General features: G+C 33.1%; 4 protein-coding genes across 4 annotated transcripts; 3 read left to right on the top strand and 1 right to left on the bottom strand.

The window, feature by feature from the left end:
* The first annotated feature begins 14642 nt into the window (after positions 1 to 14642).
* LOC127091611 (tocopherol O-methyltransferase, chloroplastic) lies at positions 14643 to 18016 on the top strand. Its single transcript, XM_051030296.1, has 6 exons — positions 14643 to 15094; positions 16160 to 16329; positions 16670 to 16774; positions 16890 to 17093; positions 17311 to 17413; positions 17610 to 18016. Exons 1-6 carry the CDS (start codon positions 14719 to 14721, stop codon positions 17714 to 17716), a joined length of 1065 nt encoding a protein of 354 aa, XP_050886253.1. The 5' UTR covers positions 14643 to 14718; the 3' UTR covers positions 17717 to 18016.
* A 9912-nt stretch (positions 18017 to 27928) lies between these two features.
* LOC127091609 (F-box only protein 13) lies at positions 27929 to 30350 on the top strand. The gene is made up of 2 exons (XM_051030295.1): positions 27929 to 28361; positions 28867 to 30350. Exon 2 carries the CDS (start codon positions 28890 to 28892, stop codon positions 30108 to 30110), a length of 1221 nt encoding a protein of 406 aa, XP_050886252.1. The 5' UTR covers positions 27929 to 28361; positions 28867 to 28889; the 3' UTR covers positions 30111 to 30350.
* A 13567-nt stretch (positions 30351 to 43917) lies between these two features.
* LOC127093268 (E3 ubiquitin-protein ligase AIP2) lies at positions 43918 to 45980 on the top strand. Its single transcript, XM_051032179.1, has 5 exons — positions 43918 to 44310; positions 44661 to 44886; positions 44992 to 45194; positions 45386 to 45601; positions 45710 to 45980. The coding sequence occupies exons 1-5, from the start codon at positions 44164 to 44166 to the stop codon at positions 45857 to 45859; spliced, it is 942 nt and encodes a 313-aa protein (XP_050888136.1). The 5' UTR covers positions 43918 to 44163; the 3' UTR covers positions 45860 to 45980.
* A 7697-nt stretch (positions 45981 to 53677) lies between these two features.
* On the bottom strand, positions 53678 to 57159 carry LOC127092155 (RNA demethylase ALKBH9B). The gene is made up of 6 exons (XM_051030971.1): positions 56905 to 57159; positions 56339 to 56803; positions 55225 to 55310; positions 54776 to 55086; positions 54548 to 54619; positions 53678 to 54448 (listed from the first exon to the last, which is right to left on the bottom strand). Exons 1-6 carry the CDS (start codon positions 57068 to 57070, stop codon positions 53953 to 53955), a joined length of 1596 nt encoding a protein of 531 aa, XP_050886928.1. The 5' UTR covers positions 57071 to 57159; the 3' UTR covers positions 53678 to 53952.
* Between the last annotated feature and the right edge of the window lie 14930 nt (positions 57160 to 72089).

The raw sequence follows: 72089 nt of genomic DNA, 5'->3' as shown, positions 1-72089 counted from the left end.
TTTTAGTCTTATCCATTGTTAGCATTTAGGGCATTATGTTGAATTCACTACAAACACTCACAAACTCAAAGTACCTAAGCGAAGCGATAAATGAGTTATCAGAGCAAAATGTATGATTCTAAACACCATTTCATTTAATGCAAAGTATTTTACTTTAATTTATTTATTTGGCAGTCTTGCTTTCATTCCATTGTCTTTCTCATTTAACTTTACATTATCCTTTACAAAATTCTTGTTACTTTATCATACTCGAAATCCTTTATATTTCCGACAATTTTACTCTAATTTGCACCATTTTGCTTAAAGATTTCGACAATGTTGAAGTCCTTTACATTCTTACTAAAACTCGAAAATATTTGTAGCACTATGTCCTAGGATTATCTAGTTGATCTTGCAAGTAACATTTTATAAGATACTAGCGCTTGTTTACTAAATTTGACAGTAAACAAATCCAACCCATGTTGACGATTAAAGTATCTTCATTATTACACTACATTTTATTGAAAGGCAACAGAGTTTTAAATTGTAACTCAGTAGTTTCTGAAGGTGAGTAAAACAAAAGAAGGGGGGTTAAATTGTGTTGAATTTTTATTTTTTAAAGCCTTGATTACTTCTGCTTCTGATGGTTTCTTATTAGAGTCTGACTCAAAAACTATGTTTTACTTCTGAAGAACCTCATCAGATTCTGAACCAGAATCTGATTTGGATGACCAAAGTTGACAGCTGCAGAATAAGTAAGTACAAAAGCAGAAAAGTAAAAGCAACAACACAAGCAGTGTTTCCTGGTTCCTCTCACAACTTAAGAGTAGTTCAGTTCTCTTGTACTTCCAAGGTATTCCTTCTATAACCAAATCTGATTACAAATGCTCAAGTCCTCAAGCAAGAGACTTCTTTTCTTACACACAAAAGTATAAGACTTCCTTGCTCAAGCCCACAAGCTCAAGACTTCATAATTTTTCATATTTGTGACACATTAGAAACAACTAATTAAGTTCTGAGTATCAGAGGTTGAGATGCTTCAAAGGCTTATACGCATCAGAAGTTGACTCAGAGCTTCAGATTATAGTAGCTTTTAATCATGTTAGTCTCTGATCCCCATTCAAAAGCAAGTATTATTCTTCCATAAAATGCATGCTCAGATTATTTTTAATGAAATCAAATCTACCTATTGTAAAAGGTTCGGTAAATATATCAGCTTATTGATGATCTGTATCAATAAACAGTATATCTATTATATTTTTCTGAACATAATCTATGATAAAATGATGTTTTATCTCTATGTTGAACTGGAATTTTAGTTATACAGATGAAAGTAGTATTATCACAAAAGATGAGAATATTATTTTCATAAATATGATAATCTTCCAACTGATATTTCATCCAAAGAAGTTGTGTGCAACATTTTGCAGCTGAGATGTATTTTACTTCTGCTCTGGACAAGCAATAATTGCTCATCTTTTACTAGCTAGTGATATTAGGTTTTCACCTATGAATTGACAGTCTCCACTAACGGATTTCCTTTCAATTCTATCCCCAACCAACATGTCGTACCCAAAATTTTGACCACATTTTCTTTTTCATTTTCAACAGACACTAACACATCCAAAACTTAGTCACTTGATCAAATGACCTAAAAAGTCAAAGGGGGACCATTTTGATTTTTTAGTCCCTATTAGGAGTTGATTTTAGTTCAGGGGTACTATTTAGATTTTTGAAAAAAAGCATAATTTGTAGGAGCATGCTAAAAAGGGTATTACTATTAATTTTTAGAAAAGTTAGTAGGTTAGTAATCATGATAATATATCTTATTTATTAAAAAAAATCAATTAATGGATAGTATTTACTTAATAAAAATATAAATTGATTAAATTATAGAAGTTTTAATATTATTAATATAATTAACTCATATTAACATATTAGTATTATGATTTTATTCTCTTTCTACAAAATACATTGGTCTATTTGGTAGGAGAGTATCTGTAAGAAGTTACAACGGAGTGGTCCTAAGTGTGAGTCTCATTTGCATATTTTTTCTTTTACTTGTTTTTACTTTTATTTCTTTTTATTTGTCAAAAATAAAAAAAAATTATTACATTTTTAATTTATTTTTATTAAATTTTACGTTTTATTATTGAATTTTTTATAATTTTATTTCTTACTTTTTATCCCCGGTTTTTTTTAAAAGGGTCTTTATTAGATTAGATTTATTTTTGGCATTTTTTTACATCTCGAGGAACAAGTAAATAATTTTTGCAAATAATTAATTAATTTGATTATTTTTTATTGTTTGGATAGTAATCAAGTTTGTTTCTCATATGGTCAACCGAGTTTTAATTAGGTAGTTTTTAATTATTATCAACAAAAAGGTCAAAAAAGAAAAGAAATTTCTGTTATTTTTAATATTAATTTTTGTCTTTATTTTATTTTAATATTTATTTATTTATTTTAAGTAACTTTTATTTATAAAAAAAATCAAAACCAATATATCTTTTAGCATTTTCTTATCAATTTTCGTTTTTTATTTAGGTATTTTTTTTTAAAATATTAATCTTTCATTTAATTCTTGATTTTATGCACTTTTTAGTCAAATAATCAAAAAAATTACAAAAAGAATTTTAATTCTATTTTCATTGAATCTTAGGAAATAAGTTAAAGTTTTTAGGAAAAATAATCAACGTGGAGTGGTTAAATATGATGACTAAATCAAATCAAATATATTTTATTGATTATTTTAAAAACCTAATTTTTTTTTATAAATGGAAACCTTCTATATACACACACAAAAAAGCCAAGATAAAATATAAAAAAATTATCAAATTTTTTTTCTTGTTATTACTAATACATTGTTTTTATTATTGTCAATTATTATTTTTAATAAGTAAAAGTCCATAAAATATATTTTTATCTAATTTCTTTTGCCTAATTTTAATTAAATGATGATTTTATGAATATCATTAATCTCTTTATTTTTAGTATTAATTTTACTACTATCACTTTAATATAAATGATTAGATGTTATTATTTAAGAAAAAATTAAAATAGAATTAAATTGACCACATAAAACTTTTTATTTTCCATTTTTTCTTTCCCGTTGTTCTAACAATATGCCAGTAACTCCAAGAAACAACAAAATCTGCAAAAATCAGAAAATGAGAGATCTAATGCATTCATCTTTTAATTTATTTCAAATAAAATCAAGTAGGATTCTTTCTAAAGATAATCAATCTCCAACATCAAGAATTTGTTTAAATCAATCTCAATCAAATCCAAATGAAAGCAAATAAGCAACAATAACATCAGTTTAAATCAAACTTTTGTTTTAAACTCAGTCTCCAAAAGTCTCAAATATATAATCAATCTCAATCAAATCCAAATGAAAGCAAATAAGCAACAATAACATCCGTTTAAATCAAACTTTTGTTTTTTTAAACTATTTTTAACTTTTGTTTTTTAGCTATTTCTAAAGTTTAATTTTTTACACTATTTATAAAGTCTCAAATATATAATCAATCTCAATCAAATCCAAATGGAAGCAAATCAGCAAAAATAACATCAAGAATTGATTCTTTCTAAACTTTTGTTTTTTAAGACTATTTCTAACTTTTGTTTTTTATACTATTTCTAAAGTTTAGTTTTTTACACTATTTCTAAAGTCTCAAATATATAATCAATCTCAATCAAATCCAAATGGAAGCAAATCAGCAAAAATAACATCAAGAATTGATTCTTTCTAAACTTTTGTTTTTTAAGACTATTTCTAACTTTTGTTTTTTATACTATTTCTAAAGTTTAGTTTTTTACACTATTCCAAAAGTCTCAAATATATAATCAATCTCAATCAAATCCAAATGGAAGTAAATGAACAACAATAACATCATAAATTGATTCTTTCTAAAGTTTAATTTTTTTACACTATTTCTAATTTTTACACGGTAATACACAATTGACAAATAACATATAACACTCACCTCCACTTGATTCACAATTTCCAATTCTAACATCTATTATCCTGCACCAATTTTACTATTTGGAAAATCTCTGTTAATTTACTATGAATTTGTCAATTTTTTATTAAAAAATTATCTAAGGAATAACTTTTCTGCATGAATGCTAATCACAACTATAAATAATTAGTTTTGGTCTTTAATTAAATAATGTTTGATAAAATTTTATTGGTCATGTTCATCTTTGTTTGGATATATGGAGAGACAAGATTAACAAAGAGACGAAAGGGTTTGGAGAAGATAATTGCTAAGCATAAATAAATGGTATGTTTCCTGAAGGTCTAACTCATTTTATGTTGCTTTGCTATATTTTGTTAATATTTTAATTAATAGATGATTTGATTTATGTATATAACATGAATTTAGTATATTATTTATTTAGGTTGGGTTCTTAGAACTAAAAGTAAGGTATATGGTAAAATAATATTAATTTGAGATCGACCCATTAATTATTATTTTTATTAAAAACTATTAAAAATAATATAAAAATACTAAAATATCTTTTCTCATCTAATCCAAATACAAAAATGTATTTTCTATTCTTTATTTCAAAAATACAAAAAAAATAATTAATTAATATTATATTAAGATTAATAGGATTATTATACTATTGTAATTCCATGAATAAAAAAAATAAAATATATAATTAATTATGGAATATTTATCAAGAATTTAGGGTTAATAATATTAAATTAGGATACTTAGGGTTAATTAATATTTTTACAATAATAATTAATTAGGGTTATAATATAAAAATTGATTAAAATAATTTAGGGGTTTAATATAATTAGGGATTAAATTAAAAATATATATATAATTAAATAATTACTTAGATAATTATGATTAACATGAAATTAAAATACCAAAACTAATGATTTAAATTAAGTGTTAGAGATTAATCTTAGAATAATTAGACAAATTGAAATTAGGGATTAATTCTTGAAAATGGATTAATATAAATAATATAAGGGAAAAATAAGGTTAGTTATTGTATTAATTAATCTGGGAAATTGAGTTTAATCTATGGAACAACTATGATATAATTTAGGGATAATTATGTGACAAAATTCTAGGAAAATTTCTAAAAGTCAGGGATAATATCGAGATAAAGGATATAATAAATTGCATCTTATTTAATTTATTTTTTTAATCAAATTAAATTTTTACAATTGAATAAGAGATAAAAACAAAAGATACAAATATGGGATAAAACATGAAATAAAAGTCTAGGATTTTCAAGGGATAAAATCAGGATAAGGGTTATATCTAATATTTTAAAATTTATTTTCTTAAAATAAATTAAATATTATCTTCACAAACAATGAATGGATAAAATCAAATTCAACACACTTCAAACTGTAAGTCCTCTACCCCGGTGTATTGAGGCATTTTAAAAATCAATTATTTCTCCGTCCCCAATGCGTGAGAGTTTTCAAGGGATAAAAACGATAAAACAAATAATTATTTTCTATCAGAACTACGGAACTCTGATCCTTCAATGAACTTGGAGGTACGTATGCATAAAGTTGTAAACTCTAACGAGTACGGTAATAAAAAAATCTTTTTGGGTCTCTAATCTATTTAAATAAAATATTTTCTGTAAATACGATAAATAATTAATAATTAATCAATAATCAAACAAACATCTGTAAACTCACACTAACCATAGAATTAGAGAAGGATCTCATTGAGTACAATAGAGGTAAGGGGTGTCTAACACCTTCCCATTACTTAAGAGACTCCGAACCTAGCGTCTCACCCTTAGTCTATAGGTTTTATCATTATTTTCGTGTTCCTTAGGAACGAATAAAGGATGATGGCGACTCTGTCATTTTTCCAGCCGCGACAGCTAGCGACTCTGCTGGGGAGTTCTTATACTTTCCCTAAAGAGAGTATGTCATGACCTTTGGTTTTTAGGGTTATGTGTTTTTTGTTTGCTTGTTTATTTTCTTATTCTTTTTTTATATTTTCTATTTCTTCCATATATATTTTTATTATATATTTGATTATATTATCATCATGTGGAAGAGATTGTTATATATGTGAAGCCAAAACTCAGGCTTGAGGAAAAATATATAAGCTTAAGTAAGGGATGGTCCTCTCGTAGGATCTTTGATGACGATTCCGCCTATAGTAGATCAATTCAAAAGATTTGTCATAAGAAGGCTGACACTTCTTCATGATGGAACTTTAAATTTGGTCAATGACTCTGGGGACCTCTTCTAGAACACCTTCAAATCAGGGTGGCCTTATGTTATCAACCCGCAAGGGTCGTTACTAAAGTCCCACCTAGATGAGACTTATCCCGAAGGATTACCATAGGAAGACTTGCTCATTCTAATGATAAAACAAGGGTATAATCCATGACTCTAGGGCTATCATCTAACCAGAAAATTTTATATCCTACAAGTGAGGGGATTGGGTAGTCTTAATCTAGACATGACATATCATAAGGAACCCACCCTTAACTAGGTCATGCTTGCATATTACCTTACATATTCCGAAACCCGTTTGAGTTTCCCATGCCAATCATTATCCCTATCTATAAGGAACCTTCTTAAACAAGGTGTCCTTATATTCGACTTTATCCTTAAACTCATACGTGGGTTCTATATCCGTCACAATCCCTGAACCTGTAAGGATTTCCTTTTGTCAGTCACTACCCCTAAACCTGTTTGGGGATTCCTTAGGTTTGTCTTTATCCTGACCCCGCATTGCATTGCATCTCCATGAATTTTTTTTAGCATACCTAAAAAGACAAAGGACAAATATTTTTACATACCCATGCATTTTCATGCATTTGCATACATACACATACATTTGCATACCCTTTCCGTTTTCGACCTTCCTCCATCTATCTAGCTAGCAGACTTCCTGATACTCACGAGCGAACTCGGAGGACGTCTCAAGAAACCATATATAGACTCAAGAATGGCAAGTATCATTGAAGAGAAAAGGTAACCCTTTTCCATGCCAGCTACAACCTACCTAGAGCCTCAAATACAACCCTGGATGATGACCTCCGTAACAAAGTCTGCAACAATATCTACTTCAGCAGCAGCCTCATGCAATTCATCAATCACAACAAATAAAGCATGGAAGGAAACTGAATCTAATACTAATGTCTCATGACTTACTCAGAGGCGCCCTAGTGAAGCTGCAATCACTTGATCTTACCCCTGGTCCAGATCCTACATGTTATAAGTACAAAGCACAAGACCTACAGTTGACTTTCAAAGGAGGAGTCCCATTTGTTGAACGATCACCCCTTTATCTTTACAAGTGCAAGAAGTTCAAGAAGTGTTTCCTAAAGCCAGTTGGATCAACAATGAAGCTCGGATCAATAGACTTTATCATTTCTAGTTGTAATTTCTTTTTTTCTAAGGGTTGTTTGTATTTAAAATTTGTACTCTTTGAAAAGTAATTTTAATAAAACGAGCATGCACATTTTTTGAATCGACCCATTCATTTTCACTCTTTCTTATGCCATCATAAAAAAATCAAAGTTTTCCATTTCTCTTTTACCTCGTAACAAACTTAAGAGGAGAATGATGTAATAAATAACTGAATTTGCTGACTATGCTTTTAATAGTAAGACCTGGATGACGATATAAGGCATTGTTTCACTTCCTAAACACTGAAGAAATAAAGAGATAATCCATAGTCAACCCCCTTAAGCCTGAAGTCGGTGTTCTTTTTATATAAGAAAACCTTAATCTTAACCATGGGCAGAGTAGTTATTCAATTAAGTCAATGATGCATTCTGATCTCAAGGGAATTATTCCATCTAATCTCATGAATAAGAGGATCAAGCACATCCTCTTCCTCACATACATCATTCAACATTGAGGAAGCAATAAAGACAAAACTCACGATAGCTAACATGGTACTCACAACTTTTGAAATCAAAATCAAATATCACAAGAGTTGTTTAAAAAAAAGTCCGCTAAGTCAAAAAGAAAACTAAAAATTTGACTTAGGAAAAAGTTAGGGCATCATGTTTCAAAAAGAGTATGCTAAGTCAAAAACTAAAAGAACTTGACTTAGGAAAAAGTTAGGGCATCCCGATGGACCATAAATTCAAAAGAATCGGTCCATACAAAAATAGGGATTAAAAAGAAAAAGAAAAAGAAAAAATGAAAACAAGCTTGTAAGTGAAAGTAGGTGACTTCCACCTCAAGAATTTCATATGTGCTTGAATCCTTACATTTACCTCTATCATCATCTATCAAAACTATTTTGAAAACCAAATGCATTTGTTAAATTAACTGGATTTAGAAATGAAGATCGTCAAGAAGAAGGGGTGGATCTTAATTAAAATTTAAGCCTTATAATCCTTTTGTTTCATAAACCGTGAAACATGCCACGTTATAACTTTTAAAAGTCCTAATTGAATCTAAGTTCACTATTAAAGCACACTTAGCAAAATTTGCGTTAAATTGACTCTGAATGTTTGTTAAATCATCACTAACCACATTTTCACATCTTTATTTGTGTCAACCTCATGGCCAGATACCATATATACATACCATATCCGTTTTCCACAACAAATTTCGATTTCAAAGACTTGCATGAGCATGACGTTAGAATTACTTTTCAAAAAGAACATTTTTCTCACAAATCAATACTTAGTATCAAGGAAATTTCAGCAATAGTCTGATCAAAGGAGAACCGTTTCAAGACTCTAGGGGCAAGTCACCTAAGGATCCTCCCAATTAGGGGAAATCCTTATAATCATGGGCATATCATCTGAAGATCATACCAACTAGGGGAAAAGCGTCCTAAGATTTGACCCACCAATGTTGAATCACCTCTATGGTCGTGATGATAAGGGGAGAACCTTTCAAGAGCTAATACAGGGGTAGGCCACCTAAGGAGCCCAGTGGATCCAACCACTCTGATAGTCAGTTAGTCAAGGGCATACTTTCCAAAAGTTCAAATACTGGGGAAAGTCCTATAAAGGTCACACATTACGGGATCTAAGTTCATTCTCAAGAATTACATGATTTGACACACCTATGTCAAAATACCGCAATGACCTTAATGATCAGGGCAGACTCTTTCAAGACTCTCATATTAGGGCATACTAACTCAGAAGCATAGTAAGGCCGATCACTTTGAAAGTCATCTAATCAGGGGCATACTTTTCAAGATTCATACACTGAGGCAATCCATATCAAAGTCATACCATAACATGGTGGGATTCAAGTTCCTTTTTAGGCAACTCTTCCAAGAAGGCATATAAATAAGGGAAATACCCTCCAAGGCTCTAACAATCTGGGGCAGACCGCCATAAGGCTTGATCAAAAGAGACCGCTTCAAAAGAACAATTTATCAAGGGAAAATCATTCCAATGGTCGATTAGTCAATGGCGAATCTTTCCAAGGCTAATACTATGGAAGGTTGTCTCAAGTGCATTGTATGGCTAAGCCACTTCAAATTCATATTGAGGCGAATTTCTTTAAAGACTCAACAGGATAGGGCAACTATAGGATATTGCAGGGACAATCCCTCTCAATACTTTCAAGATGCACATACAAGCTCTTTCATATATCAACAATCATCAAGTTCACAACGAATATCGGGAAGTCATGTTAGCTCAATACCCCACTACCATTTTTTGACAAATAATCTTGTAATACAAGCAACCTTTGTAAGCCTTGACAGTCCTCGACTCACCACATGGGCACTTGTTGAAACATTCAACTCATTGTCATGCATTAATCATGTTTTTACACTCTAGCTTCAAACCATGCATACCATCTCATTCGTCTAGCACATTCCTATAGCATGAATCTAACATCTACAAAACCCAACCTCACTTGACACCTACATCCAAAAAGCCCGACCTCACTTGGCACCTACATAAAAAAACCCAACCTCACCTGGAACCAACATCCAAAAAGCCCAACCTCATTTGGCATTCACCTCAAAAGCCCAAGTTTGATTGGCATCTCACAAAATCCCAACCTTACTTGGTACTCAATACCTACAAATAGTCCAATCTTCAGCGGCGCAACCCAAGACTAATACATTGTATGCATCAATCATCACATTAATACATCATATCACGCGTAACATATCCATAAATGTGGATCATTATGCCATACAAACTTTAAACATGCATACATAACATGTATAACATAACATAGGCTAAGACTAAGGACTCATCATGAGAGTCTGGATCAATCCCTAGCTAAACCGGCGATAGATCTCCGTCCAAGCTTCTCCCTATCTCTTTTCTCAATGTACATCCCAGTAAGTCGATCTTAAGGACAATTCCTCAACAAGTATCCTTGGAACTCATTCTCCAAGCAGAAAATACTTAGCAACATTGTCCCTATTATGCCCTAATGGTATACACCCCCTTCATTATATCCTTGTAAGGATTTCTTAGTACTTTCCCCCGCACTCATATTCCTTAAGGAACCTCGTCTGGAAGCCTATTCCCCATTAGACAGTCGTCTTACATGACACTAGTATTCCCTAGTAGAGACATATAGTTCTTTTATCAATCTTATTTTTACTTTTGTCTTCTTAGAGAATTCCCAAGTAGAAGTTCTATTACCATTGTGACTTTAGTTCTTACACCACTATTCACTTTGATTCTTACATCATTATCATTCAGTCACTTCGGTTTTTACACAGTTTTCATCCAGTCACTTCGATTCTTACACCGTCATCATACCTTCACTTCGGTTCTTACACCGTTTATTTTTTTGACTTTGGTTCTTTCATAGTTTTTCATCTTGTATTGCTGTTATTTCCTTCAGATCGTTCGGGTCTTACATCAATTTTCTTGCCAATAATGAGTTATCGGTTCTTATACTGATGACGATTGAAGTCCAATACCCAACTATACCAGTATAATTCCTCAAGTAGGAATGCTTATTAGTCTTCTCCAGTAAGTAACATATCCACAAAACCTTTACAATAAATGACTTCCCCAACAAACTCACTCACCATGAGTCGTCAAAGGAATTTATTCAGTAGTCGGTCATCCAGAATGATCGTTATCAACTATTAAGCAGGTCTTCACCTCTCACACCTCCAACTTGTTAACCTATCCCACACACGGGACACATTCCATATACCAGGTTTGTCAAGGGATTTTACCAAGGGATTTTATCAAAAGGGGTTAAATCAAGGGGTTTTCAGTAGAGCATTATCCACCAAGGGTTCACCAGGGTTTTACCAAGAATTTTCAACAAAGTGTTATTATCAAGGGGACATCATGAATTTATCAAAGGATTTCACCAGAATTTTCTATCAAATGGTTCCACCAAAATTTTATCAAACGGGTTTTATCAAGGGATTTTATCAAAAGGGTTTATCAGGAATTTCATCGAAAGGTTTCATCAAGGGGTTCTGCCAGAATTTTACCAAGGGGTTTCATCCAAAGTGATCGGGGTATCACTAGAGTATTACCCGATTCCCGTAAAATGATCGGATGATCATGAGAATCGTATGCAAGTTTCACCCCAAAGGATTAAAATTGATCAAAAAGGGTTTTATCAAGAGGTTCCATTAAGGGTTTCATAAGAGATTTCATCAGATTTTTATTATAGGGGTTTCATCAGGGTTCGTCAAAGGGTTCCACCAGGGATTCACCAAGGATTTTATCAGGAGGATAAGGTTATGATCAAAGTTATATTTAGGTAGGTGAGTATTGTTGAACTGATAGAATTTATGCTTCCATCTAGGAGAGGCCAAGAATCTGTCCAGTCTAGCTACTATGCATTTATCCCTCTGTTGGTTGTTACTCCAAGTAGCCATATGCCCTTCAAAACCTAGATCCACCAAATTACAAGCATTAAAAGTATAAAAAATATTTTGGTTAAGTTTAGGGTCTAAAGGATTGCCCCCACTTTTTCATGATTAGCAGTAGTTAAATTCAGGTCCCCAAAGATAAGCCAATTAGGGTGATTGTTTCTGTGGACAATGTTGTTTATCATATTACAAGTAAGACTTTTTTGATTGGACTTAGGATATCCATAGATGGTAGTCCCTCTCGAAAGAATATTATCATTATCATTCTTATCAACATTATTATTATGAGCCATAATATAAAAGTCAATATAGTTTTTATTAGAATCATTGATAATAAGATTGACATTAGCAATCCATAACAGAGCTAGATCCCTACCCTTCCCAGTCTCATTGCTACCACAATTAATGCTAAAAACATTGATTAAGGATCCAATTCTAGCAAGCTTATTGAAACACATATCATTACTATTCTTTTTAGTTTTAGATAAAAATAGAATATTAGGAGAATGGAATCTTATCAAATGATAAAGAGCCCTAATAGTTTGGAGGTTTCCCAACCACCTGCAATTCCAAGCCATGATCTTCATACTTTCGTGCCAACCTTGTTAGGTAGGCAGGCCAAAGTAGTTGTATTGTTTGCTATTATACTATTAGAGTTGTCATTTGTTGCTTCCCTCTCTATAAGTCTCCTCTTCTTATTCTGGCTTGAAGGAGCATTCTTGTCTTCTTTGGTTGTTTTGATTTCTTCCTTTAGGGAAATAGATTCCAGTTGCTCAATCATGGATTTAGGAATTGGGCTATACATGCTCATATTAGGTTTATTAGTTGGTATACTGTTGAACTTTCTTTCCTCGATGTAATATGTTTCCGTCCTAGTTGAGTTGCTTTGAGCCATGAGCCTAGAGGGTTAACCTTTGTTATGCCATGGATAAGTGAAATGGTTCTTTTACAGAAATCCTCGCCATGCCCTATGATGCCACAATAGAAGCAGAAAAGAGGCAACTTCTCACACCTAAAATCTATCCAGGTTATCCTATTGTTCTTGCTACCAATGTAAATTCCCGTACAAATTGGGGACTGAGTGTTAAGGTAGATTCTTGCCTTGACAATCATGATTTTGTCAGGCATATCAAAGATCCTAGTATCGATAACTTCTCAAATTCCCACCCAGCCCAACTTCACCCCCATTTGAATCATTTTAGCATTTGTAGGAAGACCCCAAATTTGGACCCAGATTGGGGCTTTTGAGAAATCCAATTTGTTTACAATACTTATACCATCCCATTCCTGCATGATAATCCACGAGTTTCTAAAAAGCCATGGATTGCCTTTTAGAATTTGTTTGTGATCTTCTATTTTTTCCATGGTAAACTGAAAGATACCAGGTTCAATTTCTTGGACAATGAGGTTCTTAGGGTTGCACTAGATGTTGACTAGGGTTGTTTGTAAGGATTTTTTGTGGTTAGGTTTTTCTGTAACAATTTTCTCAAGAATGCTGATTGTGGGTTTTAATGTTTCTTGAATTTCCTCCTCTTCATAGAAGAAGAAGTCGGGGCCTGATGCCTCGTCTTGATTATCACGTTCCCCTTGATCCAAGGTGGTATTTGGCATTATAGTAGGGTTGGTGTTGTTATTGTTATATAGGCTTTTTTCCCTTGTCTTGTAATAGCTAAATTTTGATTGTTTGAGTGTTATTGCCCGTTTCTTTTCATAGGGACCATTTGTCGAACATGATTCGTGCTTGTTCCTATATGTTCCATGGCAAGACAAACCAAGAAGGAAGAAACAAAGACTTAACCAGGCAAAAACTCAAACGTAGCACACCTGAAGAAACAAAAACAACCGGCCTCAAGAAACGAAAACAGACCACGAGGAAAGTCCAGGGGCACCCAAGAAGACGACAGAGGGCACACAGAGGCATAAAGATGACGAGCCCAATGGGGAGGGATGCGAATTAAGAACAAGGAAAGAAAAACCAAGAAAGAAACAAAGAAAGAGAAGCCATAAAACTCTGAAAACGAACACACAGAAACACCAAAAAACACCTAAAACAGGGATCACACACAAGTGGAGAGGAGTCATCTAGTCATTTCTTTTTTATCTTTCAATTACCATCTAATTAATACTCTTAATTTATTGTTTTCTTACTTTATTAATGTTAATTCGAATACACTAATAATAGATTCTAATAATTTAGTAGAATCAATATTTTTTTTGTTTTATTTTCACTACCAATATCCGGCCTATTGAATTGACTAATCTATTAAATTGATAATTTTATTATCAATCCTAATTATAGGAATCGAATAGTAAATCTTTTTATCAAATTCATTATTAATCACTACGGAACCAATTGAAGATTAATTCTCTTTTACATTTATTATATTTTTTAATATGTATCAAACTAAATTTCAAATATAATATTTATTTTGGAAATATATTATTTGCGTAAAATTAATCATAAACAAGATAAGCAAGTGTACCATCAGGAAATCCAATAAATTAGTTAAGATATGTTTGTTTAAAATTTCCAACCATGTATTTTTCTGTTCATTTGTCTTCATGGCTAAAGTCAATTCTGTCCTCCATTCTTTCTTAAATTTTTTAAAGCCCAAAAAACCACTATCTTATCTTTTAGAGTCGGTTACAAAATGCGAAAAATAACATTTCATATTTGTTCTCAGACTCAAAAAATAATAAATTTTCTGAATCTTCATCACACAGTACTTGTTTCGTTACCTACCTAGAACTATTTATTCATATATCATACATATTCTCTTTTTATTTATTTTAAAATATAAAATTCAAAGATTACTCGAATCTCTTTCAATTTAATCAGATATTTAATATTTAAACTTGATTCTCGAAAAAATATCATAAATAAATATATTGTTTTTATTATTTTATTGCGTCGTGTTCTCTTGCAAGTGGTTAGATACAAACCATGTTGACGATGAGAGTTTCTTCGTTATTAAGCTGCACTCACACTTTCCATGGTTCATCGATTCAACCTCAAAGCCTCTGCAACAGAAACGTTACTACTGTTACTACTACGGTATTCAGTAGAAGAACTAGTTACATTGGTGTATCAATGGCGGTGACAACTAGGGAGCAAGAGATTGTGTTGGAAGAGGAGAAGAAGAAGCTTCAGTTAGGGATTGCTGAGTTTTACGATGAATCTTCTGGAATATGGGAGGATATTTGGGGGGACCATATGCATCATGGATTTTATGATCCTGATTCTACTGTTTCGGTTGCGGATCATCGTGAGGCTCAGATCCGAATGATTGAACAGTCTTTGAGTTTTGCTTCTCTTTCTGGTATTCTTTTCGTTCATCTTTTTTTTGTTGTTGTATTGTTTTGTATTGTATTGTAGCATGTTATAGGATTTTTTTATGCATTCAATGCAAGTAATAGTACTATGTTTTTTTAGGTTTTGAAATTCACTAGTTTATAGGCTATTTATTGGCTAGAAAATAAGGATTTTCAATCATTAGTTTGTCACCTAAACATATAAATTATATTGCCATTTTGGCAGGTGATCTGTGGCTATCACTTTAGTCTTTGAATCTATCAAAATTAGAAAAGTTTACATAAATATGTTTTTTTAGTCAATTTATGTGTTTTTAGTTAGGCAATTTGGTTCGTGAAGTTACTATGGGAAAATACACTTGAGTTTTTTTTATATATTTGAGAGAGTGTTGGGGTAGCATCTATAGTAGAGAAGATGGTGGAAAATAGACTTATGTGGTTTGAGCATGTAGAGAGAAGACATGTAGATTCGATGGTAAGGAGAGTAAATCAGATGAAAAAAAGTCAAACAACTACATGAAGAAGAAGACTTAGAAAGACTATAAGAAAAATTATTAAGAAAGATTTTGAGATTAACGATTTGGATAAAAGTATGGTATGACTAAAGTTTATCCATGTAGCCGACCCCACTAGTGGGACAAGACTTGTTTGTTGTTGTATATAATTTTGATACATTTAGGGACTTTATTAGCAAATTTTAATGACAAAAATGGCTGTTTACTCCATGCTATGAAGGAGAGATATGAGTCATGAACATTAGACACAACACTGGTAATGATTTGAAAAAATAGAAGTGATTGAATGTAACCATCGATGTGGTGACGGTGTCCATGTCAGATGTCAAATACACCTTCAATATGAAGTTTTGGTACTACATAGGAAAAAAGGATTTCGGTTATTGTAAATAAATCAAAAAACCACTTCTCAACTGGAGAAGAGTAGGGTACTGTGTGTAATTTCAGATGTTATCAGAAGTAGTGATTTTTTTCATTTTTTTTCTGGTAAATTTGACCTTGACTGGACTGACTAACTAGTACTGACTACTTGCTGTTTTCGAATGAATGATTCCTTAGAAGACTCAACAAAATGGCCAAAGAGTGTAGTTGATGTTGGGTGTGGCATAGGGGGCAGTTCAAGGTACCTGGCCAAGAAATTTGGAGCAAGTTGTGTAGGCATCACTCTCAGTCCCGTTCAAGCTGAAAGAGCAAATGCTCTAGCTGCTGCTCAAGGATTAGCTGACAAGGTTTTTCTTTTTCTGGACATTTTCTCCTTTATCATTTTCTAACATATTTCACTTCTTGCGTCTCAATATTTGTTCAACTATGTTATTATTGTAATGAAACCCTCACCAAGGGTCTTAAGAACTTGAAAACATGTCTCATATTCAACACATGTTTGACACTTAGCACGACATTGACACATGTGGTTATATACTTATGTTCAATCACTTTCACTTTCTTAAATTATTACCTTGTCTGCGTCTTAGTGTCAGTATCGTGTGTCTGGTGTGTCGACTATCTATATCAGTGACTCATTGTGTGGCTGATATATTTACCTTTTGTGTTTATGTAATGTAATGGCAGGTTTCCTTTCGAGTTGCTGATGCTCTAGAGCAACCATTCCCTGACGGCCAGTTTGATCTGGTGTGGTCGATGGAGAGTGGAGAGCATATGCCTAACAAACCAAAGGTTTGAGTTCTCTTGTTGTCTCACTGGCATTCTACTTCACTTTCTTTGATATTTTATTTTCTTTATGCTTATAAAGTTGTAGCCAATTTCCTGTTTCATTCAAACTCTATTTCAGTTTGTTGGAGAGTTAGTTCGGGTAGCAGCACCAGGTGGCACCATAATTATAGTAACATGGTGCCATAGGGATCTTCGTCCCGACGAAAAATCCCTACAACCATGGGAGGAGAATCTCTTGAAGAAGATATGTGACTCATTTTATCTTCCAGCATGGTGCTCAACTGCTGAATATGTCAAATTGCTTGAGACCATGTCCCTTCAGGTAGTTAATGAATATACCAAATTATAAAAATTTCATTCTCTGCTATGAGTTGAGACATTTAATAGACTTCATTTGAGTCTAGTGTTGCTAATTTAAACAACATAATTGCATTTTTGTATACAATAGTTTATTGGATAAGCACTTAATCAATCACACTGTGTGTTATCAGTTTAGGCTGTGTTGCTATTTTGACATTGGTTGCTATCTATCTATCTAGGACATCAAATCAGCAGATTGGTCTCCCTTTGTTGCTCCATTTTGGCCAGCAGTTATACGTTCAGCGTTAACATGGAAGGGTTTCACTTCAATCTTAAGGAGTGGTAAGCTCAACATTATACTCTAATATGTGTTTATGATAATTTATCATGACTAATACTTAATATTTACTAAGAATATTTTGAAAAAAGTATTAAACTCCTTCATTCATCTATAACTTCTTATTTTCTGTGAAATAATTTAAAGTAACACTCTATATGTTACTGAGAATTATTTGCTTTTTGTTGTTGATGTGTGCAGGGCTAAAAACTATAAAAGGAGCTTTGGCTATGCCATTGATGATAGAAGGATTCAGGAAGGGTGTAATTAAGTTTGCCATTATCACATGTCGAAAGCCTGAAAACTAGGAGGGTCGATGATTTTATATTTTAGTATACTGAAACAGATTCTTACATGTCATTTTTCTTTTGGCAGTTCACAAATAGAAGAAATAAAGATAAGTGTTCTGCCACATCAAATCTTATTAGGATTGAATAACTGATATTGAAGGAAAAATGTAGCTTGCAATCGAAATGGTTGCTCAATATTGCTTTACAAACAAACAAAAATGTTTGTTTATTACATCATTTATTGTTCTTGTACTGTATAATCATTGTTTACCGAAGTTCCTTTTGAATCTGTGTTTCTTTCAGTGAATTTTCTTGATATATTCATGTGTTCATTTGAAAGTCGTTATTCTCATCAATTGGTTTTTATGTTGGTATTGGTTCTGAAAAATGAGAAAAAAATGATATTTTTTTGGTTGGCAGACAACGTCTTAGTTAGTAGTTCCTTTGTTTCTGCAGTTGTTTGCTCAAAATTTGTGGTCTATGGCACACAGTTTGAAAAGAAAGTTTCCAGAAAATCTGTGAGTTTCAAGCTTGCTTGCTCACACATCCCTTCAAGGGATCCTTGGTTTTTCATGGTTGCTCCAAATCTCAACCAATCTGTCATCTTTGGCTCCACCTTGAAAAGATACAATCATCTATATCTTAGCAAAAGTTGCATCCCTATATTGCAGTCGTTTGCTACCACATGATGTTAGAAAACTTCATTGTGTTCAATCCTATAAACGGATCTTGTTGCAACAAGATCCAATCACAGAATTGAACACAATGAAGTGTGGTAGCAAACTAGGCCATTAGATGTTGCAGAAGGTAGATGGTTGTAACTTGTAGATGGTGGTTACTAGTGTTTATTGTTGTGTGTGGTGATTTGTGCAATAAAAACCAATTATGTGGTTAAATGAATGTGTGGCTAATCATGTGATAATTTGAGTAATATTTTGTAGAAATACTCCTATAGTTTTACAGCTAGTGCAAATTTCAGTTTTTTTTTCTCTTTTTACTTTTTACTCTAAATAAATTAATCAATGAAAATGTGATATGAAGCCGTCTATCATATCTTTTCAAGTTATCCATATGCCAAAGCTAATAATAAATAAATCACATTTCATTTTACCTAATATAATACTTTACAAACATTAACATGAGACAAAAGTAGACATAAACTCTACCACTTCTCCATTTATGCAACATTTTGGTAGTTCAGCCAATTTGTTGATCACCAAATCACACATAACACAAGTGCATAGTTCAGGAGAGTTCAAGCATATAAAAGTACGAGGGCCAACATCAACACAGTTGATATCCTGTTTTTTACATACCATTCATGAGATATTGATGTAGTCATTGATGCAATCTATTGTCAGCAACGGCTAGTGTTCCAGGCCAGCTAAAAGTTCAATAAAATCGGACCAACACTCAAGATCCTATCCAGAATACCCTACGGCAAGAGAGTGATTGAGATATAGACTTCCATAAGGGGACTTCACATCAGATCCAGACTATTTCCTCATCATCATCTATTGGATTCAATTCGATTGTCTCCCGTATTCGGCGTCCTGTCAACTGGGAGAGGTTTTAACCTCCCGTCACATATAAGCTCGTCCACGCGTCATAAGCATTTCATTCGCTTTTGTAACTTGTAAGTTACGCATCTCTAATTTTACTAATTTGAGCGTTGGAGTGCTAACCTTACGGACACACCCTCGCTCCGCCGCACTGGAGATCTGCACCATCACATCAGAAGAACTTCATATATAAATGTGATCAATCGACTATTTTGCACTGGAATAATGACACCTCCCTAGGAATCATGTTTTGATTCTCACAAATTTCCATGTCGAATTCATCAGATCCTTTACGTTGGGTCATCTCACCGATATTTTCCTCAATCGATAACGGTAACATCTGATCCTGCCAATGGATTCGCCACTCCGATTTCAACCTCCATCCCATTACCACTTCATGTCATCTTCTCGATTATCAGATGATCAACCATCCTTAAAGAGTTACCTAAGAGATATATGCCTTGAGATCATAGATGAATGATGGGAAGAGAGAACTAAAAAATGAGAGACGAATCCTAGGGTTCTAAGATAAAGAAAAAGTGTATGAAGTTTACAACGAAGTTGTTCAGTTGGTAATAACTCCAAAATAGAAAATCAGACAGTGTCAAAGATTATGATTGACAAATGAAGTTCATGCGACATCATGTACGCCAGTCTCTTTGAGGAGTTGGGACTAGATAAAAAAGATTATATGAAGTTGCATGTCTCTACTACCTTAAGGGTTATGGTTTTGTAGCTTGTCTTTTAAGCTTTTGATTTTAGTTTTATGTCATTGAGTCTACTACCTTAAGGGTTATGGTTTTGTAGCTTGTCTTTTAAGCTTTTGATTTTAGTTTTATGTCATTGAGTCTACTACCTTAAGGGTTATGGTTTTGTAGCTTGTCTTTTAAGCTTTTGATTTTAGTTTTATGTCATTGAATCTGCTCATCAATTGCATATTTCTGGATTGACTTTTAAATCTGTTTTTTAGCATGCATAAATCAAACTATTTGATTATAGTGTAAGCAATATACTTTAAGTAAATTTGTTGATTTTTTGGATCAAGAACTATATTTGAGATTGGTTCAAAGTCATGACATTTGTAAAATCTCAAAACCTCTTTAAAATTGCAAATCACAACTTGCAAATAATTGAATCAAATGAAATAGAATCTTTCGGGAAATGTTTAAGCTATCATTACTCAAATAACAACTTGTACTTGATTCGAATCATAACATTTTGATTTGAATCACAACTTGCACTTGATTTGAATCATGCAAGACTGCATTTTTATAGTTTATCGCTCTCATTTGATTCGTATCACATGTTTTTATGACTCAAATCATGTGACTCAAATCACACATCTTGTGACTCGAATCACACAGATAGATTTCTCATATGTTTCAGATCTTAATTCAAATCACTTTGTCCTTTGATTCAAATCTTACTTTTTCCTTATGACTCGAATCATGTTGGTGGAGGATACGAGGATCAAATAGTATATAAAGGGAGTTGAATATACCGTAACCCTAAAACCCTTTACAAAAACATTTACTTTTATAAAATCAGTTTTACAAACAAATGTGCAGAGTATAAGCTCTAAGGCCAATTGTTGATACCATGGAAGCAAATTACAAACGGAAGCAAAATATAGTGACGATTTTATAAAACATATGATTAAATGGATATTACAGTTAAATCAAATTATTAGAAATCAAAATAGTTGAGAAATATGAATTTGTTTAAATAAGCAATTCAACAATAATTATAATTCAATTTTCATACAAAGTTCTAATTGAATTTGATTAATCGAAAGATCAATCTAACAACAAGAGTTGATACAATAATATATGCAAGAGAGAATGTTCAAATGACTAGATCTATCACAGATCTAAACTTTAATCACAAAATTTCTATAAGAAGATAAACCCTAATATATTATTATATGAGAGCAATACAAACCTAAGCATGCAAATTATACAGAAAATTAAAGAGAGTGAGGGTAGAAAAAGAGTACACTGGAATTATAATAGTTCAACTCTATCGTTCTTTGCAGAAGCTTAATTCACTCTTCAATGGTTTTACTATTGAAAATTTGTTAACTTCTAATAATAATAATAATATGTTAATTGTTTACAGAAATTATACAACCACTTAATACAAGATACTCCTGAAAATAGCTAGTTTTCTATCTTGATCCTCTCTTGTTGTATACGATGTCTGCTTCGCCGATCTTACAAGATCTACATGATCTCTTACTGTATCAATAATTATATCAAGCCTCCATTATGTAACAACCTTTACTCGGTCCTACCGGTCCCTTGAACCAAGGACCAAGCTAGTGCATTGAAAAGGTGGGCCCATGCCCCCACCACAATTACCCCTTATTCCATATTTAATATTATAAATAATATATTAACATTTTTAATGTATTAAAAATTAGGAAGAAAATTTTATTATGACACCCACTTAATAAATAATATTGAATAATTTAGTTCTCACACACACACCTATATTCAACTACATTTAAAATATTCAATTGTTTGCTTTTCTTTTAAAAAAATGATTAGTTCTATATAATAAATAAAATAAATACTTTAAATAAAATTAACTTTTCTTTTTCTATTCCTATTAATTCTCTTTGACTTTTTTCAAGGACAAACAAATCACTTTTTGTATTCCTCTTTCTCTTAATGCAAAGTGCATCTCTGTTATCAATTTCTTCTTTATAGTTGATCTTTTAAAATATAAAATTTTTAATTTTAATTTTTATGAATTTACAATTTATTTTTATTATTATAATTAGAGTACAAATATATTATTACCTTATTGAGTTTGAGATTGTGTTAACTGTAGAAAATTTATTTTTAGAGTTTTGTAGTGTTTGTATCAACTTTATAGTATTAGTATGAACTTTCTAAATATGATTTTAGTTGTGATTTTTTATTTTGTTTTTAGTAATACGCAATGGAAAAATATTTCAAAAGAAAATCAACAAAGTAATCATCAACTCCTAATCCTCATACACTTAATGAACATGAAAGCCTCAAATGGGGTCTTCCCATGAAAAAAAGATTTTTGGAGTTTGAATTGGAAAAACTTCCTAATGATCTTGATGCTGCAACTGTCACTACTCAAGTTATACTTGATGATCTTGGAGATAACTTATTTGTTATTTTAATTGATGAATCTCGTGATATCTTAGTGAAGAAGCAAATGGTGGTGGTTATACGTTATGTAAATAATGAAGGAAAATTTATTGACCATTTTCTTGGTTTTGTTCATGTTTCAAATACTAGTGCTCTAACACTTAAATCAGTTTTGAAGTCATTATTTTCAAAATATGGATTAAGTTTGTCAAGGATACATGGACAAGGCTATGACGAAGCAAATAATATGCAAGGTGAATATAATGGTCAAAAAAGTTTAATTTTAAAAGAGAATCGTTTTGCATTTTTTATTTATTATTTTGCCCATCTACTCCAATTAGCTCTTGTGACATTAGAAAAAAATCATTCTAAAATTGATTAATTTTTTTAATTTGGTTATTAATTTGTATAATGTTGATGGAGCATCATGTAAGCGTCGAAATATTTTTCGAGAAAGTCAAGCTACAAAGGTAAAAGAAGCATTGGAATAGGGAGAAATCTCTAGTGGGCGTGGCTTGAATCAAGAAGTGACAATTAAGAAGGTGGTGGAAACAAGATGAAGCTCGCAATATGGTATATTACTTAGTATAATTTCTCTATTCTCTTCTATGATTGATGTGTTAGAAATGATTGAGATTTAGATTTAAAAAAAGGTGAAGCACTAATTTAGATGAATTATATGCAATCTTTTGAATTTATTTTCATCTTGCACCTAATGAAAAAGTTATAGGAATTACACATGATGTATCTCAAGTATTACAAAGAAGTGATCAAGATATTGTAAATGCTATGAAGTTATTAAAAGTGTATAAAATAAGGCTACAAGCTATAAGAGAAAATGGTTGAAATTCTTTATTGAATGATGTTTCATTATTTTGTGAGCATAATGATATTGATATTTCAAATATGGATGACAGTTTTTAACCAGCACAAAAAAAATTCAAAGAGAAAAATGGAGAAAGTATCTAATTTACATAATTTTCAAGTTGAATTGTTTTATGAAGTGATTGATTGATAACTTCAAGAGTTGAATAATTGTTTTACAAAAGTGAATAATGAGTTGCTCCTTTATGTAACTTGTTTAATTCTAAGACATTCATTTTATGTGTTTGATAAGAACAAGTTGATTCGTTTAGCTCAATTTTATCCTTTAGAATTTTTCTAAGTTGAATTATTGGATCTAGATTGTCAGCTTGAAAACTATTTCTTAGATGTATGCTCTGACAGTGAGTTTTCAGAATTAAAGGGGATTAGTGATCTTTCTATTAAGCTCGTAGAGACCAAAAATAATGTAGTGTATCCATTGATATATTTGCTTTTAAAGTTATCTCTGATATTACTGGTGGTAATTGTAATAGCTGAAAGAGCTTTCTATGTTACGAATATTATCAAGAATCGAATGTGAAATTGCATGGGTGATGAATGATTAAATGATTGCTTAGTTACTTACATTGAAAGATATTTTTTTATGTTGAAAATTAAAAAATCATTCAATATTTTCATAACATGAAAAACCGTCGAGAACAATTATAATGTGTATTTATATTTTTGAAAAATAAAATATTATATTTATATTGACCCCACTACTCAATTTTTTTTGGCTTTGTCCCTGCCTTGAACAATGATCTATCTAAAGAACACAGAAACTACGAATTTGTCCGTAGGATTCCACATATCACTACCAAAGCAACCTGGAGAAAAAACTTCTTCTTTTTCCTATTGGATTGCCAAACTCCAGTAATCACACACAATTTGAATCTTGACCTGCAACTCAAGAACACCACTAGCATTAACAAAGAATAAACCTCATTTATGATAGATCTCACATTCTCTAATAATTGAGAAACAATTGATTTTAATCTTGCTAGAGGTTAAGGATGAGTTCAGATGCAAAAGACATGTGTGAGAAGGTGTTCTTTGAAAGTGGGTTTTTAAGTTTTTAGAAAGACTTGCAAAGTTATGATTATCATCACAATAATCACTCTATGTTAATGATGATGAAAAGAGAAAAATGATTTATATAGGTGCTTGAGATTATGCATAAAAATGAGTGAAACATGATGTTTGATGCAAATTATAAGCACATGTATTATTTGAGCAATTGACAAAGTAATTTAGATATAGATCTAAAACATATGAGAAATCAATTTCAGTGATTTGATTCATGAACAATGTGATTCTAATCAAGACTGAAGTCACGATTCAATCATGAACAACGTGATTTGAATCAAGCATGTCAGAGGCAAATCCGGGAGTTTTTACCACTTAATGATTCAAGTCAGGAACAGTGTGATTCGAGTCACAAAACTCTGTGATTTGAGTCATTAACAGTGTGAGTCAAATCATGACAACATCATAAATGTCCTAGAAGTATTTGTTTCATTTAATTCAAATCATATGATGTGTGATTCAAATCACACACCTAAAATCTCAAATTTTTGCATCTGAAATATGTTTTGAGATCCTACTGATGTTATGACTTGAACCAATCTCAAATATTCTTCTTGATCCAGAAAACCCACTAATCGACTTAAAGTATATTGCGCACACTAAAAAACAAACGGTTTGATTTATGCATGTTAAACCACGATTGTATGCAAAACACTATTGAGAAAATTTCTTTAGCCTTAATCATAGTTTCAAGAAAGTGCTGACATTACTTTTTGGTGCATATTGTCATCGTCTAGATTGACCAAAATCTCAAGCAAGTCATCCACAGGCCGGACCTCGCAGGAAGAGTGACAGAATGGTCAATCGAAATATTTGAGTTCAATATCTTCTTTGAACTAAGGAAATATTTGGGGCATATTTAATTGCATAAATGACATCATTTATGCTACTTCCATGCATAATGTGGTTTGTCTTCACAAATTAATCATGTGATAGTAAGGGAAGAGGCGTGGGGGATAATCCTTGAGAGTGAAGCATTGCTAGTAGTCGAAGTATCCTTGTATTTTGAACTCCAAACTACCAATTATCAAGCAAAGTACGAAGCCTTTATCGGTCCCACTCTAGGCTTAGAAATGGGAGCATGAAAAATCGAATGAAGAACATATTCACAACTGGTCGTTTCCCAAGTAAAGGTGGAAGTGCAAACTAAAGACCCATTGATGCAAAACTATGTCACCTTAATAAGAGGGAATCTGTCCATGTTTAGATCCCATGAGACCGCACACATACCACAAGAGCTAAACACGAGGGAATACAACTTGACTAAACTTGCAAGCGCAAGAGCGTCATGTGTCAATCACCTTTTCATACATAAAACATTAGGCAACCCAACATTAAAAATTTGAAGATGATGGTGGCTCTGATGAACGACACCACTTGTTCCTCATAGGCATATAAGATCATGGTGTATATCGAGTTCAAGACTCTACCAATCGACCCTCCCAGAGCCATATGCGTAAAAAGAAGGACAAGTTCATATTCGATCTTAGGGGGGACGTTGTACATAAGAGTCTTGAACACCCTTTATTGAAATGCCTCAGAAAAGGATAAGCCACATACACATTTGTCGAGATCCACATGGTCATGGTCGGAAAATGCCTAGAAGAAAGAGCTCTCACCAAAAAGATTCTTAGGCCCTGGTGCTACTAGACATCAATGGTTTAAGACGCCAAAACTTATGTCAAGACATGTGAGAAATGTTAGAATCATATGGACATCCACCTGCTCCTCCATGCAAACTCAGTTTATTGACTTTGCCATGTCCCTTCTCCTAGTAGGGAATGGATATCTTTAGCCATTTCCAATTGACTCTTGGACAACTAAAATTTCTAATTGTAGGTAAGATACAACATTTTCCAATCCATTGTCACAACCAACAAAACCCAGTTCACAGACAAGAATCTGAAGAAACTCTTCGAAGATCTTATGATCAAACACCCTTTTACGTCAGTGGGTCACCCATATACCAACGGACAAGCTAAAGCTTTTGAACGAGTGTTGTTAAGAGGGATGAAGACAAGACTCTAAGGATATAAAGGGAATTAGTTTGTGGAACTCCCACATGTTCTTTGGGCATATCAAACTACGCCTCATCCAACAACAAACTAGACCACTTTCAAGCTCACCTATGACATCGGGGCCATCATCCCAGCCTAAGTTGGGGAATTCATTTGGAGAATAACGCATCCTTTGCAAGAGGGGAACCATTCTCTAGCCATCAAAGAAGAGTTAGATCTCTTAGACGAAAGGAGATGATTCACTGCCTTCACGAGTGTCTTCCTCAAGGAAGTCGCCGACACCAAGTACAACAAGAAGGTATAAACTCGAAGTTTCCAACCCGGTGATCTCATACTCCATAAGGCTGATGTTGAAGGGAAGAATGCTAACGAAGAAACGTTTGATACCAATTAGAAATGACCATATCGAGTCTGAGTTAGTTCAGACAAATGAACTTAGACCCTTAAAACCCTTCCCATAAAACTCATTCTAATGACCTCGAATGCTACGAAATTGAAGCATTATTACAAATTAGTTGTTTCTTTTTTAAAATAAATATTGAGTTTTTAAATAAATATTGATTATGACCCTTTCAATGATTTGATTGATTAACCTACTTAAAATTCTATGTCATTTATAAATAATAAAACTAATATTTAAATAATTTATTATATAATTCGTTTAGTATCGTAAATTGTACCGGACTCTATATTTAAGAGAATCTATAAAAAAAACTAGTAATTGAATTGTTCCTAAGATGTTTTCAAAAAAAATTCTAATAAATTTTTAAGGTAATTAAACTTTATTTTGATATTTAATTTAATGTTTTTTGAAATCCGACTCTATAAAATATTATATTCTAATTTTAATTTTAATTTATAATAATATATGAGATTAATTATTATGCATTGTCAGTGTAAAAAGTCGATTCATCACCATCACCCGTTTGTATTATATTATAAGTCAAATTTATTTCAATTAAATCCATAATATATTTAAATGAAAAAAAATCAATATAAGTTAATCAATTTATGTTTTAACTAAAAGTAAATTGTCACTTTACCAAGTACATACACCTTCACGTGAGAGTTTGTTAGAGGCATCTCAACTTGTTTTATCTCATTAACTCTCCATATATGAGAAGTTTCATTAGAACCTTCTTCTTATCTTTTGTGTTAAGTTAAAAAATAAAAGAGTCCAAAGTAAAACCAGTTTAAACAAACAAATCATGCTGCATTAACCTAATATCTTTTGTCCATGTATGAAAGCATCTATCTCCTACATGAAGTGAAAACACACACACGAGGAACAAGAAAAGAAGAACTAAAAAAAGATCAAAATTACTTTTCCATATTTTCCTCCACAAATCTAGTTTTATTAGTAGTATTATGATAAAAGAATCCTATAGTTGTCTTGTGAATGGGGTTTCACCATTGACTTTGTAATGAAAACAGACAAAGATTCGGTAACGAGGACACAAAAGTGCTTCCTTCTTGCTTTTGTTTCACAAGGGTCAGCTGCAACAAAACCACACTTTGACAATTTCTACTTTCTCTTTCTTTTATGCAACATTAAATTATTAAACTATTGTTCCACCACTTTTTTTGTTTTCTTTCAACCGAATCCAAAGCTCCTCTAACCATAGATAGTCAACTAGTTATGTGAAAATCCGTTGACATAGATATGCAACCGAATCTAATGTAACAAACAACATTAAAGCAAACTCACACGTGTGTTGTTTGTGTGTGCGTGTGTCTTGTGAATGAGAATATGTCTTTGTGAGTACACACACAACACTACACTACACTACACTACTGTCAAAGTGTCAACTATCCATTGTTGTGAACATTAATATTATAAAAACTCATTCTAACGAAGCTTCCTCTCTCTTGAGTTGAGAACCTCACTTTCTCTTTTTCACTTTTTTAGATTTTCATCCTTCAACATAAACCCCATTTTCATTCATTCCTTCATCTCATCTTGCATCAGAACTCAGAACTACCTTCACTTCTTTCTTTCTTTCAGGTACCTTTCTTTTTCTTACTTTGATTCATCTTGTTCTTTTATGAATTTGAATATGTGTTTCTTTGAGTGAGTTTTTTTTTAGTGTTATTTGGAATTATGAGTTTATTTTGAGGGTTTCTAGTAAAAGGGGTGAAATTTTTTCTGCTGTTTGCATTTGAAGTTTCAAGGTTAATGTTTGCTTTTGAAGAATAGCTTCTTAAGATTGAAGGGTTTTTGTTTAACAGTTGTAAAGTTTTGATTTTTAATCTGTTAGCATAGTGAATTAAGCTTTGCAATTTTTTGTTGCTAGATTAAAAGGGGTTGGAGAATGAAAGGGAAAGTTTTGACCTTTTTCATGGTTACCCTTTTTCCTGATGGATTTATATGTTTATATAAAAGTCATTATTATTCTCACCAATTGGTTTTTATGTTGGTATTGATAATGAAAAATGGAAAAAAAAATTGATTTTTATTGGTTACATCTTGCTTAGCTATTACCTAATAGTTGCTTTGTTTCTTTCTGCAGTTGTTTGTTTCAATTTGTTGTCAATGGCACATAGTTTGAAAAGAAAGTCTCCAGAAAATGGAGACAATCTACTCTTCAACAGCTTTTCGCTTGATGATTTGAATGAAGATCTCTTTGAGAGAGTACTTTCGTGGCTGCCGACTTCGTCTTTCTTTCGCCTTACTTCTGTCTGCAAAAGATGGAAATCAGCTGCTGCTTCTGTGAGTTTCAAGCTCGCTTGCTCACAAGTCCCTTCAAGGGATCCTTGGTTTTTCATGGTTGCTCCGAGTCTCAACCAATCGGTTATTTTTGACTCGGCTGAAAACAGTTGGAAAAGACTCAATCATCCGAATCTTCTGCTCGAAGATTCTAACAAAAGTTGCATACCTGTTGCAGCCTCTAATGGCCTAGTTTGCTACCGCACGGAGTTGGGGAACTTCATTGTGTCCAATCCTGTGACCGGGTCTTGTTGCGAACTTCCTCCGTTGAATCTCAACTCAGAAAACCAATCTCTCAATGCTGTTGTTATGAGTGCTTCTTTCAATGACCAAATGTCCTACAAGATTGTGTTGGTCTTTGGTGAACTACCGAATCTTTCGTTTAAAGTTTATAACTCTAGCTCAGCCTGTTGGGAAGACGAGAATGCTCTTGGCAGGAAGGTCGATGATAGCTCGTCGGATTGTGATTCGACTGACGACAATGTTGTTTACTTCCTGAGCAAGGCCGGAAACGTGGTGGCAAGTAGCATGCAGAGAAGTCCAACCAAGCAATATTCATCGGTCATTACTAACAAAGACGGTCAGGAGATAGTCTATTTCCTGAGCTCCTCCGGAACCGTTGTAGCTTGCAACTTGACTTGCAAATCTTTCCTTGAGTACCCTAGGTTGTTACCTGTTTTCTGCGAGTACTCTATCGACATTGTAGAGTGTAACGGTGAGATGCTAGTTGTTTTGTTATCAGAATTCTTGGAAAGCACGAGTCTTCGTGTGTGGAAATTCGACGAGGCTAACCGTTGCTGGCAACAGATTGCAGCAATGCCTGCGTCAATGTCTCACGAATGGTACGGAAAGAAGCCGGATATCAACTGTGTTGGTGCCGGTTCTCGGATTTTTATATGCTTGAACTCTCCCGAGCTATGCACTTATGTTACATGTGATTTGGTGACCAACAAATGGGTTGAATTGCCAAAATGTTGCATAAATGGAGAAGTCATGGAGTTCATGTCTGCTTTTTCGTTCGAGCCGAGGATAGAGGCTTCTGTGTGACCGCGAAACGGCCTAGTCCGATTTCTTGGTTTTGGTTATGAACCCTTTTTTATGTTCTGTTTGGTTTAATGTTAATTTGATTTGTACTTGACTTTTATTCATGCAACATAGCTAGAGATGGAAGCTAACCAAATGATTTGATTGTTGACAGATTGATTATATTGTAATATTCTTAACTGAATGTGAGATGTAACATTGTTATCATTTAGTGATATTATCAATGAATGATCTTGTTCGTGATTCTTTGTCTCATGTTAATGCTTGTAAAGTATTTCATTTTATAAGCCAAAAGTTTCTGTCTGAAATGCAATTTATTTGTTAAGGATAACTTAAAAGCTTCATAATCATATCAAAGTTCATTGATTTTTTTTAGTCTTAATCCTATTATCATTGATATTTTTGTGCAACATGTTACTTTCAATATGTTTCGAGTAATATTTCTGCTATTTATGCCTCAAAGAATTACATTACTATGAGGCAATTATGGAATTCTTTGAGTGAGGAAAAGATAAACACTCAACACCCTCAAGATCTTCTATGAAGGATTTCTAGCATTAGACCGATAACTATGATCTTATTCATCTTCATATCTGAGGTGAACAACTTTTTTAGGGCCAGTGGTAGAAGAGGGACATAATTCACTAAAAGTGGCTTCACAGAGCCATCTATAGTTAGGAGGGGTTAGTTGCTTGGAATATTGTCACTTGCAGCATTGTTTTGATAATTCCCTGTCTTGTTAAACTTTAAGGTCTGTGATACTAAACACACCACCTCTTTTAAATTTATGAAGATATGGACTCCTAATTCTAATTGTGTTAATTTGTTTAAAAATGTTTGAAAAGAGAGGATCATGAGATGTCCCATGGTGGGTTTAAGAATCAAGTTGGAAAAACATAACTTAAAAGACTAAAGACTGATATAACAATATTTTTGGAAACATGCATATATTGGTGCGCAAAAGCATACGGTTCTGGACCAGCTAAAGGCCCAATTAACCAAGGTCCAATCCATCTTAAATTCACTATACTCGATCCAAAATATAAAAATAATTCACATGTTAAGAGTAAGGTATGATCTCTAATCTCATCTTTCATTATTCTCATTGAATCTTGAGTTGACTTTGGTGTTGAAGTGTTAACCATGCATGTCCACCCCACACCACCATAAAGGAGATCGAAGTCACCGTTCAAGATCACCAGTTATTCAACTATCTCCATTTATGGTTCCTAAGCAGAGCTAAAACATCCATTTATGTTTCCCGAACGGAACAATGACGCCGCCTATGGGAATCAACTTTCGCTTCCTATGATTTCCATGAAAATCGTGTTCACTTGACAACACCATCGAACAAATTCAGAGGTTTGAGATCTCAATTCTTTTGGTTCGTATCCAAATCTCCAACTTACTAGTTCGTAACCTCTTTAGATTACCGAATCAAGAACAAATCAACTTATGATTCATACGTTCTTGCCGAATCTAAAACGCCTTTCAGTTTCATCGTTTAGAGCCTTCTCAGATCTTAGAATCGAGAAGCACTCAGAAGCGAATCCAGAGATCCATCGCAGTTGATTCGACGAATCATCTTCTCAGGTGCGATTCTCCAAAATCCAAATCTTTGATTCTCTCATAAACTCCGCAAAGTATCCAAAGGAAAGATCCTAGATTCAGATCTAGGGTTGCTCTGAGGTGTGAAGGCTATGTCCATGAAGAGTACAATAGGAATTCGAGGAACTTATCGTGGCGACCTAAAAGATAATACAAGTTCATAGTTAACGTCGGGCGTCAGTCCAATATCGAGGTGCATCAAGGGGGTACCACAAGATTTCTACTAGATGAATTGGGGTCTCCTTAGAGCAGATCATAGAGTAAAGGTCCATTGTGCCCGAAGAAGGATATCCTGGATTCTACTTGCAAGAGACCGGTCGGTAGCCACTTTTGACCACATCTCTACGTCCATGTTCCATAGTAAAGGTTGGACATGCCTGTTAAGGAACACCGTCAATGGTCGACCATCATCCGATTCTCCGAGAAGTTGATTAGTCAGTCGGACCTGCCGCAAGAGGACCCAAAATCTACTTGAGATAGATACCCACTCAGAAATAGGAAGGAAGTTGTGGAATCTCGACCCCGATGATTAAAAGGTGTTTCAACAAAGCATTGGAAAATGCAATTCGATGAGCTCAAAGTTCCAACGACCATCCTCAAGCTGCATCCTCGAAGCAAACGACTATCCAAACAAATATCAAAAGTCAAGTACAAGGCGGGACACCTCGGCGCCCCGTCAAATCAAAGGAAATGCTTTAAAGTGCGAAGTGCACTCAACCTAACACCCCATGAAAGAAAAACGACCAAAGACCCAGATACCGTTCATCCACGTCGAAGTCGCCGTTGAAGGTTAATTGACTCGGCATGTCATTATTTATTTGATACGGACTTAACGCATCTCTACGATTACGATACGGCTCAAGCACACTTTATGTCTGATTGCATATCTGATACAGACTTGACACGTCTATATGATTTTGATATGGCTTAAATGAACCACCTACATGATTGCGTATCTGATACATACTTAAACATCTATGTGATTCATATACGTCTTAAACGCACCGTCTGCATGATTGCATATCTAATACATACTTAATGCATCTATACGATTCTGATACGACTTAAATGCATCTCCTGCATGAATGTGTATCTGATATAGACTTAACACATTTAAGCGATTATGATACGACTTAAGCATATTTTGTGTCGTATTGCATATAGGATACAGACTTAACACACGTTTGTGATTTTGATATGGCACAAATGCAAACCTTGCATGACTCCTCATCTGAGGCATAATAAATTCATTTTGCGTAGTTGGTGCACCTGATGTGTGTGAACCTCAAGTGCATGGTTGTGTCAAGTAGTAAAAAGTATCGATCCCACAAAAATATATATGATTATCAATTTTTATTTCAACTATGTAAATCTAAAGTGATCGAAATTGGTTAGCTTGATTGCAGATTGAAAAATAGATTTAAAAGATAATAAAAAAGCATGACTTAGGAGTTACGATTTTCCTTCTAGACTTACCCCTGAGATTATTAACATTTGCATAACTAGAAAATTCAAGCCATTTTTATAGAAAATTAGATAAATTTGTGTGTCACCCACATTCGTGGTGTGCACATCTAAACATGTTTCAGAGACGGTTAAGCAATCAAATCAAAGGCGTTTCTCCTTATCACGTGACGAAACATCTTGATTGTATCTCAATAGAGATCAAGCCGCCTTGTTAGTGGCGCCTCAAAATCAATTATTTAGCAACTTGCGTTCAGATGTCGAATCATTATCTTTCGATACATGATCGACATCTCTTATGACTTTAGTTTCGCAACAGTCATAGACATGGATTAGATTTCAAGTTCTAAAATAAAGTAAATTTAAACTTCTCGTAATTTCAAGTGAATAACTTAGTATGGGTTAGTCATGAGAAGGCTCTTATAATCCCATGTCCCTAAGGATCTACCCACTCATGGTGAGATGGACAACAACAATAAGTAAATTAAAGGGCATTGCATGAAAAAGTAAATAAAGGGAATATAAATAAAGCTATAATAAACTAAAGATGAAGATGAAAGCAAGATTATACTAATAATGCTGGAATTTACAAAAGGTTGTTAATAACTTAAGCTAAGAACAAGAACAACAATTATTTAGAATGATATAGTGAAAGATGATGGATCTTCCTAAGTCTCACCCTTAGGTGTCTCCCCTTTTCCCTTGAAGCTTAAGTCCCTTTTTATACTAATCCTAGGCTTAACTCACTCATTATTAGCACTAAATTCAAGCAAATCAATAACTAGTTTCTTAGCTATGAAGTTTCAGAGGTTACAAATGCTGAAAAGTCACAAAAGAAGTCAAAAGATCAAAAGTTTGTAACTGCCTAAGTGCTGACACATGTCGTATCATGGAATAAGAGTTGGATGTTTCAGTTTCTAGTTGCTTGTATGGAGGGCCTTCAAAGGGTACAACACGACCCATGTCATGGGGCACATCCAAGTCGTGTCGGTCTCGGGAAATTTGTATCAAAAACATGCCTTTTTTGTCTAATCTTCATCCTTTTTCGTCCTGATTCGCTCCATTGACCACTTATTACCTGATATCACAAAAGGGAAGCAAAAACGCATAAATTGAAGAGGAATGATGAAAACACACATGAAATCGAAAGTAAAACAAGCTAAAAATAAGAGACATTTACCCCTTATCAAATACCCATGTCGGATATAGCCAATCCGAAGGCGTAGGTGGTGGATCCCAAAGATGTCCACCTCAATCAGAGTTAAGCCCCGTGGGTAGGTACGGGGATCCTACCTTTGGTCGGGGAACAATCCTCTGTAACACGGAGCATGATACAAAGTATGACTACATGATGGTGACTTCGCCGATCCAAGACTTCTCACCCCAAGGAATGCAGGAAATTCACTAAATGCGCCATAAAAATTAGTGCACTACTATAGCTAGCTCTAAATACAACGAACATGTTTAGAAACAAAAAATGGTAGCTAACATTATTCAATGCACCAAGTTGAAAAAATTAGGAAAGTTCCAGAGGTACATTTTCCATTTCATTACAATCAAATAGATTATTTCCTTTGTAAAGCAAGCAATTGAGGATCTTGCACACAAAATAGACATTCCATTGTAGCCGATGAATGTCTGCGGTCCGACCTAAACTCTAAAGTTAATAAAGACTTCTCAGAGAAAAAAATTAAGCCCAAAAGTTACAATAATTCGTAAAAAATGATAATGATAAAACGAAGACAGACACACAACCCTAAACTGAATATTACGTGAGCATTCAAGGTAAAATATTTCATTAAGTATAAAAAATTGTTATACCCAAGGGACAAAAGCTTGGGAAGTATTGAATGAAATAAAAATCAGTACAAGAAAAGAAAAATAAACCATAAGCATATGAAGTCGATGCACTTGGACCGCGTCCTTGAGTTACCCCTAAAGCAAACATGAATGGGTCCGACATCTTAGTAGAAATTACAACATCGAGGCATAACTTCCTCATCTATTCCACAACTTGCTTGTGGTCTCTGAGAACATCCCGCATTGTTCATTCAAGATAGTCAAAGAGCGTCCATTTTAGAGCAGCCACCTCGTCCTGGAGAGCTTTCAAGGTCTTTGCATGGAACTCAGTCTCTTTAAGAAAGGCTTTCTAGTGCTCTTCCACTTGGTGTGTCTTCTCCTTAACAGAGCCAGAAGCAACAATATACCGCTTCTTCACATCCTCGAGGGATTTCTCCAGCTTGGTTACACGAGCAACTAGAGTATACGGAAAAACATGTGTTTTTTGGTCTCCTGCAAAAAGTTGGAAGCTTTAACCTCCTCATGCAGCGTAACAAGCTCCTTCTGGAGATTAGTGCACCTTAGCTCCATAGTTCCGGATTTCTCTTTCCAAGTATCCCTTTCTTGGGAGGGATTACCCGAGGTCGAAATATCACCCCGTCCAACAGTGAAGAGAGAGAAAATGATAGTAGATTTCAACATACTGTGAGCAAGCTAAGAAGACAATGCCATCTTATCCACCTCGGGGGATTCTGGATGAAAGATAAACCCGACACCAAAAAATACTAGCAGCTTCTATCTTATCCCCCCCAGGAGTGAAGGGAAGTCGGAAAGAGAAGATGTCGGGTATCTTTATGAAGGGAGTTACCTCCCTAAAATCATTGCCCTCAACAACTCGAGTCTATTTTGAAGAACCCTCGTCCCGGGGGATTGTTGTTCCCCTCATAAACGTGAAGGCCATAAGATGATCCTCCCCGCGTACAAAATTAGAAGCTTTTATAGATGGTGTAAGAGAAGGAGTAGGAGAAGGAGTAGTAGTCGCAAGAAGAGTGAGAGCAGAAGCAGAAGTCCCAGTGTTCACCATAGCTTAGATACCTTGAGCATATGTAAGGTTGTAGAACATATTTAACTTGCTTATTTTATACAAGCTATCTACAAAATGCAATTACACATGTCAAAAAAAGAAAAATCACGAGACTCCTCTCACACCAAAAATCGTCCTCCTCTCCTCTTAGCTAACTCAAGATAACGTGAGTATCAATTCTATTTTTTCTCACATCGGTGGAAGGCACCTCACCGGGATCAAACTTGTCCTCATATCCAAGCCCTTGAAACCAAGATTACAGTTCCTCCTTCATAATCACCTCGTCCGGAGAAAGAGAAACAATTTCGGTAAAGTAGAAGTAAGTTTTCCGATTAATATGGAGCTTGGACCAATATTTCGGATATGAAATATGAAAGAAGTGAGAAGAATGTCCAGAGAGGTAGCATCAAACAAAATGATACGTGAGGGTGAGGGGTTTCACTAATAAAAAGCGTCTCAGGAAGTCGCCTCAGTCTAGAGTAAAGTGGCTGAGCCAATGGTTGGCTGAATGAAAGTAAATAAGCCCCTAATTATGAAAGTTGTCAATGGAAGTACGCCTCAGATGGAAAAGGTGAAAAAAATCTGAGAGGGCTTCCAAGATTTGTGCTCAACGTACGGTTGGAAGACTCTTATGTATTCCCATGTTCCTGAGTGAAGCTGGGAAGGAGAAACTTTTAAATATTTAGGAAAGCTACCTCAAATTCATAAAAAAGGCAATCAAAGTCATATTCTTGTAAACATGCATTCATGGAATGGGACCATGTAGTCATCAAAATAATTGCATATACTTTTCTCTCGTGACATCGGAAGGGCCAACCACTCCGAGGGATTGCCGATTGCGATGTCAGCATTGCTTAGGGAAGCCTCAGTACTCAGATTCTAAGAAGTGCCCACTACCTTTGCATCTACCCAATCATATTTCGATGCAACCGACAAACTTCAAAGATTTAAAAGGGTCATCACATCATCGTCGTTAGACTCACAACCACCGATCTACAATTGAAGTTGAATGAAATCTCTAGCATGTTCCCCCCTTTGCAAATTGACTTATATTTCCTCTTAGGACAAGACAAAAGGGGGCATTGGGACTTCAACTTGACCTATTCCTCTACCAACATTCAATATAAGGGTGTCTAACGATCCAAAAGAAGAAGTTTCTTCCTCCAAGGAATTCCTATATACCCTATATGACCCAGAATCGTAGAATATGCGTATAATTTATGATCCTATATGATCGGTACTAAGAGAATGGAGATGAAGATCAAGGGAAGTCCCCATAGTAGAAGCAAATGAAGTTTCAACTTCTGAATCGCTCACTAAATCAGTCGTGTTATCGCTCATCCTGACTAGAAAACAGGAAATGTCAAAGATAAAATTTGAGTTAAGAAGGTACCTTGTTATATGGTATTGATGAAGCAGGAGGAATGAAAAAAAGTAAAAAGCTTTAAGTGAAGTGTTGGATCGCTTCTAGTGACACTATTGGAAGAAGAAGGAACGAAGATGTTTTTCTGAAAAGTAACTATAAGTTTGAAAGCTAGAGGGTGCGAAAACTTCCAAATACTCAAGTCAATCAATTTATAAGCAACGACAAATGAAAGATCAATACCAACTATGAAAATAAATCACGAGATCAACGACTAGATTTTCACTCATGGATACACACAAAATAGAGTGCACTCAAGTACTGTGTAAATTGCACCATACCCTAGTTGATCACCTCATTACATATGTCAGAAAAGGGTGACGAATCTTTTGAATGCTAGAACCATATTAAATGCACTTATTCCCTATTACTTTTTTCAAATCTGATCCCAAGCATTTCAGTTCCATTCCACATCAAATCACGACATGGAGGTCGGTCAATGATACTTAAGGCTTCCTCTGACTCCTTCAGTGTCCGGAAAAGCCTCGGGGAAAACTGTTTTGGATCGGCCAAAGGCTCAATTGAACAAGGTCCAATCCATCTCAAATCCACTATACTCAACCCAAAGTATAAAAATAATTCACATGCTAAGAGCAAGGTACAATCGTTGATCTCCACTTTCATTATACTCATCTTGAATGTTGAAGTGACTTGACATTAAAATGCTAATCATGTATGTCCATCCTGCACCATCTAAAGGAGATCGGAGCCATCGTTCAAGATCACAAGTTATTCAACCATCTCCATTTATGTCTCATAAACAGAGATAAAACATCCATTTTTGGTTCACGAACCGAACAAATACTAAAACTCTTGAGCAAGTCTAAAGTTTCATTGGTGTTCATGGATGTTATGATATTCTTAAAGATTAAGAAAAGGTTTCTCAAGTTGCTTTAAAGTAGGCTTTAAAGATGGAGGAGGAGTGTTGACATGAAAAATCCAATGTCAGGTGGCATGAGCAATGAGACAAAAAACACTTCCTACTTCCACAAGATTTCTAATACTACACTTCCTATGTCGCGCCCATATTTTTTCCAGTAGGCAGAGCATTTTGTTAGCTTTCATTTGCAAAATCTCACCTCAATCGAAGTTACGAAACTCTAGATATATTCAAATTACTAGACAGACATCATGATATAAATTATTCTAAAAATATTTTTTTCTTTACAATTTCTCCACTTTTTCAACTTTTTGTTTCTTCACTTCTTCATTTTCTTCCTTTTTTTTTCAAAAAAAACTTAAACATAATCTACTAAAAATCATCAAAAACATATACAAATATTTAATAAAATTACATGATGACAAAGTGTCTTCATACACATCGAGATCATTATAGACATATTACATTAGCTAATTCTATGTTTAAGGTTCTAGTGGGTAGAATTGTCACTATTTTTCCTAATATTACTTATTCTCAACAAAGATGTTTTATTAAGGGGCTTTTATCATGCTTCATCATAAATCCTTTGGAGGAAATATTGGGAAGAAAATTGACATTAAAAAGACTTTTTATACTATTGATCGGAGATTCTTGATTAAAGTTTTGTATTTTTTTCTAATTTTTCTTCAAATTCTGCAATTAAGAAGTGTAAAAAATGGGAAGTCTATAAGTTTCTTCTTAATGGTAAATATGCAAGTTTCTTCAAATCCTTAAAATTGCAGACTTACCAAGAAGTGTAAAATTTTCATTTTATCTTCTATTCTGAACATTGGTGATATTATTTGTTTTTTCATGAATAGGTAAAAAAATTGACAACAAATCGTTTCTTACTAGAAAGCCATTAACATCTATTCAAAATGTTTTCTAATTGGAAATCTAAGAACACTACTTCGTCATTAAATCACGAGTTTATAATCCTCAAAGTCATCATGATTAAATATCATCCTACTAGAGCTCCTAAAATCATTGAAGTTAATTGAAATCCTCCCACTTATTTTTGGATTATGAAACACTAATGACACTGCAAAAAGGAGACATGGACTAGGTGGTGGAATTTTTAGAAATAGTAATATTGAGATCTAAGATGATTTTCATCTTATATTGTCATTTCAACACCATCGTAGCTAACTGGTCAGTGTTATGCTATCTATTGAACTAGCTATAAGATGGTTCAAGTTAAATCTAATTCTTAACTTGTAAACTTGACATTTAAGAATAAGGTGATTGTTCCATGGAATTACTAGACGTCTTAGTTGTTTAAAGATTCTTCCATGGAATTAATACATACATATATTTATGGACAATTTTCCACATCTTCTTAGAATAGTCAATAATATTTTATATCATTCATAGATGATTAATCTAGATATGCATACATATTTATTATACATGAAAAGTATCAATTATTGGATGTGTTCAAGTCATTTAAGGTTGAAGTTCTCAACAAAAGAATTAAGAGTGTCAAATTTGACTGTGGTGGCGAATATTACGTTAGATATGATGGTTCAGGTGAACAACATTCAGGATCTTTTGCCAAATACATAGAGGAATATGGAATCGTCCCACATTACACCATGCCAGGGTCACCTAACATGAATGTTATGAATGAAAGACAGAACCAGACTCTTAAGGATATGGTAAGGTGCATGATATGACATTTTACCTTCCCATAGTCACCTCAGGGAGAGACACTAAGGATTGTAACTTACATTCTAAATAGAGTGTCAACCAACCAAGACAACTTCCAAAATACCTTATGAGCTTTGGACCGGGCGAAAGCCTAGTTGGGATCATTTTCATGTATGGGGATGTCCATCTAAGATAATGCCTTATAGGGAAAATGAAAAGAAATTGGACTCCCGAACAGTGAGCGGCTACTTTATTGATTATTCTAAAAGATCTAGGGGCTACAAATTTTATGATCCCAAATTAAACTCATTTTTTGAAACTTGAACAACCACATTCTTTGAGGATATTGAGCTTGGGGGGGGGGGGGGAATAAGGTTAGAGATTTTATTTTAGAGTAAGAATTGATAACAATTCCATAACCGACTCATACAGTTTCTTCTGATCAATCAAGTATGGAACATCCACAAGATATTGTTAAATTTCCTCCTACTCAAGATGATTCGGTAATTCATGAAGAACAAACTCAAAATCCTCAAGAATAAGTGTTACAAGAACCAATACCTTTGCAGAGATCCACTTGAAAAAGGAGAATGTTATTCTGAATTATTACGTAGTCTTTCTCCAAGAACATGAGGAAAATAATGGTATGATGGAAGGTGACCTAATCAACTTCCACCAAGTCATGAAGGATTCCAACTCAGAAAAGTGGACTGAAGCAATGAAGGAAGAGTATAAGTCCATGCAAGATAATAAGGTTTAGAACTTGTCCCATTACCATAAGGTGTGAAACCCAATAGATGCAAATGGATTTTTAAGACCAAGTGGAATTCTAACTATAATCTGAAGAGGTATAAGGCTCATCTTGTGGCTAAGGGTTATACCCAAAAGGAAGAATTGACTTTAAAGAGAATTTCTCTCTGGTTTCATCAAAAGACTCTTTTAGGACAATCACGAATCTTGTTGCGCATTATGATTTGGAACTCCATCAAATGAATGTCAAGACAGTATTTCTCAATGACAATGTTGATGGAATAATCTATATGGTGCAACCATGAAACTTTGTGTCAAGAGATTCAAAGAATATGGTTTGCAAATTGACAAAACCCACTTATGGACTAAAGCAGGTGTCTCGTAAGTGGTATCGTAATTTTCATGAAGTAATTCTCTCATTTGATTTTGAGGTGAATGTTGTTAAGGATTGTGTGTATCACAAACACAGTGGAAGCAAGTGCATTTTCTTGGTCTTGTATGTTGATGACATACTGCTTGTCACAGATGATATATGTATGTTGCATGAAACCAATAAATTTCTATCAAGAAAATTTGAAATGAAAGATCTTGGTGACTCCTCCTTTATATTAGGAATTCTTATACATCGAGATCAATCTCATGGTATTCTAGGATTATCACAAATGAGTTATATCTAAAAGGTGCTAAAAAAAGTTTGACATGAAGGAATGTAAACTAGGGATACCCCAGTTGCTAAGGGAGACAAATTTAGTCTTAGTCTGTTCCGAAAAGGAAACTTAGAAATTCAAGAAATGCAAAAGTTTCCTTATGAGTCAGTTGTAGGGAGTCTGATGTATGCCTAAGTTTGTACGAGTCTGGATATTGCATTCATAATTGGGATATTAGACAAATATTTGAGAAATCCATGAAGGGATCATTGTAAAGCATCCAAAACGGTTATGAGGTATTTAAAGAGAACAAAAGATTGTATGCTCACATATAAAAAATCATACCAGTTGGAGATCATTGGATATTCTAACTCTGATTTTACTAGATGCCAAGATAGTAAAAGATACACTTTGGGTTGTATCTACATGTTGGTTAGTTATGCAGTTTCTTGGCATAGTGCCAAGAAAATTCTTAAAGCTTCATCCACCTTGGTAGCCGAATTTATAGCATGTTTTGAGACATCTAACCATGAGATTTGATTGAGGAAACTTGTCACTAAGTTGCGAATTATGGAAGGAATTGAAAGACCACTTAAGTTATACTGCGAAAATAAATTAGCCGTCCTATATTCCAACAATAATAGGAGGTCGACTAAGTTAAAACGTATTGACATTAAGTTCCTAGTTGTTAAGGAAATTGTACAAAGTAGGCAGATTTTTATAGAACACTTAGGGACAAACTCCATAATATCATATGCTCTTATAAAAGGTCTTCCACCCAATGTATTTCAAGAGCACACTTCTCACATGGGTGTTTTACAGTTTGAATAATCTTTAGTTTAATGGGAGTTAGTCATTTATGAATTTTGTGTTCTATGTTTGGTATTATGTATGCATACTTTGGTTTTGAATGCTTCATCTGGTTATAAAGTTTGATATTCAACTATTTATACTTTGTATAATAAGATTATGGAATGATCTCACTAAAGTAAAGTAAGACCAATTGAAAATCGACATGTACATACCAAATTCTTGTGATTTTTATGCTACATATTTCATGATGAATTTATGTCATTTAGTTATGTCATTATTAGTAATCGTTGATGGGTTTAGTTATGATTGATATAACAAAAATAACATTGGTTATGTATATTTGCATGACTAAAGAACGACATAATTTGGATATGCTTGAAATATATAATGGTAAGATTTTGAGCTCATAAAGTAACACTTATGTAAAGTAACATATGTGACTAGTGGGAGATTGTTAGAACTTTTGGTCACAAATGTAACATTTAAGGTGTTAGGATGATTGTTTAATTAGTCAAGACTTAAAGGAGTCTAATTAATATTAAGTATGTGCCTAAAAGCATAAATGTCACAAAATATAAGATTATTGTGTAAATATCATAAGTCAATATCTAATTTGTTGAGGGGTCAAATTAGAATATTGAAAAATAAGAAATAACCCTACGACTATTTATATGGGTTATGGTCCCATTAATATTGCAATTGGATTACACGGTTTATCGAGATTCTCTTCCCCATTAGAAGAGATTCAAGAAATCCTAAAGAACTCTATAAATTGGAAGATCACATATCCACAAACTTTCAGCGATCCCAATGACTAACTCATATATGCTTTCGCTTTCATTCTCATATTATACTCGGGTATGGGTTCATAGGATATGAACTTATAGGGATTTTTGTTCTTAATTTATATATGGGTGGAGATACATAACGTAATTTACAAATATAACATTGGACACATAAATAGTCGTATTTCATGACATGTCACGTGTTTAAAATACAATTGGGGAAATTTTTGTCTCTTCCACATTGCCTTCAACATAAGTTGGTTTTTTTCGCTCCGCACTCACTCATCACTGGAGTTGAAATGAGATGGATTTGACGGCGGGTGTGAAGCAGATATAAATATCTCACTCCCGTTCTAACTCTCCAACAACGACTTTGAATATCATAGAAAATCAATCACCCTCCACACCTATTAAAGCGTGATTTTCCTGTCAAAGTCAAGACAAATTTGAGTGGGCACGATCGATTTTAGATTATGTTGAGATGTCTAAAAACAATTTGATATTTTCTTGTTAAAATATTACTCCCTCCGTCTCACAATTTCATCATTTCCAATACTTAATAAAGATACGTTAGTAAAAATATCATTTTCTCTTTTTTAATAATTCATTTTTCTTAATTAATATGAAATAATCAATTCAATCACTCATTATAAAACAGAGAGAATGATATATTGAATATTTGCATGCATTAATTGATACATATTAATATAAAAATATTTATAATATCGATAAATGTTTAAATTTTATTTAATTATTTATAAAATAATATAATAAATGATCGTGATACACATGTCTAATTTTTTGGTCATAAAAATAATTAACCTCTGAACAAAATTTAAAAGGTTAATCTATTGCAAACGTGTTTTAAAAAAAAAAAAAAAATTTAAACTAAAATCATAAATTTACAAAATGAATCTAAGTCGGCAAAACTGATTCGATACATTCTAAGATAACAGTAGGGGCGTTTGTAGACGATCATTCCCCTCTGTTTCCCCTTCCCGAAGAAAATCGATGCTCAAACAAACGATATAAAATTATCACAAAATCAAAGAGGAAGAACAAAAAAGGGTTTCTGAAATTCAATCATAATCAGAATTCGTATTCCAGTTTCGTAATCACAAAGAAAAGAATCCAATGGCTTCCGAGGATTTAGTTAAACAAGAATTGGAAGAATTGCAGAAACAATTGGGGAAGAAGCAGAAATTTGAAGACGCTGTTTCATCTCTTAAATCTCTGCTTCAAACCACATATCCATCAGCTTCTACCTCTCTCCGTAAATCCGTATGCTCCTTTCGTTTCAATTTTTATGTTCACATTCAATTTTGTGTAATTAGTTGCTGGTTTGAATTCTTCAATTTAATTTTTAAGATTCTGGGTTTTGTTCATTTCTCTATGTTTATTTAAGTCTGGTTTAAAAGAACTGATTTTGAATTTACTTGAATTGATCTTTGGTTTATACTGCTATGTTATGAATGTTAAATTCTATGAAGTGATTGACTATAAGAATATTGTAAGTGATTTTGCTGGGTACATTTGATTAGGTTAATCTTGCCTAAATGTTTTTGTTATTGTTTGATTTGATGGATAATTTGAAGCCAATAATTTGACTGTGCTGTTTTTGGTGGTGGCAGTTTTATACTGTTATATGCCGAGTTGCTACCGTGTTGAAGACGAGATATACAGCACCCGGTTTCTGGAGTGCTGGGTTAGGGCTTTTTGAGCAGGCTATATTGTTTGTTTCCGAACCTTCTGAGAAGGAGCACTTGAAGGCCTGCATTGATCAGGCTAGGGAACATTTGCATCTAGGAGACGACGCTTCACAAACTCTGCGACCTGCAGAGACTCGTGAAAACAGAGGTGATTTTCTTTTACTATCTTCATGTTGATGAGTTTTGTGGGTTCGAAGATTTTAAGTAGTTTGATTTTACCTTCCTGTGTTGATCGTGTTTTGTGTTGATTCAGGATATCTTTTTGAGGGGCACCTTACGGTAGATCAAGAGCCACCACAGCCTGAATGGTTGGTGCAGGAAAACCTCTTGACAGTCGCGGCTAGACTATTTGAAGCGGAATCCTCTCAAGGTTTAGCAACAAATGAAAACACGCCAGATGATGTTGCTAGTGTGCTTGAAATGCTTAGAAATAGATTGGAAGAAGTTGTGCCCCTGGTATATTTCAGAAATCTTTTCATGTATCTCTGATAACCCCTTATTCAGTTTATATCAACATGGCTTTTGAATTTCTAGATTCAGTTTCTGTAACTTCAAGAAAGATGTACTATGAGGCTTAGGCATTGTTTGAAACATTAACATACTAAGGCTGATTTGCTTCTCTTTTTTTTCAAAAAAAAAATGGTTAGATGGAGAATGATGGTCATGTAGCTCCGAGAGTTCCTCCGGCAAGTAAAGACGTTGTGGCGAAACTTCCCGTCATTACTCTCACAGAGGAGATCCTTGCTAATATGGGGAAAGATGCAGAGTGTGCCATTTGCAGGGAAAATCTGGCATTAAACGACCAAATGCAAGAGTTACCGTGCAAGCACACATTCCACCCACCATGTCTAAAGCCATGGCTGGTATTGTTTCGAACTTCACTTATTTACCTTTTTAAAACCAACCTCTTTGCATTTTATATTAGTATGAACTAAAGAGTTTGTTCAATTTTTTTGTCGTTTATGTTGCAGGATGAGCACAATTCATGTCCAATCTGTCGTCATGAACTGCAAACTGATGATCATGCCTATGAGAGCTGGAAGGAACGTGAAAAGGAAGCCGAAGAGGAGAGGAAAGGCGCTGCAAACGCCCTTCGGGGTGGTGAATTCATGTATGTTTAGATTGGTGAATAGTTGTGTATTCTTCATTATTGGAAACTATAGATTTCTTCACAAGTTTCTAGGACAACCTTTATATGACAGCTATTGCTTGAAAATAAAAATTTCACTTAATTCCGAACAATGTGGAGAGCATTGATTCATGTGTTCCATTTTATCACATACATTTTCATAGTTTTCTGAACATATGTTGAAGGGTTCATAATATGCACTCAATTAGCCATTCAGGCTACAAATATTCACATAAAGTAGAGGGGAAAGCAATGCATAATCACAAACCCATCAACTGGAAATGGTGAACGTGACAACAAACTTGGAAATTTTTTGGAAATATTGAAACCGTAATTTTTTGGAAATATCAAAACTGTTTTCTTGTATTTTATGATACAAGAAATATCAGAATTTTGCTAAACAAACACTTTTAATGGAGTCTGAGAAAAGATCTTTTAAGACAACTTTGCCATCAAATTTGATTACAAATTAGTTAGATAAGAAAATTCAAATAGATGGGTAGTGAATAGTGACACATTCCATTAAATACATCAACTATGACTTTGAAGATTATTTATTACTACTAAGATTTTCGAGATTTCAAATATAAAAATATGTATCTATTAATTATTCTACTTAATCATTAATTACATTAATATATGATCAATAGTAGTTATTAAAACAGTGTTCTAAAAATTAGTCCAAACTTATTATTAGATAGGTCATTTAATCACACAAGTGAAAACCAACATAAACTGACCTAAATCGATGAATTACATTTAAACATTTATCTCCTTTTATGAAAGAAAATATGTTTAATAAACATTAAAAGTAAGTCTATACGATATTTTAATATCTAAAGTGCAATGTTTTTCTTGAGATTGTGTTTGGTTTGGGGGTAAATGGATGAGGGGAGATAATATTTCTAATTAAATGTGTTTGGTTCATTTATGAACACGGAGGGGAGTAAAACCTCTCTAAAATACCTCTTTTACGTCATTCAAGATAAGAGATGAGATTTAAAATTTAATATTTAAAAAATTATACTATATTTACTAAATATCCATCAATTTATAATATGTGTCTCACCTTTTTTTGTATTTTTTTTATTTAATATAAATTATAATCAATTTTTTTTATATAGTTTTTGATTTTTATATATTATATATATATATATATATATATATATATATTAGATATATATAATATATATATATAATATATATAGATATAATATATATATATATATAGATATATATATATATATACTATATATATATTATATATAGATAGATAATAATATAGTATATATATATAGAGATATAGATATATAATATCTATATATATATATATATATATATATATATAGATATATATATATTATATAATATATATATAATAATATTATATATCTATATATATTAGATATATCTATATATATCTATATATATATATTATATATATATATAATCTATATATATATATATAGATATATATATATATATATATATAATAGATCTATATAGATATATATAGATATATATCATATATATATATATATATATATATATAGAGATCTATATATCTATCTAATCTATCTATATATATCTATATAGATATATATAGATATAGCTACTATCTATATATATATATAGCTATATATATATATATAGTTTTTGATTTTTATATATTTTTGCTATTTTATATATATATAGATATATATATATATATATATATATATCTATTATCTATATATATATCTAGATATATATATATCATATATATATATATATATATATATATATCTCTTATATATATCTATATATATATATATTCTATATATATATATCTATATATATCTATAATATATATCTATATTATATATATCTATATATATATATATATATATATATATATATATATCTATATCTATATATATATATAAAAAAAAGTTTTCTCTTTTTTCTCGTAGATGATTTATCACGATTTAAAAATTATTGTCGCTAGTTTTGTACTTTTATGATTGACAGCAATTTTGTTAAAACTTGTATCACAGTTAGATGTTGAGTACGAAGATGTTGATTAAGATGTCGTGACATGTTGATCAGACATCTTTGCATGTTTTGTTTTACTTCTTGAAAAACTTATTTTATTATGAGATATATGAAGATTCCTTGAATATTCAGCTATCATATCTGACTGTCAAAGAAGGTTTATTTTAGGAACTGTTGTTTCGTTTTCAGCTGTGCACTTGTTTCATAAAAAGAGATGTTGAGATATTTAAGAAAATATTTGATTTGATTCTGCAGAAGATTGTGTAGATTGGATGTCGAAACATCTAAGGAAACTTTTGATTTGATTCTGCAGAATATTGTGTAGACTGGACGTCGAAACATTTGAGAAAACATTTGATTTGATTCTGCAGAAGTATGTGCAGACTGGATGTCGAAATATTTTAGAAAATATTAGATTTAATTTTACATAATGGATGTCAAAACATTTAAGGATACATCAGATTTAATTATGCATAATGGATGTCAAAACATTTGAGGAGACATCATATTTGATTTGATTAGATATTCCGCATAATGGATGTCAAAACATCTTAGGAGGCATATTTGATTTGATCAGATTTGATTTGATTTGGTTTGGTTTGATCTGTTGTTTTTTTAGCCCAAAGCCCATGCTTACCAAAGGCTATTTAAAGAGGATGTTACTAAACCTAAAACACAAAAGAGAGAGCTACACTTGAGCATTGGAAATTAGGGTTTTAGTGTTCTTTGTTATTTGTGAGTCAGTCTTATATCTCGTTGATATTAGAGTTGGACTGTGTCTTTGAGTTATAATTGTTAATCACTCATAAGTACTTAAGCAAGAGTGGATTATATGTTTTGGAATAGTGTCTTCTATTATTTGATTAAAGTCATTATCATTGTGTGTGATTGAAGAGGAGTGAGAGATGTCTCATATCTAGGAGAGTCTTAGATAGAAATTCCACTGGGTTGACAATTGACCAATGTTATTTATTTCCTGCTTTTTACACTGTAATTATTTTTGGTGTGACATGTCATGAACCTAGTGTCGTGACATCGTATACGACATCTGTTATCTGCTTACTATTATTGTTGTGTGAAGTCCTGATATTAGTGTTGTGACATCGCATACGATATTTGATATCTGTGTATCGGAATTTCAATTGGCATCAAAGCAAACACGTTAACAAACCATCCATCTTAGATGGCACCAACTATGACTATTGAAAGGCACATATGGTGGAATGCATAAAATCTATGGCCAAAAACATATTCAGGTTAATAAACACATGTGCTATGGCCAAAGATGCATGGGAAATTCTCAAAACCACCCATGAAGGCACATTTAAAGTGAAGATGTCTAGACTTCAGCTTCTCACTACTAGATTTGAGAATCTAAAGATGAAAGATGATGAGAGTATTCATAATTTTCACATGAATGATCTTGAAATAGCAAATTCATCTAGTGCCTCAGGAGAGAAGATGTCAGAAGAAAAGATGGCTAGAAAAATTCTCAGGTCCCTACCTAAGAATTTTGACATGAAGGTCACAGCTATTAAAGAAGCTTAAGATATTTGCAACATGAGAGTGAATGAGCTTATTGGGTCACTTCAAACTTTTGAATTAGCTATCAGTGACAGATCTGAAAAGAAGAACAAAAGCATATCGTTTACCTCCAATATTGAGGATGGAGAGGATCAATGTGACTTGGAGACTGATGAAGGAATTTCTGATGCCATTGTGCTACTTGGGAGGTAATTGAATAAGGTGTTGAAGAAAATAGATAGGAAGTCAATACCTGATGTCAAGAACATGTCATTCGACATCAATAAAAACAATGATTCTCGTAGAAAAGCAAGAAAGGAAGAAAAGCCCAATCAAGGAAAAGGTATTCGGTGTTATGAATGTGAGTGTTTTGGTTACATTAGATCAGAATGTCCCATCTATCTTAAGAAACAAAAGAAGTGCTCATTTGTTTCTTTGTCTGATAATTTTGAAGGTGAAACTGCTAAGCATGTTACAACTTTCACTGGTTGATATGAATTTGATGAAGATTCGTGTGATAAGGATGTCTCTTATGAAGAGCCGGTTGCTTCCTACAAAGACCTTTGTGTCATAAGTGAAGAGATGTGTAAGACAGGAGAAGAGCAGAAGAGAATCATAGCTCAACTACAGGTTAAAAAAGAGAAACTTTTATCTACCGTCACTGATCTTGAAAATGAGGTAACTTTATTGTCTTCTAAACTTGAAAACATGACCAAATCCATAAGAATGTTGAACAATAGGTCATATATGCTAGATGAAATTCTTCAAGTTGGAAAAGGGGTTGGAAACTTAAAAGGTATAAGTTTTAATTACCAATATTAAAATAAACAAGGCAAAACCCATGTGACAAAACTTATTCCTCCAGAAGGAAGTATGAGCCCATGATGTCCGATCAAATGTTACAACGTCCTTCTGAACATCAGGAAACTTAAACTAAAGTCAAGTTTTTGCCTTGGAAATATTATTATTGTAGTAAATATGGACATATAAAGCCTTTATGCTACAGACTGTATGGTTATCCAAAACATCCAACATATCCTAGGGCTAATCATGTAATGATTAAAACTAGAAAGAAGTGGAAATTTAAGGTTGTTGTCTCTAGTCTTATAGCCTATACTTCTCTTAGAGCTTCATCTAAACAAGACTGGTCCTTTGATAGTGGTTGTTCAAGACACATGACAGGGGTCAAGAAGTATTTGTTGAACATTAATTCTTATTCCTCTAGTTTTGTCACGTTTAGTGATGGAGCTAAAGGTGAAACCAAGACTATAGGAAAGATATGTTGCACTGGTCTTCCTAGACTAGATGATGTTCTGCTTGTGAAAGGACTTACTGCAAATCTCATCAGCATTAGTCAGTTATGTGATCAAGGGTTTAAAAGTCAATTTCAACAAGTCAGAATGTTTGGTTAAAAATGAGAAGACTTGTTTTACTTCTTGGAAGACTTATTTTATTATGAGATATCTGAAGATTCTCTGAATATCCAGCTATCATATCTGACTATCCAAGAAGGTTTATTTTAGGAACTCTTGTTTCGTTTCTAGTTGTGCACTTGTTTCATAAAAAAAGGATGTTTAGACATTTAAGAAAATATTTGATTTGATTATGCAGAAGATTATGCAGACTGGATGTCGAAACATCTAAGGAAACGTTTGATTTGATTCTGCAGAAGATTGTACAAGATGTCGAAACATTTAAGGAAACATTTGATTTGATTCTGCAAAAGATTGTGCAGACGGGATGTCAAAACATTTAACAAAACATTAGATTTGATTATGCAAAATGGATGTCAAAACATTTAAGGAGACATCAGATTTGATTATGCAGAATGTCAAAATATTTAAGGAGACATCAGATTTGATTTCATCAAATATTCTACAGAATGGATGTCACAATATTTCAGGAGACATTAGATTTGATTTGATCAGATTTGATTTGATTTGTTTTGATCTGCTGTCTTTTTAGCCCGAAGTCCATGCTTACCAAAGGCTATTTAAAGAGGATGTTACTAAACCTAAAACACGGAAGAGAGAGCTACATGTGAGCATTGGAAAATTAGGGTTTTAGTGTTCTTTGTTATTTGTGAGTCACTCTTATATCTCGTTGATATTAAAGTTGGATTGTGTCTTTGAGTTGTAATTATTAATCACTCATAAGCTTTTAAGCAACAGTGAATTATATATTTTGGAAGAGTGTCTTCTATTATTTGATTAAAGTGTGTGTGATTTAAGGGAAGTGAGAGGAATTTCATATCTAAGAGAGTCTTAGATAGAAATTCCAAGGGTAGTGATTAGATGAGAAGTTTGTAAAACCAGATGTTGTTTAGAACTTCAAAGTAATATTATTATAGTGGATTTCCTTTTTGACTTAGATGCCCCCGGATGTAGGTATCGTTGCACCGAATTGGGTTAACAATTGACCAATGTTATTTACTTTCTGTTTTTTACACTGTAATTGTTTCTGGTGTGACATGTCATGAACCTGATGTCGTGAAATCGTATACGACATTTGTTATCTGCTTACTATTATTATTGTGTAAAATCCTGATATTAGTGTTGTGACATCGCATACAACATCTGATATCTGCATAACAAAATTTCAGTTGTCAACACATGATTTAATTTGTGTCGAAAAATTATATTGTGAATCAAGTGTACTCTATTATTTTTAGCATTTAGTAAGTTGTAACTTTTTTAATCATTCAAAAATATAAATTTTGTGTTTAATTATTTATACATATGTTATTACCAAAAAATACTTAGGAATTTTTTACTTTTTGAATTTCATATGACTTATATAAGATCGTAACGATAAAATTCTCCTCCTTTTGTGAATCAAACATATTTTTAATTAAATCTTTCTCTTCCTTTTGAACCAAATATATTAATATATATATATATATATATATATATATAGATATATATATATATATATATATATATATATATATATATAGATATATATATATATATAATTAAAAAAAATCTCCTATTCCTTTTCCTTCATTAAAACTCCTCCCCTCCCCTTCTATTTCCTTCATTAAAACTTCTTCCCTCTCACTCATTTAAACCAAACAAACCATAAAAATAAATTTAGAGATTAAATTATCTTGTTAAATCCAATTTAATATCTATACAAATTTATTATCGACATCGATTTATGTGATTAAATGATGTGATAAGAGTGAATTATGTGGTTTAATCAATGAGTTTGTTTCCACCACCGATCTCTTGACCCGGTGACTTTGTCAAATCTATGGTCCAACCAATTTTTAAAACATTTATTACATGATGTGAATCCAAATTCAGACATGTATTTGAAACAAATCAATTGAAGTTTTATCATCCCTCTTTTCTTTTAGTGCACAGTGTAAAAACAATAATATACAAGAAAAATAAGTCATTGAGTAGAGATTAAAAATAATGTGAGGTTAAATGAGTTATTTAATTTCATCACCATTAATATAAAATTTAGTTTGTGTTTAAGAATCACTTAAATACCTATAGTATTATTGTTCAGTTTTCTACTCTAAAATGCATCATTTTACCGAACAATTAGAAAATATAGAGGGTGGATTGAAAAATCACCATATTGTGTGCCCATTTGGACAATAATTGAAATTTGCTTTATTAAAGATGCTATAAGTACCTTTTAATAGTTAATCACCTTAATTAGTTATGTGAAATTACCAATAGTACTATGTTGTTTGCTTATTCTATCGTACGATGAATTTGGACAAAACACATGGTACAATACAATTATTTAAACTGTTTTGTTGAACGGGTCCACACTTATCTTTCCTCATGCATTTCTAAACATAACAAACAACTGCTATGTTACTTGCATGACATTAACATGTTTGACCCCTCTTATCACTATTTCATTAATGCTATAAACAAACAAGTAGCAATAACATGAATTACTTTTTATATACTTTTTAGTATGAATTATATATGGATCGATGTATCTATTAACAAGTGGTTAACATACCAAGAAAAGTACTACCAAAAGATATTTGAAATTAGATAAATATGCATATTTCAGAAGCAAGCAATTTCAGAATGATTAGATCCAACAGCAAATCTCAAACTAAGCAATTCTAGCAATGCTGACCTTACAAAGCAACCAATATTATTACCTTAAAAATGAATGTTTTTTAGGTATAAAGCATCAACCTATAAAAAAATAAAAGTCAATATATCACCCAGCTACATTCTAGCTTGGTACTAAAAATGTCAACAAATACAACAACTTCTCACCAAATTGCAACCATTATTGAGTTGTAAGTTCTCTCAAATTAATAATATACACCAGCGCGTCCGGCTAAGTAATTAAACGTGCCAAAGCAAAATTGTAACCATACACTGATATGACAAAAATTGCTGCAGAGTAAAACATTCTCGGAAAACCAAAGTTCAGAAACCTCCCATGACAAATCTATTTGCCAAGTGACGGGCATAAAGATCGGAGAATTAACTTAACTGTGAACCTGGTACAAATCTTAGATACTAATAACTTGCCACCTTGTTAACTAGTCGGCTTTACCCTACTCCACCTATTTGCAGATCTTTGTGAACTTTGAGGTGACTGGCGAGGCTCTGAGTATCTATCATTTCTAGTTGCAGATCTTTGTGAATTTTGACTCCACTCACGAGGCTCTGAAGGCTCTGAGTATCTATCGTTTCTAGTTGCAGATCTTTGTGAATTTTGACTCCACTCGCGAGGCTCTGAATATCTATTGTTTCTAGTTGGTGCAGGTCTTGGTGAATTTTGAGTCCACTCGCGAGGCTCTGAGAATCTATCGCTTCTAGGTGCAGATCCCATTCCATCAATTCTGCCACCTCTTCTGTCATTATTTCTATTCATTTGATGATTATTAGATCTGTTGTGACCACCACTTGATTTGTTACTTTGTTCCTGCACAGCCTCATAGGCCAATGGTTGGATCCCCTGAAGATCAGGTTCTGGGACGTGTCCGGAAGGTCGCTTGGACTCATCCATTCTTCTAAATGTGATTGATATCCTAGCAAAAATTTCAACAAAAAAGAATACAAATCAATAACCATTTTAACAAAGAAAAATTGAGGCAAAAAGGGAATTATACTATCGTAACAGTAAATACCTTTTTGAAGGAACTGCGGGTACACAATGCTTAGCTACATCAGCTCCATTTCCATTTAAGACAAGTACAGATCTGGAGAGGAAAAAAAAGAGAGATTATAAAGATTTTGAATCCTCCATAACAACAACAAAATGATCAATAATATAATCCAGCTGAATCCGATATCATGTAGAAATAGTTAACATGCAAAATAGACAGAGTAGTGGATAATGAAGTTTGAAGACTTACCCTACTGGTAGAGAAATAGCATACAAACCATCAAATTCACCAGGACCTACAATCCTAAGGTTTGATCCAAAAAGTATTTTGCACTCGCTGAGAAATGAGACAGTGCAAAATGGTCGAACAAAATCGTGGTTATCTATGTGTGGAGGTATGCAGTCCCCTTCTTCATAGACATTCACTATACAACTATCTGGCACACAAGTAGTAGGGAGTACATGCCACTTGACCAGGCGTCGAATGATGACCTTGAAAAGATCGGGTAAAGGATCTATAGATGCATGGTGAAGAATACCAGGTGGGTTACCATACTTATCCTGCAGGCAGAAATAAAATATTGAAAGTTATACATCCATTTGTGAAGCTCATCAAACATTATCCTATGCCCTAAACAATAATAGTTCAGTTATATTATTTCTAAAGAAAGAAATGTAAAGACATTACGAGAGACTAACCACTGCATAATTGTAACAGCACCCAAATTGGATAGTTTGGCGTCCCTTGCCCTTCATCCACTTTCTAGGAGCTGAATATGTCCGATCTGAAAAAGTTAAGAATCAACACCATATATTCAGTTCCTTGGAAATAATTCCATTTAATACATATTACCAGATTGTCAATAGAACTTTGCCTATAGAATTTGTAGATAAAGTGCGATGAATCTAAAGTATGAGCACAATCATGCTTATTCCTAAATGATAAGATTCTTTCACTATTTCCAAACTCATTGGCCTCAATAAGTTTTGGACAGTCCTCAAAAATCTAGAAATAAATGAAAGTTGCTTTTATATAAATTTGACATCTCCATGCTTGTAGTCAAAGGGGCAGAACCATCTGGCTGATTGACGCACATTCATGTGTTTTTGAGTGGGACAAGGTATAGAGTAGTCAGAATGTTGAAATAGATTAACTAATTGTCAATCTTTGTTACTCTTGATATCAAGTAGCTTAAAAGGTTCTAATCTTTTATTTTGATTATGAATAATAGGCTTAAGTAGTTAACTTACCGGGAAAATATAAGTAAAAAAAAGCCAAATGCTTAAACATTTTTCTAATAAGACACGTTGTTTTAGTGTATCTTGCATCAAGGTGCTAATTTGCTCGGAAAATATAAGTGACCAAGTCAAATAATGAAATGTTTTCTAATGTTAACGCCTTTCTTCAATTAGGCATGAGTTTTTTGGTGCGTCGTGCCTTGAGGAGCTAATTTGTATTGCAAAAATACGTAAAACAAAGTCAGATAGTTTAATTATTTCCATTCTTTCTAATGGTAACACCTTTCTTAATGAGACACACTTTGAATGTGGTATAAACCGCTAAACGATAAAGGGTGCTTTTCACATTCTGAAAGTTGAATTATCAATACAATCTTCACAAAATAAGAAATCTAGACAATGATCCAATAAATGAATTGGCATGGACACTTGATAACTAACAACAATTGCATATCTAAAAGAAATCTTAATATAATAAACTAGCCATGAGACTACTTTACATATGCATATGAACACAACAAACATAAATAGTCCAATCAAACATATCACAACATTAAAGTAGAAAAATGCAAACCTTTCAGCTCTCCCTTTCTTCCCATCTCTTGTAAAGAAGCAACATATCCAACAATCCTCTTCTGTTCAGCAGCACTAAAAATACCAGTATGCAACTCAAGACCATCAACAATGTTCACTAGTTTTCCATTAATCTTTTCCATACAAACAAAATCTTTCTCCCGCCTCACATTCATAAACCTAATATACTCTCTTTGTTCCCTAGGCAAAACAGCCTTATCAGCAACAACTCTATTTTCACCCGAATTCTCTCCCAAAACAACACCACCACCAACGGTTTCGCCGTCGTTCCGATCAATCTCATCTTCACCCAATTCATCAGCCATATCAGCCCAAGACATCCGCGGACTCGGAACTTCCGAAGCCAAATTCCCCTGTACACCATCATTCCAGCTCCCAAGAGAATGGCAATCACAATTATCTTCTCCAGTAACCTCTTCAGAATTCTTGTTCCGGTTTTCAGACTCTGCAAAATTCAATTTTTTCAATGAAAGTGAATTTTCATTACTGAAACACACAAAAATTGTTAAAAGTAAAAAATTAGATAGAAACTAGGGTTTTAGTTACCAGGGTCGATGGAACGGATGCGATCGGAGAGTGATTGAGAACAGCGGCGGCAGAGATCTTTGGAGAGAAAAGGAAGCCATGTGGAGAAAAACTCGGAGGCGATTCGGAGTTCGGAAGGTTGATAATCGAGGAGGAAAGGGTCGATGTTGGAAGGTTGTTTATCCATGGCGGTGAGTCGACTCAGAGGAATCGGAGACAAACTGAAGTAACAACCCTTACGCTGCTTTTTTGCAAATTTTAATATGATTTATTTTTTGGTAGATTTGTTATATATATATATATATATATATATATATATATATATATGGTAAAACAAAATTGTTAGATTTCAGTTTTAACTTCAAGATAAGGTTTGTTACAAATTTTTACCATAAAAGAATTTTATTGATGGTATAATGAAAACAAAATAGATTAATTTTTTATTTTAAAATTAAAAAAATGATATTTTAACAAAACATTTTTATAAAAAATCTTAAATAAGAAATACAATCAAAATCTTATTATTAATAAATAAAAAACTTTATTTTTGTGACATAATGAATAACAATATAACTTAACACCCTTTTTCAAGTTTGATTCTCGACTTGTAAAGTTAAAGATGGTAAAAACCTGACTCTGTCCAATTTTTTTCCCTCGAGCAATAAATTTTAGAAATCGTTGATCATATTCTAAATAGGAAAAATATTATATGAAAATTTGAAAATGTCTATTTGATTTTTAAAATGTATCTTCGAACGCATTTTACGGCTGAAACGCGTCTAAAGTGAGTCTTGTCTTATATTTTTTCCAAAATTTAGTTCGGAGATGCATCTCTGAACTCACTCTAGCAATATATTTATAATTTAACAATACAATGAATTTTTCAGAGTGCATTTTCGGAACACTGAAGCTAAAACTTGAAAACTTGTCACATTTGAATGTTAGTCTTTTTCAAAGATGCATTTCTAGAACTATCAATCGTGATATTTAATAAAACAGCACACTGCATGGTCAAAATCCATAACCCTTTTTCTCAAAACCCTTAAAAAAACTCTTTCATTCTCAATCAAGATTTGCATTCCAAAACTTCGATTTTGTATTTCATCACATCAAAAGGAGGAAAAGAAGTTGAAATTCAAGGTAAAGATCATTTAATTAATTCATCATTGCTCACATTAATCTTGTTTTTAAGCTGTAAAAGTTACGTTGCGTCAAGAAATGCATTTTCGGATTCTATATGAACTCCTCTAAAAATGCATTTTCAGAATCGTTCAGTGTTCATTTCAATCTGCTTTTGAATATTTTGTGTTATTGTTTGCATTATATATGGTGTCCCCTGATGTTTTTCCGAAACTTATTGTGTCTACGGATATCAGACGTGTTGATGTGAAGGAGACACATGTTGGCAACCAATTTACAAATAGACAAGAGTTTAAAATTTGTGATCATATGCTTCAATGGATTCACACGGAGGCATCCAAATTGGAGTTTGATATTATAATCAGAAGGTCCGATAATGGTTCAAATAGAAGGAAGAGTTACATTTGTGACAATTAGATGTGAAAGAAGTGAGAAGTATAGAAATCCTCTCTGGAAATTCAAACGAGATGACATTGGTTCAAGAAAATGTGAGTGTCCCTTTAAGTTGCATGGTTATCTTTTGTCAAATAATAAATGGAGATTTAATGTGATATGTGGTTTACATAACCATGACAAGTGTGAAAAGTTAGTCGGACATCCAATTGCATGTCGTCTTATGCCAGAAGAGAAGGAAACCATTTCGAACATGACATTGAATATGGTGCAACCCAAAAACATACTTACAACTTTGAAACGTAAAAGACCTGGAAATATCTCAAATATCAAGCAAGTGACAATATTTGTGTCCTTAACAAAAAGGTGTTGAGGGGGGATAGAACTTAAATGCAACAACAATTGAAACTTCATGATGATAACAGATATGTATCTAGGTACCTAACGTGCGAGGATTGAGTAACCGTTCAAGATGTATTTTGGACTCATCCTGATTCCAAAAAGTTGTTGAATACGTTTTCTATTCTGCTCATCATTGATTCAACGTATAAGACTAACAAGTACAAGCTTCCACTATTAGAAATTATTGGTGTTACCTCTATTGAGAGACTTATTCTACCAAGTTTGCATTTCTAGAGAGCAAAAAAGAGGAAAATGTTACTTGGACTTAGTGTGTCTGACAATGTTGAGGGATAAAGAAGACACATCAAAAGTAATTGTCACCGACCGTGATACCACTTTGATGAATTTGGTTGCAAAATTCTATCCTACTTTTTACGCATTGCTTTATAGGTATCACATCATAAAGAATGTGAGAAGTCGTGTTAAATTTGTGGTAGGGAGGGAACAAATTGAGTGTGAAGACAGAATAATTGTCAAAGCTAGTGTGATAGTTGAAAGAATGATGGATGCATGAAATGTTATAATAAATTCTTCTGCAAAATAATTATATGTCGATGTTGTTATATATTTCAGGAAGTTTGGTGAGAAATATCAGGATTTGTTAAAATATGTTAAAAGTATAATTTTGGACCAGGTGAAGGAAAACATTGTTTGTGCTTGGACCGATTGGGTTAGACATCTTAGAAATCCAACAACCAACCGAGTTGAGTTTGTCCATGCTACACTAAAGAATTGGTTGCGAAATAGTAAAGGTGATTTGTGTTGAGATTGGAACTCTATGAACCAAATGATCCAAAATCAACATAATGAAATACAAACATCATTTGGTTGCAACATCACGGTGTTGGAACACAAATTCAAAGACAACAATCTTTATTCTCAGTTGGTCGGAAACATATCTCGAGTAGGACTGAATTTTATTTTTCATGAAGGTAAATGAGTTGAGAATGTAGGTTCCGGTAGCTTAAATTGTGGTTGCGCACTTAGGAAAATGTATGGGCTCCCATGTGTTTGTCTAATTTCAAATAAGGTGAAACTTGATAGCCTGCTACAAATGGATGAGTTTGCACTCACTAGAAGAGGCCCAGGTTTGATGATGATGGTGTGGTGAAGGATGGTAAATCGAGTACCTATATCTTGACCAAATGGGAAGTGATACAAGAGATATTTTTGAAAGACGATGGCAATATGAAACTCCACATCAAAGAGAAATTAAGGAAGATTGCTTATCCTGAAACCATTGATTTAAAACCACAGTCTCAACTGGTAAAAACATAAGGTGCTCCTAAGAAGATCAAAGCAACACCAAGTGACAATTCAACGATGTGGTTTCCTTCCTATTTTGAACATGTTGACAAGCTCTTTCTGGATTCTCAAACTCCAAAATCTCAAAAAAGTGTTTTCAAATGAGCTCGCATTAGCAAAACATCTCTTTCACTGCCTCTATCAAAAATCCAATTCATCAATGAGATGCCGATTTTTATGCACAAATACATTAAACAGATCATCAATGTTGAGGGTGACGGTAACTGCGGTTTTTGAGTTATTTCTACTTTACTCGAAAAGGAGGGGATGATCATCTATTTGTCTACCAACATCTTATGAAAGAGTTGAAGGCCCATAGAAAATCATACGCACGACTATACGAAAAAAGAAAATTTTGATGCAATTCATGAATCTCGTGTTCCTTGCATTAGTGGATTGGTACCATAGGAAAAATGGATGCACTTCCCTGAAATGTGTCATCTAATAACAAGTGCGTATGAAAGAGTGTTATTGATTTGACACGATAAAGTTTCTCATAAACATTATTTCCACTACACACTGCCCCACCTCCAAATCCAGATGATTGTATTATGTGTATTGGGTGACTTTCAAAAACGCAGAACATTGTTCAAGTTTATTTGAAGTCAGTATGCTCTATACCACTGACATCACCGGAGTGGACAACTATTCATCAAAGAAAGTTGAGTCATGGCCGAATCATTTTTTGGAAAGGATGCAAGAGTTCACCAAGTTAAGCGAGATTAAAAGAGAAACGAATAAACAAAAGTCAAAGGCGATACCCCTCATAGAGATAGATTTAGACATTGATGTATGTTTCGATTCATTTTAATTTTTATTCAATGATGTATTTATGTGATTACATATTTTGTATATAATCCTGTATTAATATTAATAATGTCAAATGTATATATTTTCAAAGTTTTCAATACATCTTTAAGTTTTCAGAATATTTCTCCATTTTTCTTTCTAAAACAGGTTATGTTTCTCACTGTTTTTGAAAGTGCTTTTGTCTTATGTGGTTTAGAAAGTACATCTTATGAATATCAGTATAGGATGGTTCCGGAAATACATCTCCAAAATATCAGTATAGGATGGTTTCAAAAATGCATCTTCAAAATTACCTTCAGTACAAGATAGAATTTATGAGGTCGATATTGGTCTAGAAATTGTATAAGTATGGGGCTTTCATCTCTCTTTTTTTACCAAATCACATTATATCATAATGAACATAAATTGACATGTTGTAAATGTCTACTTCAACGGTGCCAACCCCTCAATTGAATTTATGTTCAACTAGTACATATCTTTTGTAGATCTGAAATTCATACTGGAGAATCTCCTACAATATTCTGATAATAAAAAAATTATGAAGCTCGAGTACCGCTCACCCCTCAATTGACAACATAGAGAATATTCAGTTCATCAACTTTGAGGTGAAGATCGATGCAAATTTAAGGGTTATGTGAAATATATTTTTCGTTACGAAATAGAAGTTTTGATTGAGTTGGATGTGCCGATTGCGATGTCGATCGAAGATATTATGAAGATGTAAAAACGTTCACATGGATGTTGAAATGTAATGTTCAAATTATGTTAACGATTATCTATATAATATTTTACTTTTTTATATTATCAATGTTAATTTTATTTTTCATTATGCATCTTTCCATTTCTATGATTGTTTTTTGTTTAGTATGATCCAGGAATACATCTCCATAAGATTTACAAATATACATTTTCGGATTTAATTTAGACAAATATTTGGGGGTGACTCAAAATCAGCACGAGTTGTGTCTGTTTGAGATTCGTTCAGATACGCATCTCCGAAATCTAAAAATATATTATTTTTTTTACAAAAGTATGATATCAATCATTAGGGTGCATTAAGTAATTCTTTAAACTTTTGATACTTTTTAGTTGCCAACATGTTATTTAATGAACAAATTTTAATTCTACAGGGAAGGACCATAATCTTAACAAATTTTTAATTTCTTTTTAAATTTAAAATCAAGGTTAAGCATTAACAACAAGAAGGATGGGTACTTAATTTATACTTCCTCCATTTTATTTTAGATGTCACTTTTTAGAAAAAAATAAAGAAAAAAGTTATTTCTTTTTTTAAGTCTCATTTTAAAATTTAAAATAATATTGATCGTAGTTTTTTCAAAGTTGCTCCTCATTATTTGTTGCAAAAAGAGAAGAAAAAAAAGTTTAAGATAATATAGAAAAAAATAATCATTGTTTAGTAAACAGTAATAATTTATTAATTTTATTGATATGTGTAAAAATTAAAAATTAACAATTAAAACTCTAAAGAGAGTATGTGTTAATTGAGTTAAATAGATATAAACTCTTAGAATATCATTTATTTATATTTATGTCTTAATATAAAAAATTATTAATATTTAAAAATTAACAATTTGAAAAGATAAAGCATTAACAACAAAAAAATCTTAAATGGTCTCAAGTATTTATATTTTTCCCTGGACTAAAAACAAATAAATTCTTGCTTGTAAGCATTCAAAGGACGGACTTCTTTTCTAACTTAAAAATCATAAATCATTCTTAAAACATTAAGATTAAAGATTAAAAAAAAATCAATTAAATATATTAAATAACCAAATACAAACTCTAAAAATATATGTATGGTCTATTTGGTTTTGATTGACTTATATGAGTTTTATCTACAAACACAAAATTTGTGACATTATTTGGAAGACCTAAAATAGGTTATGAAATTTTTAGTTATTTTTATAAGTTGTCTAAGATAATTTATGAAAATAACTGCTATAAGAAAAAAAAAGTTATTTTATCTTTTTATTATAAAAATAGCTTATGCAGCTTTTTCAAAAGCATTATTTTGATAAATACGTGTGCTATTAACTACAATTAAATTATTTATCTAAACAAACTCGTATTCATTTAGTTCTATTTATCCCCAACAAGAGGTTCAATTACTAGTTATAAGGGAAGAAGAGATAGAGATAAAAGAAGAATTATCAAAGTGATTATTGAGATTTCCTTCTCGACAATGTTAAAATTAACCTCCTTTAAGTTTTCTCTTCTAGTGCAAAAGTTTTCCACTCAAAATAAGCAAAAAGATTATTAAAATTCCTCAAAAAAACACATTTTTATATCCAAATGAGTGTGTACATATGAGTGTGTTATGTACTTGAGGTGCAAAATATGGATGCTCATAAACTTTAGGATTGAATTTAAATTCACACTTGGCCTGAATTATGACCAAACGACTCTTTCACCATTTAACAATTGGAATTGGCTTTTAGGGTCTTCATTAACATTATAGATATTAATCTTGTTGAATTGTAATTCCTTATGTCGAAGAAGGTTGCTCGACAGAAGTAAGGATGTGTCAAAACACCTAATTATCGAAGTGTTGAGGAGTTAGTCTCGACATGGATCTTTACTTAGGCCCAATTTTGTAATGTTAGGAGAATTAGGTATTTTGGACTTTACTTGAGGATCAAGTAAGCCCAAAATCTATAAATATAGAGTAACCCATATCATTGTAAAATAACACACATTTGCAATTGCAAAGAATAAAATTCTCAATTTGAGAGCAAAGAGAAATTCTGCAGAAATTTCTTCTTCTTCTTCCTTGCTCGAAAACCCTAATCTTTCTTTCTTCTCCAATTCAATTTTGTTTCTTTTCATTACCATTGTCCACCGAAATCTTGCAACCAAGGTTGGTTGATTCACTCGAATGAAGAGAGAAGAACAAGAGGAGTAATCAATAAGAAAGATTGATTCTTGTTCATTAAGATTCGGTTCAGAATTCTCCATAGGTTTTGGTAAATTTCTTGAAGGGAAGTTGATGAATTTCCAACATTTGGTATCTAGAACACTGGTTGAGTGATTCGTGGGAAGCAAAACATGATGGTGATGAATCATCTGAACGGGCATTTTCCGACGAGTCTCCCAATTCTGAAGAATCAGAATTATGAGATTTGGTGCGAGCAAATAAATATTGTCTTTTGCTATCAAGATCTTTAGGATCTTGTGAATGAGGGAGTGATACTACTTGCAACAAACGTGACAGATGAAGAAAAGACTACACACAAAGAATTGAAGAAGAAATATTAGAAAGCCATCTTCATAATCCATCAATGTGTGGATGCAAACAATTTCAAAAAGGTTGGTGATGTTGAATCAGTAGAAGAAGCATGGGAAATTCTGGAAAAAATGTTTGGAGATGCAAAAAAGGTGAAAGAAGTGATGTTACAAACTCACAAAAGAATGTAGGAATTGCTTCAAATGGAAGACAATGAAAGCATAACTAATTTTTTCACTAGGGTAACAAAACTGGTGAATCAAATCAAGGTATATGGAGAAGTGTTGACATCAAAATTAGTTGTTTCAAAGATCTTGAGGTCATTGACTCCAAAGTTCGATCACGTGGTAGTAGGCATAAAAGTGTCAAAATATTTGTCAACATTTACAAAGGAAGAGCTTCAAGGGACGCTTGAATATCGTGAATAAAGAATGGCTGAAAGAGTTATAGAAAATTCGAAGAGTGATGTGGCTTTGCACGTGCAATCACCAAGAGAAAATAAATGTAAAGGGAAATGGTTTGACAACAAAGGGAGAGAAGGCTACAACAATTCAACTGGTCGAAATCAATAAGAAGGATGTTGGTCGAATCAAAGAAAGCCCTCATACCAAAGCAACCAAATAGGTGGTGTTACAGGTAGAGGAAGAGGTGGTGGTCGAAAACCTGACAAAAGTCACATTCAGTGTTTCAATTGTCAGAAGTATGGTCACTACTCTAGTGATTGTCCTAAAAAACAAAAGAATCAAGATAATGATGCAAACTTTACAAAGCATGAAGAAGAAGAGATGGAGAAAGATTCCAAGACCAATGGTACTTAAACTCAGGTTTCTCATCACACATGACCGGTAGGAAAGATTGGTTTGTCAACATAAAACCCTAAATGAAGAACATGGTAAAGTTTGCAAATGACAATACTCTATCAGCTGAAGGTATTGGTGACGTTCTGATTATGAGGAAAGATGGAAAAAGGTCAGTAATTTCCAATGTACTGTACATATCAGACATGAAAAGTAATTTGTTCAGTATATGGTAGTTGGTCAAAAAGAACTACAAAGTATCAATCAAAGACAAGATTATGAGAGTTCTCGACTCAGGTGGAATATTAATCCTGAAGGAACTTATGTCTCAAAATAGAACCCTTAGTATTGAACTTAATATGGTGAAGTACAAGTTCCTTGCAACTGGAGCTAGCATAGATGAATGGATATGGCACTATAGACTTAGCCATCTCAACTTCAAAGACATCAGAGATCTGAACAGAAGAAATATAGTTTCAGGGTTACCAGAAATCGACATTCTAAATGAAGTGTGTGAGGAATGTGTGCAGGAAGCAAGTCGAAGGCAATTCTTGAAGTCAGATACTCTGATGTGTGTGGTCCTATCCAAGGAGATTCGATAGGAGGTAACAGATACTTTGTCACATTCATAAATGATTTCATTTGAAAACTATGGACTTACCTGATCAAGAAGAAAAGTGAAGTGATCGAGGTATTTTTCAAGTTTAAATCTATGGTCGAAAGACAAAGTGGTCGAAGTTCAAGATTCTGAGGAATGATGGTGGTGGAGAATATGTGTCGGAAGAGTTTGACATCTTATGTGAGAAAGAAGGGATTATGTATGAGTTCGTGCTACCCTACACTCCACAGTAGAATGGAATTGCAAAAAGTAAGAATATAAATATCATGAATATGGTGAGAAGTATGTTGAAAGGAAATCATTTACCAAGAGAATTATGGGGAGAAGTTGTGTCGACTGCAACATATATTTTAAACAAATGTTCGACGAAGAAGCTAGAAGGAATCACACCAGAAGAATGTTGGTTTGGTGTCAAGCCTAGCTTGAGTCATCTGAAAGTATTTGGATTTATAACACATAGACATGTTCCAGATCAGTTGAGAAGAAAAAATGATGATAAGTCGAGTCAAATGATCCTAATAGGATATCATTTGACTCGAGATTACAAGTTGTTCGACCCAGTGAACAAGCAAGTAGTGACCAGCAAGGATGTGATCATATATGAGGTTAAGGAATTGATTGGACTGAAAATGTCAAGAAGGATTCAGTGAGAATCTTATGTGAAGAACCAGCAAGTGAAGTCGAAAGAGAAGTTCAACAAGAAGAAGTCAGAGATCAAGCAAGCACAAGAAGACCTCAAAGGACAAGATACATGCCTGCAAGGTTTTAAGAATGTGTGATTACATCAGATAATGTGGTCGATGATGAAGGTGAGCTGGTACACTATGCTTTTTATGCAGATGTTGAACCAGTCAATGCAGCTGAAGCATTGAAGGATTCGAAATGGGTGAATGCAATGAATGAGGAACGAAATTCCATCAAAGTCAACAACGCCTGATCACTTGTCGAATTGCCTCAAGGCAAGAAGGAAATCAATGTGAAGTGGGTATACAAGATGAAGTTAAATCCCAAAGGTGAAGTAACTCGACACAAGGCAAGGCTTGTGGCGAAAGGATTTCTTCAGAAGGAAGGAATCAAATTCGATGAAGTTTTCACACCTGTTGCTAGAATTGAAACAATCAGGTTGGTTGTTGTTCTATCAAACATGAACAAATGGCACATATGTCAGATGGATGTGAAATGTGCATTCCTGAATGGTCCCTTAGATAAAGAAGTTTATATGCACAACCAGCTGAGTTTGTGAAACATGGCAAAGAAAAAAGGTATACAAGCTGCATAGAACCCTGTATGGACTTAAGTAAGCTCCAAGAGCTCAAAATAAGAAGATAGACAATTTCCTAAGGGAGAAGAAATTTGTGAAATTAACAACTGAGGATGGAGTATATGTAAGAAGAAGCAATAATGAGTTGCTTATACCATGTCTCTATGTCGATGACCTGTTGATAACAGGAAGTCGTAAGAATGAGATCAAAGATTTCAAAGATGACCTAAGTGAGGAGTTTGAAATGTCAGATTTGGAAAATCTCTCATATTTCCTTGGCATCGAATTCTACAAGAGTAGTAGAGGCTTAATGATGCACCAAAGAAGATATGCTGGTGAAATACTCAAGAGATTTGAGATGCAAGATTGCAACTAAACTTCGCCTCAAGCTGAGCCCAAATTATAACTATCGAAAGACACATATGACGATAATGTCGATCCAACATAGTAAAGAAGACTCATTAGATCACATTAATATCTTTGTCATACAAGGCCTGATCTAGCATACAATGTAGGCATGGTGAGTATATTCATGCAGAAGCCAAACGTCTCACACCTAGCAGCGACAAAGAGGTTACTAAGGTATCTGAAAGTAACTCTCGACTATGGAATTTTGTTTCCTGCAGTTGGTAAGTGAAAAATAATGCAAGCTAGTGGGATACACCGAGTCGAGTTAGTGTAGTGATGCTGAGAATAGAAAATCCACAACTGGCTATGTGTTTATGATAGGTGGTGCACCAGTTGCTTGGAGTTCAAGAAAGAAACCAGTAGTGGCACTATCATCGTGTGAAGCAGAGTACATAGTTGCCTCTCTTTGTGCATGCCAAGCAATATGGATAGTGAATTTTGTTGAAGAGATTACAGGGAAGAATCATGGAGCGATTACAATGAAGATCGACAACAAGTCAGCTATCAATCCGACGAAGAACCCGATAGCGCATGGGCAAAGCAAGCACATCGAAATTAGGTTCCACTATCTTCGAAAGAAAGTAGCAGAATCAAAGTTAGACTTGGAACACTGTAGAACTGAGAATTAAATTGCAGATATTATGACAAAAGGAGTGCAGGTCGAAGTGTTTAAGAAGTTAAGGTTTATGATGAATATAGATAGCTTAGACACAATGAATTAGGTGATGTGTTAAATTGTAATTCCTTGTGTCAAATCAGGTTGCTCGATAGAAGTAAGGATGTGTCAAAATACCTAGTTATCGAAGTGTTGAAGAGTTAGACTCGACATGGATCTTTACTTAGGCCCAATTTTGTAATGTTACCAGAATTAGGTATTTTGGGCTTTGCTTGAGAAGCAAACAAGTCCAAAATCTATAAATAGGGAATAAACTCTATCATTGTAAAATAACACACACTTGTAATTGCAAAGAATAAAATTCTCAGTTTGAGAGCAGAGAGAAACTCTACAGAAATTTCTTCTTTTTCTTCCTTGTTCAAAAACCTTAATCTCTCTTTCTTCCCCAATTCAATTTTGTTTCTTTTTATTATCATTGTGCACAAAAATCTTGCAACTAAGGTTGGTTGATTCACTCAATTGAAGAGTGAAGAACAAGAGGAGTAATCAATCAGAGAGATTGATTCTTATTCATCAAGAATCGGTTCGTAATTCTCCATAGATTTTGGTGAATTTCTTGAAGGAAAATTGAATTTCCAACAAATCTTAGATTTCATTTTCAATTTATTTCACTTCATTTGAACTTCTAAAAATCTAAATATAGTTAAAATATCACTCATATATTATATAGCTTTTTCACCAAAAAAATCAACACTACATCAAATGAAAGAAACAAAAACAAAATTATGCAAAATATTTAGTTAATTAAAAAAATGAAATCATAAACATTTTATTTAATTCAATATCAATTTATTCAAAGTTAACAAAATATTTTCTTAGATTAGAAGGGGCACATTCCAAATTAGGAATCACCATATTATCTACTCCTCTACTCCTCTTGATACCTCTATAAAATTGTAAAGTGATACAAGGAAACCATTTGATGACATATCACTTTATAGGAAGATGATTAGAAAATTTCTTTATTTACACATAACTCATCTTTGACATCACTTTTGTAATCCAACAATTGAAGTAGTTTATGCATACTTCTACCACAACACACCATAATGCAACTTGTAAAGTAATAAGGCATCTCAAACACAACTCAAGTCAATGCATTTTTATAGAGGTTATAAGCTGCAATTTTTAGGGTACTTAGATGCAGACCAAACATGTTGCATGGATTCAAGATGTTCGACCTCTGTTCATTGTTTTTTTTGTGCAACAACTTTCTTGGCATGCAAAAAAGAAAAAGAATTGTTTCAAGATCATAATTTAAAGTTGAATATATAGAGTTTTATCACCAGACACATGTGAACTACAGTGGATACTCTATTTATTCAAGGACTTGAACATCAATTGTAAAAAACCACCGGTTATTTACTATGATAACTACATTACTATGCACATATCATTCAATTTTATATTTCAGGAAAGAACTAAGCATCTTGATATACATTTTCATCTAGTTTGTAAAGAAGTACAAAAAGAGATCCACAAACTTTTACCAATTTATTCATCTGGTTAAAAAAATTCTTACTAAAGCTCTTCTACCATCAAAGTTTAATTCATTCATTTCCAAGCTTGACATGATTAACATTTATCATGATGCATCTTGTGGGAGGTTGTTGGAGTCACATAAGAAAATCACGACATGCATAAGGGTTCTAATCATGCTCAATCATGCTCTGTTAGATGGGATAGATAAAAAGTAGCATGTCATTTAATTCTATTATTACATTTTCCCTCTTTTACCCTAGGGATGGGAATAGGCAAGACCAACCTACAGGGGCCTACAGCCTAGCCTATTAAAGGTCAGGTCAGGTCAGACCTATTTAATAAAAAAATTAGGTTTAGGCTTTTTTAAAATCCTATTTAAGTAAATAGGTCAAGCGTAGACTATTAAAAAAGTCTATGAAGCCTGATAGGTCGATTTATATTTTCATATATATTAAAAATAGTTTAAATAGGTGACCTATATATGCATATATATTAGGGGAAAAAATGCTAAATAGGTTGGCCTACATATTCATATATATTAGAAAAAATGCAAAATAGGTCGGCCTATATATGCATATATAGACCGACATATAAGGCTTCTTGAGTAATATGGATTGGTTGAAATCTTAATAAGAAACAGGCTTTTAAATGGGCTTTCAAGTTAGGTCAGGATTTTTAAAAGGTCAGACCAGACAAAAAAAGAGGCTATAGTAGGTCATAGGCCAGAATCATGCCTTATAAGTTTATCATAGTCCAGACTCAGGCCTTTTAAAGCCTAGCCTAGCCTAACATATTTCCACCCCTATTTTACCTCTTTATCAATTAGGTTTAGAGTATGTGATTTAAACGACAATTATCACTATAAATAAGGGTTGTAACATTCAATTCAATCTAACGAGAACTTATATTTCATCATTCAATTTTTGCTTCTCAGATATATCATAAACTACTTTGAGATTATTCTCCCACTAAGCAGAAAGGTCGAAATCCTCGAAAATAGCCTGCCCCAACACGACGCATAATACACTTCCTTTAATCTGGACAAATGTTTCCTTCCTATTTTTGTAATTGAAAGTGTAGGGAACGAGTAAAGTGTTGGTGTAAGCCCTAGAGGCCAATACATTTTGGTACTTGTATCGAATTATTTATTAATAATAAAAGGCATTCTCTTTATTATGGTTGATTAATAAAGTCCCTGGAATAGATAGTCCGTTTAATGTATTAAGTGTGACTTAATCATGAGAACACATTAAACATAAAGACACTATTCTTAAAGTATCCGTAGTCGAGCTTTAGTGTGAAGTGGGATAACATTAAAGCATTAAGACTATTATGTTTGTAGACTGATGATCACATCTCATGGATCATGGATAAAGAGTTATCAAGTCTTAAACATAGGTATGAATATTAGGAGTAATATTTATACCGGATTGACCCGCTATGAGAATACTATATAGAAAGTTATGCAAAGTGTCATAAGTTATTCTCATGGTGATAATGGTGTATACCACTCTTCGACCTGAAACCACTATGGATCCTAGATGTGGAGTCGAGTGCTTTATTGCTGATCCAACGTTGTCCGTAACTGGATAACCATAAAGACAGTTGATGGGTACTCCACAAAGCATGCTGAGGGACATGAGTGTCCTAGATGGAATTTGCCCATCCTGCGTAACAGGATAAATGTCTATGGGCCCAATATTGAACTGGACAAGGATGACACGGTCTATACCTTGTGTTCAATATAGACATAAGGGCAAAAGGGTAATTATACACATAAGTATTATCACAGAAGGAATTGTCAGATCACATGACATTTTCGTGTCTTGGGTAGTAGTGATGTGTTGCTAGATACCGCTCACTGTTTATTATGTTAAATGCGTGATTTAATATAATTGCCAACGTCACGAAAACCTACAGGGTCACACACAAAGGACGGATTGATGAGAGATAGAGTAACTAAGGAATACCATAAGGTACGGTGCCCTTAAGTGAATTATAGAACATCGTAAGGTACGGTGTACTTGAGTAGAATACGAAATATGGTAAGGTACCATGGGCTTAAGTGATTTTGGGCATATTATAAGATATGGGCCAAAATACACTTAAGTGGGCTTTTTAGCTTGAAGCCCACACAAGTGGTTCTATAAATAGAACCCTTGTGCAGAAGCATAAAATTGCGGTTGCATTATTTTCGTTTTCTCTCTCTCTCACTCAAAGCCTTCATTCGTACCAGCTAGCACTGAGATTGAAGGAACCCGTTCGTGTGGACTGAGTAGAGACGTTGTCATCGTTCAACGTTCGTGATCGCTCCGTGGATCTGCATCAAAGGTTTTGATCGTCACAAGAGATCTGCATCAAAGGTTTCAACCGTCACAAGAGGTAAATATTCTATCACTGATCATGACCATTCGTAAGGATCTCTAAAGGAGAAAATTTTAATTTCCGCTGCGTTTTGGACCGCAATTCTCCTTCATAAAGCACGCCTATAGATGACATATAGTGATACCCACCCACTCAGGGATACTTCTTTTGTTTCTTATAAAGAAAAGAAGATCCTAGTGTTAGGCGTGATGTCTATACCCCAATAGAGGATTTTAAATCTTTTGAGAAATGCATAATTGTTCGGATGAAGCTAGGAGGGATCGACTTTGGCACCTTGAGAATGT

Source organism: Lathyrus oleraceus, chromosome 6 (genome assembly GCF_024323335.1).
Source record: "Lathyrus oleraceus cultivar Zhongwan6 chromosome 6, CAAS_Psat_ZW6_1.0, whole genome shotgun sequence".
Taxonomy (NCBI): Eukaryota; Viridiplantae; Streptophyta; class Magnoliopsida; order Fabales; family Fabaceae; genus Lathyrus; species Lathyrus oleraceus.
The sequence above is the reverse complement of the archived record's forward strand: the minus strand, read 5'-3'. Positions and strand labels throughout refer to the sequence as shown.

What these genes read in the sequence shown, in the direction of transcription:
- LOC127091611 (XM_051030296.1), top strand. Translation starts at nt 14,719, where the DNA reads ATGTTGACGATGAGAGTTTCTTCGTTATTAAGCTGCACTCACACTTTC. An exon ending in GAGTTTTGCTTCTCTTTCTG is followed by an intron (nt 15,095 to 16,159) that starts GTATTCTTTTCG and finishes ATGATTCCTTAG; the next exon opens with AAGACTCAACAAAATGGCCA. An exon ending in ATATGCCTAACAAACCAAAG is followed by an intron (nt 16,775 to 16,889) that starts GTTTGAGTTCTC and finishes ACTCTATTTCAG; the next exon opens with TTTGTTGGAGAGTTAGTTCG.
- LOC127091609 (XM_051030295.1), top strand. Translation starts at nt 28,890, where the DNA reads ATGGCACATAGTTTGAAAAGAAAGTCTCCAGAAAATGGAGACAATCTA.
- LOC127093268 (XM_051032179.1), top strand. Translation starts at nt 44,164, where the DNA reads ATGGCTTCCGAGGATTTAGTTAAACAAGAATTGGAAGAATTGCAGAAA. An exon ending in TGGAAGAAGTTGTGCCCCTG is followed by an intron (nt 45,195 to 45,385) that starts GTATATTTCAGA and finishes AAAAATGGTTAG; the next exon opens with ATGGAGAATGATGGTCATGT. An exon ending in CATGTCTAAAGCCATGGCTG is followed by an intron (nt 45,602 to 45,709) that starts GTATTGTTTCGA and finishes TTTATGTTGCAG; the next exon opens with GATGAGCACAATTCATGTCC.
- LOC127092155 (XM_051030971.1), bottom strand. Translation starts at nt 57,070, where the DNA reads ATGGATAAACAACCTTCCAACATCGACCCTTTCCTCCTCGATTATCAA. An exon ending in GCTATTTCTCTACCAGTAGG is followed by an intron (nt 54,620 to 54,775) that starts GTAAGTCTTCAA and finishes TTTCCTCTCCAG; the next exon opens with ATCTGTACTTGTCTTAAATG. An exon ending in CCCGCAGTTCCTTCAAAAAG is followed by an intron (nt 54,449 to 54,547) that starts GTATTTACTGTT and finishes AATTTTTGCTAG; the next exon opens with GATATCAATCACATTTAGAA.